At 38.2% G+C, this 71,453-nt stretch overlaps 6 protein-coding genes across 7 annotated transcripts; 4 read left to right on the top strand and 2 right to left on the bottom strand.

Annotated features, from left to right (window-relative positions):
- Positions 1-9,754: 9,754 nt before the first annotated feature.
- On the top strand, positions 9,755-12,199 carry LOC110733406 (uncharacterized acetyltransferase At3g50280-like). The gene has a single exon (XM_021913451.1). It carries the CDS (start codon positions 10,445-10,447, stop codon positions 11,918-11,920), a length of 1,476 nt encoding a protein of 491 aa, XP_021769143.1. The 5' UTR covers positions 9,755-10,444; the 3' UTR covers positions 11,921-12,199.
- A 5,986-nt stretch (positions 12,200-18,185) lies between these two features.
- LOC110733405 lies at positions 18,186-19,494 on the bottom strand. The gene has a single exon (XM_021913450.1). The coding sequence runs from the start codon at positions 19,388-19,390 to the stop codon at positions 18,506-18,508; it is 885 nt and encodes a 294-aa protein (XP_021769142.1). The 5' UTR covers positions 19,391-19,494; the 3' UTR covers positions 18,186-18,505.
- Positions 19,495-19,633: 139 nt separating this feature from the next.
- Positions 19,634-23,046, bottom strand: LOC110733404 (pentatricopeptide repeat-containing protein At1g06143). The gene is made up of 2 exons (XM_021913449.1): positions 20,770-23,046; positions 19,634-20,306 (listed from the first exon to the last, which is right to left on the bottom strand). Exon 1 carries the CDS (start codon positions 22,999-23,001, stop codon positions 21,274-21,276), a length of 1,728 nt encoding a protein of 575 aa, XP_021769141.1. The 5' UTR covers positions 23,002-23,046; the 3' UTR covers positions 19,634-20,306; positions 20,770-21,273.
- Positions 23,047-36,369: 13,323 nt separating this feature from the next.
- LOC110733403 (peroxisomal nicotinamide adenine dinucleotide carrier-like) lies at positions 36,370-49,702 on the top strand. The gene is made up of 11 exons (XM_021913448.1): positions 36,370-36,587; positions 36,704-36,781; positions 36,892-36,966; positions 43,662-43,792; positions 45,086-45,140; positions 45,916-46,020; positions 46,409-46,477; positions 46,607-46,714; positions 46,887-46,955; positions 47,491-47,545; positions 49,114-49,702. The coding sequence occupies exons 1-11, from the start codon at positions 36,507-36,509 to the stop codon at positions 49,296-49,298; spliced, it is 1,011 nt and encodes a 336-aa protein (XP_021769140.1). The 5' UTR covers positions 36,370-36,506; the 3' UTR covers positions 49,299-49,702.
- Positions 49,703-52,073: 2,371 nt separating this feature from the next.
- LOC110733402 lies at positions 52,074-57,212 on the top strand. Of its 2 annotated transcripts, none has more exons than XM_021913446.1 (4): positions 52,074-52,774; positions 52,863-52,978; positions 55,286-55,529; positions 55,668-57,212. In XM_021913446.1, the coding sequence occupies exons 1-4, from the start codon at positions 52,388-52,390 to the stop codon at positions 56,997-56,999; spliced, it is 2,079 nt and encodes a 692-aa protein (XP_021769138.1). In that variant the 5' UTR covers positions 52,074-52,387; the 3' UTR covers positions 57,000-57,212. The 2 variants fall into 2 exon arrangements, with proteins under 2 accessions (XP_021769138.1, XP_021769139.1); XM_021913447.1 differs by lacking the exon at positions 52,074-52,774 and adding an exon at positions 53,431-53,495 and having other exon boundaries at positions 52,882-52,978.
- An 8,356-nt stretch (positions 57,213-65,568) lies between these two features.
- LOC110733401 (coronatine-insensitive protein 1-like) lies at positions 65,569-71,189 on the top strand. Its single transcript, XM_021913445.1, has 3 exons — positions 65,569-66,596; positions 69,261-69,729; positions 69,987-71,189. The coding sequence occupies exons 1-3, from the start codon at positions 66,079-66,081 to the stop codon at positions 70,794-70,796; spliced, it is 1,797 nt and encodes a 598-aa protein (XP_021769137.1). The 5' UTR covers positions 65,569-66,078; the 3' UTR covers positions 70,797-71,189.
- The last annotated feature ends 264 nt before the right edge of the window (positions 71,190-71,453 follow it).

The following is a 71,453-nucleotide window of genomic DNA, read 5'->3' as shown; positions in this document are numbered from 1 at the left end:
GATATAAATCATTCACTTCCCTCCTTTTCTGGTTAAATCAAACCCGACCCGTCATCCTTCCAAATCGGGTCTGGGGGGCAAGTTGTTTGGGTCCAATTTAGTCCAATTGGGCCTGGTCACTGAATGATCCAATTAAAAGCCCAAGGCAAAGGTTCAACTCTCCAAATATGCTAAAGTCAAAAATCAACATCCTCAAAGCCATGTCAAGGTCAGTCAACGGCCCAATCAGCTTGGCCCAGCCCAACTGACTTCCGGGCCCAATCCGCCTCCTTCATTAACCAAGGTATAAAAGCCAACAATTTGGTCAATTCTTGGTAAGACAAAGACAAAGACAATAAAGCCTCAAGCAACTAAACTCTTGCACAGCTTTCTCTCTCTAATATACTGACTTAAGCATCGGAGGGGCCTTCCTCGGCGTCCCCCCCGAGGCTAGTTTACGTGTATTTGTTGTGCAGGAAACCCTCGGCTCCGGCGTCGTTCGGACCGAGACCAAGTTCCCTCAAGATAAAAGGATCTTCCGAGATTCGATTGTTTTCATCCGAAACAGTAAGCATTAGGCCGGTGTAAGAATGACGGGCTCTCTATAATCTATATATACTATATACACATACATGCGGCTAATAATAATAAGTATGTAGGTACCTAGCTATTTAGCTACACCAATTTAGTTCAAAGAACATGAAAACCAATTAGTCAAATACCATGTACATTGTACAATAAACCAAAAGTTAATTATGAATAAAAACTATAGGTTAAACAACTTTTTGACTTGGACCGTTATATAAGCATGCAGGCTAAAATAGGTGCAGGAAATATAATAATTCATGCAGGTTATTTGTACTGAAAATAGAAAGACCAGGATTGCGAGCTTTCAACGTCAAAGAAATAGAGATTGTTTGTGGTTAGCTAACTTAGCTTAATTATATCAGGTTCCACGAATTTGATGCATACACTTCTCTAATTCACTGAACTGCTGGCTAGTTAGCTACCTCGTTAGGTTCAACCTTTTTTTTTTTTTTTTTTTATTATTATTGTATTGTTTTCTTGGTGGAGTGAGTGTGCACCTGCTTTCCCACCAACACTGATTAGTTTTTTAAGCAAGCTTTTAAATTTTTTATTTAATTGTGGTAGCCTTTTTTTTTTTTTTTTAATATATATATATATAGAATTATAGATTGAATTTTTGGGCTCGAAATAGAGATCAGGTTTCTCTTCAATAATGACGTATTCACTTCACCTTTAAAAAAAATCATAAATAAATTTTAATCCACTAAAAATAATTTCAATTTAGTAAAATCTTTAATTTACAAGAACTACAACTGAGAATCAGCAAAAAGAATTTCTGTTTAGTAAATGTTATTATCAAAGGTATACAATGTTTGGTTTTTTTTTATTTTATTTTTTATTTTTCTTGACAAGAAGGTATACCATGTATTATAAATGTTGGAGTATACAATGTGTTTTGTCTCTCTCCTTATAATTAGCTTATTGTTCAAAAACTCTAATACACATTTATTAGTTCGATGTTTAGAATATTTACTAATGTTGTGATGAAAATTTTAAAATAAGATACATTCGGGTGCACCTAGAGTTACAAAGTACACTTAACGGTATGTTTATGCTCATTTAAAAGTATGGACTGTATAAGGCGAGCTAAAAATTACCAGCCCTTTGATGCACCTGTCTTACATATAATTGCACTTGGGTACGTACCCGCATACGCTATTATAGACACATTTCAACAAAAAAAACAAAAAACAAAAAAAAAACAAAAACCTAGGCAAAAATAATTTAGAATAATTAGTTAATTACGATTCAATATAGTTTGGGCATTGAAATTTGTCATTTTAGATTTATTTTTTTTAGAAAGCCATTTCTGATTGTTTCTTAAATGTTTTTACAACTTCATCAATAATATATGATTTTTTTTTTTAATCTGATCTAAATTTAATTCTAGGTCATTATTAATTTTCCCGCCTTAGCTTAGGTACGTAATTAAACCTTCTTTAGATAACTATAACTTTTAAAATTGAAAAATCAAATGGCATAAAATAACTTATTAATCTATCTAAACTTTTTTACTCCGTATTTTTGAAGATTAATCTATCTAAACTTACTTTAACTGAACTTACACATACCTCTTCTATATTTTGCTCCTTATCTTATTAAATTTGTGTTTCTCTAGTTTTGCCGCTGTCTAACTGATTTAAATTTGGTGCAGCGTTGCATTACAAATATTCAATTAGTGTATGTAGGGGTGGGACTTCGGTCTGGCAGTTCGGTTTGACCTCAGTTTGAAACGGTTTCGGTTTGAAGCGGTTCGGGTTAAAACGGTTTCATTTAGACGGCGGGTCGGTTCAGTTCGGTTTTGATTAGTCACAGGTCGGTTCGGTTTCGGTTTATTTTTGTACGATTTAAATTCGGTTCGGGTCATAAACGGTTCGGTTTATAACAGTTCGGGTCATAATCAGATCGGTTAGAAATGGGTCGCTTCAGGGGCGGATTTACTCGGGTCAATGCCGGTTCGGTTTTTAAACGGTTCGGTTAATAATCGGGTCGGTTTGAAACAGGTCGGTTCAGGGGCGGGTTTACCCGGGTCAATGCCCGTTCGGTTTATAAACGGTTCGGGTCATGATCTGACCGGTTTGAAACGGATCGGTTCATTTACCGGGTCAACGTCGGTCCGGGTTCATATCGGTTCGGGTCAGGAACGGATTATTTTGAAATGGGTCGGTTCAAGGGCGGGTTTACCCGGGTTAATGCTAGTTCGATTCATATCGGTTCGGTTTATACTCGGTTTGGTGCTAAAATCGTTCGGGTTAGTTTGGTAATCAGTTAAATAGGATCGGGTTGAAATCGAGTTCTAAAAAGTGGTTTTGACCAGTTAGCGCGTTTTGTTTTATATCAAGTTGGGACTAGTATTTCCATTTCATTAGCGGGTCGGCATAGGTTGGTGAAAAAAATAATGGATCGAGTAGAAATTGGGTTTTAAGAGATTTTTGACCGGTTAGCTATTTTCGTTTTATATAAAGTTGGGACTTCGTCACTTTATTTTCAGACATCGAATTATATAGAATTACACAAATCTTCATTTATTCAATTATTCTATATCATGTTAATATGTTATGTTTCAAGTTTGGTTATACTCTTGTTGTTGTTTATTCGATATTATCATATTAGTCTATTACAAATTTATAATGTATTAATGTATTATTGTTTCATTATTAAATATATATTATTAGGTTATCAGCTTCTTGTTGGATTGTTTTAGATATCGTGTCATGACCATGTTTTGATGAATTACTACTTTGAATACGATAAATCGATTCAGATATCATATTATATAGAATTACAGAAATTCTCATTCATTCTATATCATGTTAATGTTTATGTTTCAAATTTGGTTATAGTCTTGTTGTTGTTTATTAAATATTAGTCTATTACAAATTTATAAGGTATTAATGTATTATTGTTTCATTATCAAATATTATCAGGCTATCAGCTTCTTGTTTTAATTGTTTTAAAGATCGCGTCATAACCATGATTTGATGAATTGGTACTTTGAATACGATAAATCGATAATTGATATTGTAATAAACTAATAATTTAATGTTACGGAACTATATTTGGATGTTTAATTAAAATCACGATTATTCAATTTCCCATTAGTCTAATAAAGTAATAATTGACAATTGTTTGTAACTATTCCATAATTTTGGTGTTAAAGTTATATTGCTGAATTACTTTGTTGTCTTACCCTCTCTAATCACCTTTTAAGATTACGTGCCTACAAGGCTGCAACATATATATGTTGCAACTTGCAAGTTAAAGAAAACGGGTGGGGAAGTAGAAGTAATCAATTAGATCGATCATCAACTGTTTTAAGTTTTAATAATCAGATACATTTATCGATTATCTATACATACCAATGATAGTATGATACCAATCGTACCATACATTATTATTTATTACATATACTGATATACATATAACTAATATACATTAAATCTGTCATATTGAATCAATTCCAATTTCCAAACATTTGTGTTTCTTACAATTTATAAGTTACATAAAGTTAAGAGTACAGTAGTGTTTTTATTAGTATGTAGATATGAATAAAAAAAAAACATACTATCCAAATCCATTATCCCATGATCCGTGTCACCGTCTTATATTAAATATTAGCCATTGATTTGCATGTCATCTAACGGCCTATCATCGCACACATTCCAATTCACGATCCGTGTGTTTTCTTTTCCACCAATCAGATCACTCTTACCATCGTCTCTTTAGTACTCTTTTTGATTTCTCTCTCGTTTTCTTAATCCACTTCTGTAATATTATCAATTTTTTGAAGCCATGGCTGCTAATATGCTCACTGCTCTCTCGTTTTCTCTCTCATCTCCTCTTCCTTCGTCCTTTCTTCTTCTTCCTTCTTCTCCCTTCTTCCGTCTATGTTCTCCTTTCTTCCATCTCGTTTCTCCGTCTCCGTCCACCGGCACCACGCACGACGGTTTTTATGGTCAAATTCGACCACGAAACTCTTGATCTAGTTGTTTCATGATCGAATTTGGCCTTTTAAAACCAAATTCGAGGCCAAATTCAAGATTAATATATAAGGTGTTTTCGTTCTTCCTTTTTTTATTTTCTGTTTTTCTTTTTAATTTTTTTTCAAGTTGTGGGCAACGGAGGGGGCCGAGTTAGGGTGGGTGCGGCGACGGTTAGACTGGGTTCGGGTGGGTGGGGAGGGAGGATTTTTCGAGGGAGGGAGGGAGTTTTATGGTAGGTGAGCAATTAGAGTGAGTTGGGGGGTTTCGAGGATGTTGGGTTTCGTGGGGGTGGGTGGGGTGGGGTTACGGTGGGTTTGGGTTTTTTTTCGATTTTTTTGTATGGGGTGGGGTGGGGTGTGTTACGGTGACGGTGGTGGGTGTGGTTGGGTTGGGTCAGTTTTTTTTTTTTTTTTTTTTTTTTTTTTACAGTGACGGTGGTGGGTGGGGTGGGGTGGGGTTTGTTAAGGGGGTGGGGTGGGGTACGTTACGGTGATGGTGGTAGGTGGGGTGGGGTATGGGTCTGGGTTTTTATTATTTACGGTGACGGTGGTGGATGGGGTGGGGTAAGGTTTGGGTCTGGGTTTTTTTATTTACAGTGGGTGGTGGGGTGGGGTGGGGTGGGTTACGGTAATTATGGTGGGTGCGGGGGTGGTGTTAGGGTGGGTCTGGGTTGACGTTGGTGGGGTGGGGGTGGGTTACGGTAACAGTGGTGGGTGGGGGGTAGTGTGTTAGGGTGGGTCTGGGGTGACGGCGGGGGTGGTGTTAGGGTGGGTTACAGTGGTGGGTGGGTGGAGGGTGGTTGGATTGGGTGGGTGGCCAAATTTTTTCATTTTTTTATTTAATTTATAACTCCTAATTTAGTTATACAAGAATATAATTTTAAATTTATAATAGCAAAAAAATTTACAAATTTAAATCAATAATTATATGTAAAAAAAATTGTAATGTTAAATTACATTAAACATCAAATATATTTCGTGGAATTCTAACAAATTGTTAAAGGCTGTAAATAGTTCAATTTGAATGGAACGGGTTGTAAACGGTTCGGTTTAAATAGTTTGTAATCGGATCGGTTTAAACGGGTTGCGGTTTGAAAATAGTTCGGTTTAAACGGTTTAATGGGTTATAACAGTTCGGTTTAAACGGTTAGCGGGTTGTAAATGGTTCGATTTAAACGGTTTTTTCCTACGGTTTAAACGGTTTCGGTTTATAAACGGTTCGGTTTAAACAGTTAGCGGGTTAACATTAATCGGTTCAAACGGTTTCGGTTTATAAACGGTTTGGTTTGTTATTGGTTTACGGTTCGTAACGGGTTAACATTAATTGGTTTGGTTCGGTTTCGGTTTGACATTATACGGTTCAGTTCGGTTTTCGGTTTAAAATTAGCGGGTTATAAACGGTTCGGTCCGTGATGGTTCGGTTCGGTAACGGACGGTTTCACGGTTCGGTTTGAAAAGTCCCACCCCTAAGTGTATGTGATAGTGTAATGCTGCCAACAATTAGTGAACTGTTCTTTTAAATTACTTAATATCCCGTTATTAAAGGGAGGACATTACTTGTATTGAACTGGCATACAAGTGGCACATAACATACAACCTGAGATGTTATAATTATTAATTAAATAAAATTAATCCAAAGTTTATAGTACTATCAAAGCCATAAGTCAAATATTAAACTAATGTCATAATATTTGGTTATTTCCAACATGATTCTTATTAGATTGCTTGCTACTACTGTATCCCTTACTATAATTATGGTCACGCCGACATATCAGAATTGGCGGTTTTTATGGTTACATTTAGAAAGATTCTCTTAACCGACTTTTCATGACAAAAAGATTTGTAAATCAAGTCTTAAGGTTAGCTAATTAATTAAGCTGTTATATTTAGTAATAATGTAACGTAGTTTAATAAACCATCTCAACTTGACCATTGTTAGTTTATGTTATAGTACGAGACAGTTAGGAGTATTAAGATAAAATGTGATTATCAAACAATATTATAAAATTAATGGGGATTTGAAGAATGACAGCCAACATACAGAACGTAAATAGTCGGCGCTACCCCCATTTTTACTAGTACGACTACGTATGTATGTTCTGTCAAAATTAAACATTCATTGCATAAGATTAAATTTGTTTGTTATTTTTGATACAGAGTATGTAGTTTGATTTTATTTGTACATTCTTCTTTAATTGTTGAATGGAGTTTGATATATTTGTACTTTTATATTGTTTTATTGTCTTACAAATGTGAATTGAAAGTAGTTTAAGTCACTGAATTGAAGCTTTGATATTCAATTCAAACTTGTCTAGCCCTTAGATTAAATTTACCAATTTAAAATTGAGTTTGTGCTCACCAAATAAAGTTTGTTTTAATTAGAGTTTGTAGTTTAAAACTTTTGTATGTTTGTAAGAAAAATTCATTCCATACATTAAGGGCTTGTTCTGATACGATTATTAGTTCAGTTCATTTCAACTATAATAAGTTCAGTTCAATTCAGCTCAGCTCTAATAAGTTCTATTCAGTTCGGCTCCTAATTTCCTTCTCTTATAAAATATTCAGTTCAGTTCAGTTCAACTCAAGAAAATTTTGTTCAATTCAGCTCACTTCAGTCAATCAGAACAGGCCCTAAGAGTCGATGTCACAAATAACTAAATTTAAAGATTACTTTGTATGTATGGGTCTTTTTTGTCAAATTAATTGTGAGCTATGGATTAAAGTGGGCTACAAAAATACGAAATTGTACAATGTTGAATGGACAAAGACTTTGCCAAATGTCAACCAACTATATACTTCGTATGTATAATAGTAGCTATATACCTAGGTATATAAGGAACAAATAAAATTATCACACTAGAATGTCATTTAGGCTTATGGGCTAAAAGATAATCAACCCTTGAATATTAATTAGCTATGCGGCTGTGCCTATAGAGGTTGGTAAAAACAAACCTATATTAGGCTAATTCATGTAGTGTTTCATTACCACATTAATGATTGTGGTGAATTTTATTTTGTTATTGTACCATACCTGCTCAAATATAGAAATATTATGTTCGCTCAATGTTCCTACTTTGTATTATTTGTAATTCAATATGTTCATCTCTAAGGATCTGTTCACATTTACTGAATTGAACTGAACTGAGCTACACTAAACTGAATTAAACAGAATTAAACTGATTGGAGCTGAGCTGAGCTGAACTAATCTGATCGGAGTTAAACTGAACTGAACTGAACTGAACCGAGCTGAAATGAATATTTTATGAGAGAAGAAAATTAAGAGTTGAACTGAACTAAACTGAATTGATTGGAACTGAACTGAAATTAAGCTGAAGTGAACAGTCTCTAAGATCCTGTGATTTTTTTAAGTACATATTATATTTTTGGAAATAATTTGACAAAAATTTATCCCTCCATACTATAATTTTTGAAATTTATGCTCATAATTTTATGTTCCTACTTTGTATTATTTAATATTCAATAAGTTAATCTTTTATCCCTCCATTATGGACAAGGCATCTACTTTTAGACATAATTTTTATTGTGAATCAAGCTTCATTTACATTTTCAACTCGGTGACTAGTACGAGTAAACTTCATATCTTTAATTAATTTATTTTTTTTTTCCCAAAATAAGTGACAATAGATCCAAAATTGCGAAATAACACAAATAAGTTAATATTACACCGTATACTATAAAGTGCAAGCCGCAAAATGAGCAACAACTTGAAATGAATTGAAAAAAACAAGTTAAAAATATGAAAAGTATCCGCTTAGTAATTGATTTTTGTCCCATCTAATAAGATGCATAATATCAAAGTTGATAATATTCACAATTCCCAAAATAAATGATACGGACTACGGATTACTAATATCTCTTGGATCCCGTACTATCCAGGTAATTCGGGTCAAACCATAGTCGGAGCTCCGTGGATTAAGACAAACAAGATAAGAGCGCGTACACAACACGGTAAAAAGTTAAGGATTTGAGTTAAAATGAAAGGAAAAGATGTAAGACACGCAGAGAGCACGTGAGTGAGATGAATGATTCGATTGCATGGATTACTGAATTGGGAATTGAGAAGAATGGCGGATATCTGCGATTTGCCGGGTGAGTTAGAGGAAACTCTTTATCCCAAGAAATTCAGTAGGTTGCCATTTATTTTTGATTTGGTCCAATAAAACCTACCCTCTGTTTTCTCCAATGAAGACCGATTGATCGAGGGGATTTTTTGGTTGACTATCATGCCTAGAGTCACTAATATGTTCGTCCGTTCTTTTCGGCTTATTTTCATTTCAGTTTAGTTTAGTTCTTTTCCTAGTTTCTCTCTTTTATAAAATATTCAGTTCAGTGAATCAGAATAGACCCTAAATGACTATCATATATTGCTGGTTTCGATGAATTTGATCTCATAATTTGTTATACATACTCTTGGTGTGTTCATTTATTTGTATAGTTTTCTATAAATCGTATGTATAAGAGATAAACGTGTTATTTATTCATGTAAGTAACACTGTCTAGTCTTTTGTCTTTATAATTGTACAAGGTGAACGTGTTCACATAACATCGCATGTCTTGTAAAGTTAAGCACTATTATGTATAATTGTCATTTTGTTTGCAAGATATGTAAAACACAAAGCTAATTTAATTTTGAGTCACATGTATAACGAATTTGATACAATAAAATTTGTAACTCCTGCCATAAATGAGAAGCATAAATTCTTAAAATAACAACAATAATGGAGGTTGCAACTTACAAAGCCATCAAGAGGTGTGGTATGGTTGTTTCAAATTCAGAAAATTAGGAAATATGGTTGTTACATGCAAAAATACTAAGGTTGTTACATGCATAAATACTAAGGTTGTTATCCGTTTATACTTTATAGTTGTCACACCAATTCAACCTCGACATAATTCACTTTATCATGATTTTCATTGCACAAATATAAACATAAATCCATCTCAATTCTATTACACAATCCCTCCATATCCATGTGACAACCACAATTTATAAAAGTCTAACATTTCAATCCATGTAACAAAAAGTTTTTCAAGATATATACTTCATGCTATAAAATAGCCCATGTCAAATATTTCGACATATGTTGTAATTAACAAGAAACAAATTAAAAAGAGTATAATGAAACTAGGATTGCGTTTGATTCAAAGAATAACTCTTTTCAATTAGAAATGATTTTGTGGAAATATTTTTCTATTAGAAAAAATCAAAATAGAAGTGACATGAAGAACATGAATGGAAAAATGGGAGCATAGAAAGAGAGCAAGAAAAAGGAGGAAAATATGACTTCAATTAGTACTAGAAAGAAGAAGAAAAAAAAAACATTTTTAAGAACTATTTTCACCGACTAATTAACCAAATAAAAGTACTTAAAAACCAAAATTTCCAAGTAAACAGTTTTAAACCCAACCAAGTTACCAACAAACATTACGCTCTCGTATTAATCCATGGATTTTTATGCATCCTAATTTCCCAGTGCCTTAAGTCATTGACTCTAAACAAATGAAGGGAATATCAGAGTATAGTCCAGCAAATTCGCTAAATAGTCAGAGCAACAATAAAAAAAAAATAAAAAAAAAAAAAAAACAAAATGATTGAGAGAAAACCTGTCAAATGTAGAGAGAATTAACTAAAAGAGTCAGCTCCCTTAACTCTGAGCATAACAGTACAACACATTGTCCACCTCAGCATCATTTACGAACCCAACCTTCCTTATAAATACCACTCTTCACACCCCCCATTTTTTATCACTCCTCACTCCCTCCTCCTCTCCCTCCCCCCCTCCTCCACATATCCTCGCTTTGGCGGAACTTGATTTGATTTAATAAAATTATTGGAAATCCACCGGTCTCCCGGTTCCGAAAAGAAAAAACAAAATGACTTGCTCAGAATTAAAATCATCATCTTCTCCATCATCCGTTACAGTAGTTTCAAAAACAACTGTTATCCCCTCCCAACCTTCCACCATAGAAGACCTTAAACTCTCAGTCTCTGACCTCCCTATGCTTTCCTGCCATTACATTCAGAAAGGCGGTCTATTCACCCGACCACCGATCATTTCCACCGCTTTGATTGCCCTCCTTAAGGAAGGCCTTGCTGTTACCTTAACTCATTTTCCCGCCCTCGCCGGCCGGTTTGTGACCAATTCCCTCGGTTACGTTCATATTACTTGCAACGATTCCGGAATTGACTTCATCCACGCCACCGCCAAGAGTGTCTTTATCCGTGACATTCTCTCTCCTACCGACGTCCCTGACGTCGTCAAGGAATTCTTTACTTATGATCGGACTGTTAGTTACAAAGGCCATTTTCAGCCGTTGTTGGCGGTTCAGTTCACGGAGCTTGCTGACGGTGTTTTCATCGGTTGCTCTGTTAATCACTCTGTTACTGACGGAACCTCTTTCTGGAATTTTTTCAATACTTTTGCTGAGGTTTGTAGGGGAGTCAAGAGAATCACGAAGTCGCCGGATTTTAGCCGGAATTCGGTGATTATCTCGCCGGCGGTTCTGAAGGTTCCAGAAGGTGGCCCGGTGGTTACTTTCAATGAGAAGGAGCCTTTAAGAGAGAGAATTTTCAGTTTTAGCAGAGAAGCAATTTTGTTGTTGAAATCGAAGGTGAATCACCGGAAATTGTCGAATTCCGCCGTGGAAATGCTCGGAAAACAGAGCAACGATCCATGGAATAACAACAAAGACGGAAAAATGGCGTCGAAAATCGAGAATTGGTTACGAAACGCGGTTGCCGTTTCGAAACCTCAGAGCTTGACCGAAACGGAATCAATGGCGGTTGAGATCTCGTCTTTTCAATCTCTCTCCGCGCTTCTATGGAGGTGTGTTACTCGCGCGAGAAAACTAAATCCTGATAAAACGACGACGTTTAGGATGGCCGTTAATTGCCGTCATAGATTAGAGCCGAAGTTGGACCCACTTTACTTCGGAAACGCGATTCAGAGCATCCCAACCGTTGCTTTGGTTGATGATGTGTTGTCCAATGATCTACGGTGGGCCGCGGAGCAGCTGAATAAAAACGTGAAGGATCATGGAAACGACACCGTTAGGAAGTACGTTTCTGAATGGGAGAGTAACCCCAGGACTTTTCCTTTGGGTAATTTTGATGGGGCGATGATTACAATGGGTAGTTCGCCCCGATTCCCGATGTACGATAATGACTTCGGGTGGGGAAGACCCGTGGCGGTGAGAAGCGGGCGGGCTAATAAATTCGATGGGAAGATATCCGCTTTCCCGGGTCGAGAAGGTGGAGGGAGTGTTGACCTTGAGGTGGTTTTATCACCCGAGACGATGGCGGGTCTTGAATCCGACCCGGAGTTTATGCAATTTGTAACTAGTTGTTAGGCCCTAAATGGAGAAATTGAAATTGAATGGTGTTGTTGGGTTGTAAATTTGATTGATGACCCTGAAGGGTCAACCCGTGGTGTTTGTCGGGTCATCGGGTAAATGGGTGGGTGAGATAATGAGAGAAAGCGGCCTTTTTCATATTTCTTTTTCCCCTTATTTTATGTTCTTCTATCTTAACCTTCTATTGTGCCATAATTCTAATTCTAATTCTAATTGTAATCTTACTTTTTACCTTAATTCTTATATTATAGAAGTAAAAATATATTTCATTTGAAATCCAGAGTGTTTGATTAATCAAATTTTATGTGATTAGACAAAGTTGACTTTTTAAATTGATTGAGTATTTATGCCAAGATAATGGAGGTGTGTGAAACTGTTTGACAAAGGACCAAAATCTGTATATGTCAAGGTCAATTACATCAATCATATAATCATGACATAAACAATGTGAGAAATAATTCCACTTTTTATATTAAAAAAAACACGTGGCTATTAACACTAAAAATGATAGGTTTAGTCTGTCAGATGCTCTATGTTAAGGATAATGAGGTAGAATCTGATTATTTGCCAACTTAAATTTTGTAAACAAGATGTGGGAGAATTAATAATGGTGACAACATTAGAAATTAGAATATAGATAATGGAGGGAGTCAAGGGAGTGCAAATTGCCACACTGTCACTCCAAATCAAGTATCTATACCTTCCTCCATTAAAAGAAAAAGGGAAAAAACATTAGAGGCTCACTCGTCACTAACTTATTAATTTCGAAATTTCGAATGTATTAGATGTTCGGGAATTGAAAAGTTAGATTAGTGGACTCAACAGACTATAAATATTAGATAAATCTAATACGGAGTATTTTATTTTGGCAGGTTTTGCGTATGGTGTGGCCAGCTAACACACAAGTAAGTCCTTCGACTTCGTAACTCCTAATCGATCGAGTACCCCTTATCGACCTAGTAGCCCTAACCGACCAAGTAACCCTTCAACCGAGTAACCCTTCCGACCTAGTAAACCATGACCGATTTAGTAATCTCTGACCAAGTAACCCCTTCGACTTAGTAACCCCTAATCCTACACCACTCTTAAACTCCACGCCAGCAGCAACCACGACCAGCAATCACTCCCGTATCCACTGTCCCATGCCACCAACTCCCGTACCACCAGCAACCACCCCCAAATCGAACAAATACCATGCCACCACCAACTCTAGTACCACCAGCAACCACGCCCAGATCCAACCAAACCCACAACCAAACCTTTTAAAAAAAAACCAACAAACCCAGATCCAACCCGAACCCCCAATCTTAAAAAAAATAAAAATCATTAAAAGAAAAATAAACCGAACAAATGCCTTAAAAATTAACAATGACTTCTAATTTCACTTCAAATATGGCTAAAAAGGCCAAATTCGACCATGAAACTCTAGATTGCTGAATTTAACCTTAAAAACCCGAACTTGTTTTCCGACAACGGAGTACGAGTAGCTCCCTCCCTAGCTACCACCTATAACTTCTCTGCCTCCCGCCGCCTCGGTCAAGGTGGGTTTAGTTGGGCTAACCGGAGAACAAGAAAAGAAGAGAGAGAAGAAGGAATTAAAAAAAAAAAAAAATTAATGATTGATTGCACGGTACGGCCAACCACATATAAAACTTTATAATTTTATTTTATGAAAAGATAGTAAAGACTATTACCTTTAATTCGAAGTAGTAGATTAACCAATTATTCGACATTCTTCAATTTAATAAAATAAAAAAAAATGCAGAAAATAAGGTCATATTGATAATTATATTTAGAAAAAAGGTAGCACTAAGACTTGAAACTAGAGTCAACGATAATTGGTGATATCTTTTTCATGGTATTGAAAACGAAATTACAGATATCTTTTTCATGGTATTGAAAACGAAATTACAATTACAAACAAATGAAGTAAAAACTATGGAGTACCTTGCAAAAGGGCCTCTAATTCCGACAACCTTAGTTGAACATGGGTCCTCCTAAACTCAACTTAGGATTATCAAAACAAGATAATATCCAAATTCATGATTATCATCACCTTATTAATTTTTTGAGTCATCAAAGTGTTTTTTTTTCCTTAAGTTGAAAAAAAAAATGATTTTACTCTTCAGCAATAAATAGTCATCAGACATTCAGACCATATCATAATTTTAGTTCACAACATAGTTTCTTTCTTTTACAATACGCTGACGAAAGTGGTTGATTGAAACTTTGAAAGGCATGATAAGCCAATGCCATTTAACAGATAATTATTGCGCTTTGCATTAAAAAACTAACTATTCACAGATATTTTCCTACCAAAACAATTATTGAGGCTTCATTGTTCACAATTCCAGTATTAAAACAAAAATCTCACAAATTCGGTATCAACACATAAAAGAATATCTCATATTCCTCCTTAGTGGAAGAAGAATGACAAACATATAAACATATAATATACTACTATACTTTAGTTATTATGATTGATTATCCTAATAATTAGATGTATATATAAGAGTACCGAATAAGCTGAAAAAATATGTACCACCATAACCATACAAGATATTAGGGATAATTTTCCAGTCGAGATTGGATTGTTTAACAAATCTCGGATATTTGTGTAACGTACCCCTTCATGTAACTCCAGAGAGAGACTTCGATTACGCAAGATTGCCATAAGAGTAGTTCCAAAGATAAAAATGTTGGGACAAGAGTGTCCACATTTAGAACTTTGGGATTTTGGGTGTCAAAATAAATCTTAAAAATTTGAAAATGATATTATCACACACATTAAAAGTTGAAAATAGTGGTTTCGAAATTTCTAAGAAATCCGAACAAGGGGGTCACTAGGAAGCAATGGTCCTATCTGTTATTGGAGTATAAACATCCTAGAAGCACATAGTTTCGACAGAAATCTATAATTCACATAGTCCATATTAAATTGCACCACCTTTTGAAGATTCCTCAAATATCATGTACAATCCTATTATAACATAGATTTTCCAAGAAGAATGATCCAAACACCACAAAACAAGGTACATTTCTGATATCATTTCCTCGAGTCGCTTTGCCAGGAACTCGGCATTCTGTTTCGACATCTCATCACTAATCAGAAAAAACAGACAAGGCACAATCCAAGGCAGAACCAAGCATTACAACTAGCATAACGATTTCCTTTAGTATATGTCTTCATGCATATATTCGACAACCCAAAAGTCGAACCTTCTCCATATCACACTGATTTTGTGCCATGTGTAACAGACATGCATGTATGTATAACCATTTCGGTTCAGGATGTTCCAAAGTCACTCCCTGTTAGGAGAGCGACAGGGAAAATCAATGCAACAAAGCTACGAAATTCTGTTTCTAACAACAGTTTCAGTTCACAGATAAGACTGATAAGAGGCCAATTCAGACATCTCAGCAATGAACAAAACCAAGCTGCAAACCTCCACACTCCAACCATTTGGTGTGAGGAGAGAAAATTATGCATGTCCTCTGGTAATTTGTCCATAAATACTACTGAAAGAAAGAATAAAAACAATGAAATGAACGAAAAACAGTTCAGATTCAGATAAGATTCATTAGTTTCAAGACTAGTTAAGTGTCTCAAAAGTTCAATGTGCAAACCCCATGTGTAATCAACTAATCGCCCCGTCAAAAAAAAAAAAAAAAAAAAAAAAACACTAATCGCCAATGCATGTAACCATGAACATAGTGTAAAGTAGTTCATTGTTACAGATCTTACCCTGAGTGTAGGCTAGATAGCAATTCAGTCATTGAGGGCTGCTAGGGTTTATCACCGAGTTAAACTTATTTCACATCTATTTCGACTAGTAAGGAAATCAGTTTTCTACTCCATTTTTCTACGTTGATTTGTACAAGGATGGAAAATAGTTTTCCAATAGTGAAAAGAGTTTATTTCCTTTAAGAAAGGTAATCCACAAATGTGACAATTGAAAACAAATTCTTCAAACCAAATTTATAATTTGAATGCAGTACTTTTAATTCTATACATTCATAGATGTGCTTGTTTTGTTTATATTGATGACAACTTTACTGGTGGAAACTGAGAAACTCCAATATTATAACAGAGGTACAAAATCAAATCTCATGATCCAAAATGGTCCCTTGCTAGTTGCTACTTATAAGTCCCCAAGACCACTAATATCCCTTCATGAGTCCTCAAAATACCGCCTGATAAGACACTATAACTAGCTCCCACCGGCCCAGTGGCCCCCCTACCTTTAAGAAAGAAAAGGTAAGGACACAAGCTAAAAGATCACAAACCAAACAGACTACACCTATCACAGGCCGTCCAGTAAGTTGAAAAGGTCTTCAGCATATGTAGAGGTAGGCAGAAGTTAAGGTGTGGAAAATCTCATCCCCAATCTTGGTCCATCTTAACATCATTTAATCACCCTCTTGTCAAAGGGCAATGGAAACGCTGCACAGAAGTCTCTATCTACAGTTTCTTCACGTTTTGAATCCACACTTGGTCCTTCCTACCATTATTATACAACTCTAATAAGTGATAAACCTATGCTTAGTCTAAATCACCTTTTGAGCATTGCCCTCTTACCCATGCACAAAGGACTCTGTTGTGGCCCACTAGGTCAATTCTTTGCTAAACACTTCAAACATCACTCCAAAAAAGATTTCTATACACTCACTGTGAAAAGGAAGCAGGAAACTGCAGAGAACAGCCTTCAAGATGTAGCTCCATTGTTAATTGCCTTGGCTGTAAGGTCCTTGTTACAAGCATATCCAAATCCAAGAGTTCACAAAAACCTCTTACCTTGGGAAAAAGATAGTTTCACAATTAAAGCCCTACCTTGAAATAGGCGTGACAAGATCAGCTATTGTACATAATATCAGAGTTCATATTATAACACACGAAGCAGAGTTCATATTTCAAATGAGAATCAAAGTCCATAATATCATCAATAGCAGATTAATAACAACTAGACACTGCTTGAGAGAACTTAAGACACACTGAAAATAACAGTTTTATATTCCGCATTAAAATTAATAGAACCTTTTGAGAATCAAAGTCCATAATATCATCAATAGCAGATTAAAAACAACTAGACAGTGCTTGAGAGAACTTAACACATTGAAAATAGTTTTATATTCCGTATTAAAATTTAAAGAACTTTTTGAAAAACACACAGTTATATTGCAACAGATACATCCTTAGTTACCGGAGGATAAAGCAACAGATAGGTACCAAAGTATAGGCTAGTTGATAGGAACCAAGAGGTTGCGAATATTGCGACAAAAGAAACAATGGGGAGGGCAGAGAAATGAAAGCTGATATAGAGTAGTAAATAAGAGGAAGGGGAAAAAAATAACTAGCCTACATGTAGGAGCTAAAATTCTCTAGTGAAAGTGGGACACATAAAGAAAAAGGGGCAAACCCGAGAAATGAGAGAAATGTAAGCCCTTCATTCAACAGGTGTTGAGCATTTTGTTAAACATTCACTAGCAACCATAGACAAACCACATGTTCAACTTCACCACTAACTCTCTACTTCCCTTGGAACAACTGAAACAGCCCATGTACATAGCTATACTGCAGGTTCTCTCTTGAATTCTGTACTTAAAAAAAAGCCACTAGTAAGTCCATTTCTATCTGTCTCCAGACAAAGCCAATACACATATCCTTCATGGTTTAATTTCTACTGCACCCTCACAAGAATGATTCGATCAGACCAGTTTCAAAAGTAAAGCATCTCCTGATAGCACAGGTCCCTTTCCTTTATCAACTTTCCTATCAATGCTGATGCAGTGGAGTACTGCTTGGAAGCTCATACATAAGGCAATAATTTTTGCCCCATGAATTTTATCCATACCAAGAGGAAGAGTATAGCACACACAGGCTTCATAACATCAAATACCAGTCCACCAAGAGACGATTAAGAGAACAAGCTAATAAGAACCATCCTAATGCGGTTAGAACATTATTTTCACAATGATCATTTTGTTAATTGACTAATCACTCAATACTTTTGAGTTTTGACAAATCCCATGATAAACACAAAAATCAACTTGAGCTCCTATGTATATAACCCTAACCTAGCCACTAGCCCTAACCAACATTTATAATCCAACACATCACTTTGCTTAACCAATTACACCATACCTAAAGAGCCAGAGAGAGCAATCAAAGCATCCTTGTACTCTTAAAACACAACCATTCTCCACAGCCAACAAAAAAATCATTATCCAACATACATTTTAATAGGGGCAGTGCTACAGCATATGATCCATCAATCAATTCTTATAACATGTGAAAGACTGAAACTTGGTAATACATTCAAGAGTATTTAGTCATAAAAACAGGAATTTTATGGTTAACATTACCATTTACGGAATGTAGACGCGTCTATATTCGTAAACAAGTCAAGTAGAACTATGTACAATATACACTTAATTATTCCACAAAGACCTTCAAACTATTTAATAAAACATAATCAAAGCAATAGAACCACAATAACCAGCTGATTAAACACGGCCATGAACAACAAGCAAGCTTACCCCCCAAACTGTATAGAGTCATCATGCCATAACTATCCCTGCACACTAATATTCACCACGGTAATCACTAAAATCATCTTTTGGCAGATAATTCTCATCAACCCTCTCAGCAATCTTCTCTTGTTCATACTTAAACCCTTCATCCAATGCCATCCCACCAAGCGCCCCAGCAACCGCACCAACAGCTAACCCTGTACCGGGCCCGAAACCTCCACTTGTCCTCGTCCTCTGCTCATAAGGACTGTAATCAACCGGAGCAGACGGTGCCCCATAAGACCTGACCCCACTTTGAGGGAAGTACCCTGAGTAGTATCCCATAGAGTACGGAAACGCCGTAGGAGGCGGCGGTGGAGCAGGGGATGCTGACCTGGAGCCACTGTACGGATAAGGAGGGGCAGAAGAGTAATAATACCCAGGATGAGGGGTAGTTTGGTAATCATACTCCAACCCACTATGAGGTTGAGGTTGCTGAGGTAAAGCTTGCTCCTTTATCGCGAGCTTCAATCGGATCTTCCCATCGGGGCGGCCGGAAGGTCGGAGAACGTTGTAAGTCCGAATGATATTCGGGTTATCGGGTTCGGATAGGGTAGAAAGACGAACCTGAAGAGACCCCACAAAAGGTTTAGGGGTTTCCGACGCTTTTGAATGGAAGATTTCAAGAGAGAGAAAAGCGTCGGAAAGAGGGGAAGTAATGGGTAAGAGAAATCGCTGGTTCCAAACGGGTTTAGTATTACCGGAATCATCCGATTTGGTGGTGAGTTTGTTATCCGGGTCGACCCAGAAAATGGCGTAGGGTTTGAGATCGCCGTTTTTCCAGTTGACGTTTTTGAGGTGTTTGCCGGAGATAATGGTGATTTCGAGGTTTAATCGGACTGCCGGAGGTGGTTGTTGCGGCGGCGGAGGTGGTTGGGAGGGTCGTGACATCGCCATTCAAAGAGGGGTTTTTGGAGGAGAGAGAAAGTGACGTGGGATGGGGTCAAGGGTGGTGTTTGGAGTGTTTGTTTTTGGATAAAGGGGAAGATTTTTTAGGGGAAGTTGACGATCGTGCCCCTGTTATTTTGGATGTTGATCGATACTTTATCTTTTGATCGACGGTTATTAGTAATTGCTTCTCATGGGTTGCTATTTACTGAAGTACTGAATTAGGTTTGAACACATGGCTAAATGCCAAGCCCTAGGCTAATTTTGCTTAGCGTCTGAAATTGAGCATAAGTTGATGTGTGGTTTTCTTTAGGTTACCTTGCCCGGAAGTCCTAATAGGTCGATTAGACTCCGACTAATCTGAATTTTTGAGACAAAAGACTTGAGTTTGTACTCTAAATAGTAATTAGAGTACGATATGTTTTAAGTTGAAATTAATCAGCAATCAAGTTTGAGAAGATAACGATAAGTTGTAGTGACCGACCTACTAAGCACCAGAAGCCAATAAATGCTTCAAACCAACCACGGCAACCAAGCCACCATCTACAGCTCTACTACCAGAGTTTCCTTTTGGGAATAAATTGGGATCCAATTACCAATATAGTATTGAAGTATTATCCAGTAGGGGTATTAGGCATTACAACTACTAATAGTATAAATCATGAGTAGAGACTAAAGCACAACACATGCAGACAGTTTAGTGCCATAATTAACAGCAAGCAGCATATACATTTGCATTTTTCAAATCTTTAATATAAGGGAGCAAGAAAGCAATTTGTCCCAGCAAAAGCTTACCCATATGCCAATTCTTGTCAAGCTATTTGTATTTTGTAGGTATTGATGTTTGAACCAGATCTTTGCAGCAAAGAAAACGCCACACACATACAGGAACTCCTACTTCTAACAGGCCTTAACCAAAGTGAACCTGCAACAAAGTAGGCACGAAACATGTTACTAGCAAAAAAATACATTCATAGAAGAAAAGTAGAGTGAGCCTGCAAATATGACATGAGTAATAAGCATGGGTTTAGGGGAAGCTCCCAAGTCCCAAACAAGCATGACCACGTATAGTTGTATCACAAAATTTCATACTGTCATAACAATTGTTATTATACAATCAAGGCAACAGCTAACATTTCAGCATTTTCTTTCAACGTAGTCAAAAAGTTATTGAACTCCAAACAAGGAAAATTGTGGTAATGTGCAGGAATGATTTCATGAGCACTATGGCTTCGAAGTGTTCAAACTTAGAATTGAAATAGAATGATGAATAAAGCAAGGTAAGTATGAGAGAGATGTCTATACATCCATTGTTGTTGTATACTTGTATTTTATGCTGCAATACTCTTTGCATGAGAGAAGAGATACACCAATTTAACAAGAGTTACCTTCCCTGTACTGGACACCAACTCTTCCAACTTTTTGATAATATGTGGAATACTCTGGGTGGCGGCATGATTTGCACTTTCCTTGTCAAATTTAGTTCGTCCATTTTCCAGCATAGCTATCAAACTCAAATCTGAAGACAAAGTACAATCAGTGCTTGAATACTCAGACAACATTCATAGGATTTTTTTTTTAACCAAACAGCCATCTCTCTCTTTGTTCTAGTTAACAATTATTGACTCAAATTCCCAAAGCTACCATTCTCAAAAATGAGTTTACACTCAAGAATTTACAAGGTTTGTAGTTGTGAGGTGTATGTTGGTATTTCTAATCGTTCTGCATAAACTGCAGACCCAAAATCAGCTGTGTATAAGAGTTTACTCTAGCCGAATGTGCTGAAACTCTTACTCTAGCAGAGTTCACTCTATCATGGCATGTGGTACTCTCAAGAGGATTTTTTGCAATGAATTATACGCAAATTTGATCATATAATCACTCGGTCATTTTCAGATAGATACAGATGCAGGCTTCAGCTGTCTATACAATTCATCAAGCAAAATACATATCTCATTGGATGCAGGGTGAGATTTATCAGCAGCAACAAACTGATGCAATTCATTTTCCAGTTCAATCCAACTAGATCCAGGAAAACTTTTCTCTATCCCTTGTTCCCTCATAATAGCCCTGATTTTTTTAACCTCACTCCACCTACTTGCTTCAGCATACATGCTAAGTAGCAGGCTATAGTAACCACAGTTATCAGGCTCCAACTCCATTAGCTTACTGACGGCTAGTTCAGCAATCTCTAAGTTCTGACATAGCTTAGAGCCACTTAATAGAGCACCCCAGATAACTGAATTTGGTTCAATTTTCATACTTTTAATCAGTTCTAATGCATCTTCGAGCAACTTAGCTTTGCATAGTAGATCAACCATACAGCCATAATGCTTTAGCTCTGGACAAATTTGAAAATCATTAATCATGCTTTGGAATATCTCACGACCTTCTTCGACTAGCCCTGCATGAGTGCATGCACTAAGAACACTAATAAAAGTTACCCCATTAGGTTTAACAATCTCCTCTAACATTTTATCAAACATAGCAATCGCTAATTTTCCATACCCATGAGCCGCAAGCCCTTCAATGATAGAATTCCAACAATAGAGGTTTTTCTCCCTTAAGTTGAAAAAGATCACAAGCGATCTTTCTAATTTCCCACACTTGGCATACATGTCTACCAACGCAGACCCAATATAAACATCGAGTAAAAACCCCTCTCGTACAATATAGAAATGAATCTTCCTTCCTAAATCAAGAGCTCCTAGATGTGCACAGCATGAAACTACTGTTGCTAATGTCCTCTTATCAGGGCAGATCCCATTCTTCAGCATCTCATCATAGGCAGCCAACGCCTTTTTGTACTCTTTGTTCTGAGTATAACACGCGATCATAGTAGTCCACGAAACCAAATCCTTTTCAGACATCTGATCAAACAACAACTCCGCAGCCTCAACATCCCCTAGCCTCGCGTACCCATCAATCATAGTATTCCAGGCAGTAGCATTCCTCTGAGGCATCCCATCAAACAAGTTCCTCGCAGAAGCCATATCTCCACCCCGAGCATGAACCGAGACAATAGTGCTCCACGCAAAAGTATCTCTCTCAGGCATTTCATCGAACACCTTCCGTGCTTCAACAAGCCTACCAAGTTTCCCATAAAAATCAACCAAAGCAGTCAACACAAAGACATGAGCATCAAACCCCAATTTCCAAGCATGACAATGAACACATTCCCCAGTTTTCAAATCAAACGCTTGACCACAAGCCTTAATTAATGGCGATAAAGTATAACTAGTTGGGTAAATTGAAGTTCTCAACATTTTCAAGTATAATTTCAAAGCTTGAATTGGTCTTCCCCAATCAATTACACCTCTAATCAATGAATTATACACAAAAACATTAGGAGATTTCATCTGGGTAACAGCTAAATTAGCATAATCTATCTGATTAAGGGAAGAACAAACGCTGATAAATTGGGTCATTACATAACAATCTTTAATATTATCTGATTTGATCATTGAGGCTTGAAGGGATTGTAGATCTGGGAAATTAGAGCAGTTCTTAAGATGGCTTACTAAAGTTTCGGTGTGTATAAATTTGATAGTTTGTGCAAATTTAGACGGAAAGAATTGGTTCAGGTAAGCTATGTCTTTCCGGCAGACTATTAGCGCCATGAAGTACGCGGATTTTTTCGAATTAGGGAAAAGGCGGAAACTAAATTATCCCCATTATCTCCAACAAGAGCTTGGCCAAAATCATTAAACTAAGACCGTGTTTACATTTATCGAAGTAAATTAGGAGTTAAAAGAACTTAAGTGAAATGAAGTGAAACTAAGTTGGAGTGAATAGGCCCTAATCTCAAATAAGTTTCTTTCAAAAAACTTCATTGGTTTGTTCAAAATAATTGCATCATTAGTACATTATACTTTTTTTTTTTTAAAGGAAGTACATTATACTGGTAGCAAATAATTAAGGGAATATTATAGGGTAAATAGAATATATAATTTCTAAAAAAAAAAAGAATCACGCGAAGTAATAACTTGAACTACATTAACTAACATTAAAAAAAAAAGTGAGAAACTTTGGGTCAATAGGTTATGTTAAATGGAGAAAACTTATAAGAATTTATATTTTAGAATATATTATAATATTTTTATCAAATTACTATTTTTTCATGTATGGGATACACTAGTCATAAAAATCATTCGTGGAGCAATAACAAAGCAAAAATTGTGGGAAAACTCAATCTTGAAGGAAGTGATGAATAAGAATGCATTTCATGCTTTCAAGAAAAGGCTCAAAGTATACAACCAAGAACTACTCTAATTTTCATTTACCTTGTTATCACTTATATGGTGTGTCGTATGTTTAATTCACCTGATTTTGACTTAATTAAACTAAATTCGTAACTAGTTTGATTGGATTTTGAAGTGTGTAGCATCTATTAACCTATATCAGGGTATATACAAACTTAACTTTCTCGAACTTCTGTTATACATTTAGATTTACTTAATTCATTTAGGAATAGTTAATTATCAAACATTTTGATCAACGTTAATAAGTTCAAATAATATCAGTGTTGAGAAAATTAAATTCAATACTATGCAATTCAAGTTTAATTTATAACTTGGGCTACTTAATACATTCTCTTGATTCATTCATGCAAGTTGCTTCTTCATAGTTTAAATTGCATTTGCATCTTCATACAAGTAGCATTTTAAGTTTTTACGCAATCCACCATCGTAAACTCGACGTGTCACCAGCAGGAAACCATCTTGAATTAAACAAACAAACGTTTTTGGAAGAGTTATATATCTAAACATACACAAAATTACATACAAGTATATAATCCAATTACCATTTTTACAATCCATGAAAAAAATACTTCTAGGTTTGAGTCAATCAATATAAAGGGCTTATACGAGGAAATATAGTTTTAATTAATAATTAAAATACATCTTAAGTACCCAAAAATGCTTCAAGTTTTATCTAAACAACTACAGATTACAGAGTAGTTTTTAGGTTGAAGCGATTTACATTATATCCATAATAAAAATCCTTATTACAGATGTTGTTTCGGATGAAAACAATGGGACCTTGTCGAAGGTCCGATGAAGTGGAGAAGACTAGATTCGATCCAAGTAATGTTGGGCCGAAGGTTTCCTGCACAGTAAACACACGTAAACTAGCCTCGGGGGTGTTGCCGAGGAAGGCCCCTCCGATGCTAAAGTCAGTACAGTGTGTAGAAAGAGAACACTATGCAAGAGAATTAATTGCTTGAGGCTTTTTTCTTAAATGAATGTACAAATGTAATATTGATGGCTTTTATACCTCTGCATACATGGAGAAGTTGGGCCTTAGCCCAATTGGCTTGCCTTGAGGACTGATCTTTGACTTTAGCACAATTGGAGAGATGAACCTTGACCTTGGGCTTTTAATTGGATCATTTAATGCCTAGGCCCAATTGGACTAAATTGGACCCAAACAACTTGCCCCCCAGACCCGATTTGGAAGGATGACGGGTCGGGTTTGATTTAATCACAAAAGGAGGGAAGTGAATGATTTAATTAATCCAAAAATTTGAATTTAAACCGTAATTAAGCCGTAATTAATGAGATAACAACAGTTAAGGCGGATAATTGTGGAAGTTGGACGGATAATGGGCAGTTTAATCGCAAGGTCGTGTGTTTAACGGTTACTTAGTGGGGTATTTAAGAGAAATTGAAACGCGGACTCCCCGTATTCCCATTTCTGGAGATATAATTAGAGGCGCGTCATCTCTCCTCACTTATTCACCAACACAAACCCAGAATTCTCGAGAGAACCCAAGAACCCGCATCAAAACTTCGCAAATTCCCCGAGCATTAAGCTTAGAAACTGAGACTCGCCACTACCAATTCGTAAATCGGCAACTTTCGCTTCAGATTAAGGTAAATTCCTTTGATTTTAGTTTATTTTTCTTCGAATTTGAACTCCTTCCCTTTTTTTTCGACTTTTTTCTTCGAAATTATCAATGGCGAGAGGAGTTAGGGGTAGAGCCCGTGCTCCAAGAAGAGCAAGGCCAATTCCCGATCCCAGGAACAGGATTGGGACCTGGAATGGACAAAGAGCAGAGTCTGACCCTGCTGAAGGGATTAGGGCGACTCCAATTTCCTCGGCTCCTCCTCAGAGAACGGAGGGGCCGAGCGCTTCTGGGCGGGACGATGAAGTTCCCGCTGTCCTTTGGGATATCCTACCCGGGTTTTCAGAGTGGGAGGATGCCGAAGTAGCTTCGGCCATGATAAAGAACCGCCTCTACTCATGGTGGGTGGAGAATGCCGAACAGTATCGGTTTGCCGAACAAATTGAGTTGCATTACGGCATCCTTGAAGCTGATGGGTATTGGTGCCGAATGCCCGTGGCATCCGATAGAATCCATCGTCCACCCCCGGGGTATGTGGGGGTGTACACTAGACAACTTCAGTATGGGCTGAGGTTCCCTTTGGACGTATTCGTCCGAGACTTGCTGATCCATTACAATATTTCCCTATGTCAGCTAACTCCTACTAGCATCCGAAGGGTGATGACATACTTATGGGTCTGCAAGTTCTTCAGGTATGTGCCGAACCTGCACTGCTTCAAAAAGCTTCATCGGCTAGTGCCAAATATTCAAAGTGGGCACGGAAGTCATGGTTCTGGGTGGTACCGGATTGAGTCTCGGCCCCAGTACCTAACCATGTGGCCGAACGACTCTTCAGACAAGGACTGGAGAGGTCAATGGATTTGGGTTAGGGCACCCACGGACCCGGGCCACCCTTGCGTCTTCAACGCTCCCAAGTATCTTGCTGAGCCTGATCCCGACATGGGAAGTTTAGGTCCCCCGAAGATAACGGCCCAGATCCGAACCTTAATCAACAGAACATCTTCGGCAAGCTGCCGAACCGGGGGGGGGGGGGGGGCAGTGGTTGAATGCAGCATATCCCGGAGACTTGGCTCCCCGATACGCATTATGTCTTCCAAGAGAACATGTTGGCAGCTGTCGGCCTCAGCCGAAAGTTTAAGGATGGTAAGCTTCTTCGGCTGGGGCCGAGGCCTTTTATTTATCTCTTTTCCTCCGTTTTCACTTCGCTCTTTTATGCTGTGCCAACCTAACTGAACTGACCTTTTCCCTCTTCTTTTTCAGAGCGGGACGAGACCAACGTCGGCATTAACTACACTCGTCTTGGCGTCAACCGAGAACGAGTTGTAACTGATCGGGCCCCCTCTATCACTGAACCGAGGCATAGGGAAGTTCATCTAGACTCTTCCCATTTACAAATTGAGGGTGTTGCTCTGTATCAGAGGCAGAAGCCTTGGTGGAAGAAGAGAGATCCCTGGCTTCAGCTGCTAGACGAAGAAGCTGAAGCTGCCCGTACGGCCGAAGAGGTTGCACGGGTTATCGAAGCTTGTGAAGGAGGAGAAGGGTCCTCCAGGGCTGCTGAAGAAGAAGCTACAGCTAGGGCAGCTGAAGAAGACGAGGCTTTGCTGAAGACCTCGGTGAGCTTTTAGACTTAGTTTTGTCTGTTTCTGTTTTTTTTTTTTACTCACATTCTTCCTCCCCCCTGCCTTTTACAGTCCGAAGAGAGTAATAGACATAGAGAAGGGAAAGCCCCTGCTCGTCCCGAAGACCAGATACAAGAAGAGTCTTCAGACTCAGACATGGACGAGTAGCCGCTTCAGAAAAGGCGACGAAGAATGGCCATCATCGGCCCGCATGACTTTCAGCGGAGGCCGATGACCATCGGCGTCGAAATAAGGGAACCCGAGGAAGGCAATGGATCGCAGAGGGTTCCCCGGCCACCACCTCAATCACCTCCAAAGACCCCTCCGCCACCTCCCGAGATGGAGGTGGATCAGAAAACTCCCGAACCTAAGGGAGGGGTCCAAGAAGAAGTTCAAGAGAGTGCTGCTGAGCACAAGAATGAGGATGCCGTGGTGCCCAGTGCTGAGGGTTTCACGGCAGACATTGCAAGAGAGGTTGAGGCCTTCGTCCTCACCCCTGAAGAAGAAGAGGTCATAATAATTGACTCTTCTGAGAAGAAGGATGCTGAGCCATCCAAAGTTAAAGGAGCTCCATCGTCATCCTTTCCTTCCTTCCAGACTCTGCAATCTGGAGAAATGGGTTTCTCGGCCCCCCGAATTCCAATCCCAGGTCACATCTGGGACCTCATATGGGGTCAGAACCGAGAAGGTGTTGCAGCCTACTTCGGCGATTTTGCTGGCATGTTCGAAGTAGATAGGGCAAGAATCTGGTCGCTGAAGGCCACTGTTGGGATGGGCAAATCCAGCAGATCAGTTCCTGACCCAGCCAGGCCTAACCAACTGCTGATGATGCAGGTGATTTTCCTCGCCTTTATCTCCTTTAAAATTCAGCTCTTTACTTATCATTACTATTATTATTTTTTATTTTAACTTGTGCTCCTGCTTTCAATTCGTGCACAATCAGACTCTCACTGTAGAGCTGATAGATACCCTACAAGATAGGGTAGACGCTGCCGAGCACGACAAAAAGGTAGCCGAAGAGGAGTTAAAGCTTGCTAAGCTGAAGCAAGCAGCAGCTGAAGAGAAGCAGCAGAAGGGTGAAGAATATGAGAAAAAAGCTGCTGGAGCCTTCAAAACCTTCTGCGATGCTATGGAGAAGGAAGTTTTTCCCCCACTGATGGAAGGGGAAAAATTCCTCCAAGAGCACATGGGAGTGGACATCTCCAAATTCAAGGCTACCATTGAGAGCCGAATCCAGGAAGGAGCTGCTGCACAAGCTGAAGTGCAGCAACGGCTAGAAGCTCTTGAAGCCAGCAGAATGGCTGCTGAAGAGATGCTCCAAGCCAGGGATGTCCAACTCTCAGAGGCTGTTGCTGCTGCTGAAGCTTAGAGAGCTAAGCTCCTAGAAGCTGAGGATCAGCTGATGGCCAAAAAGGAAGAAGTGGCCCAGGCTCAGACAAAGGCCTCCCAAGTTCAGCAGGAGCTGAATGAGCTGAAAGGTTCCTCCTCCAAGCTCGCCGATGAGCTGAAGAAATCCAAGGAAGACTTGGAGGATACAAAGAAGAAGTTGGATGATGCTGAGGCTCTCCTCAAAGTCCGTGTCTATACCCAGGAAGAATATGAGATGGGTTTCAGAAACGGGTTCAGAGTGTGCCGAAGAGTCTGCCTTCATGCTGAGCCGAAGTTGGACTGGTCCAAATGTGCTGAATGGGTCCAGGATCCCGAAGACCCTCATATGAAGTATGCAACTCCAGTCGAAACTGAAATCCTTAAGGCTGAGGAAGCCGAAGAAGAAGCTGAGAGAATGGAGTTGGAGGCTGAACAGAGGGAAAGGGAGGCTCGGCAGAGTGCAAAGCCTGCTTCTTCTGCTGCTGGGGCTGAGACCACCATGGGGCCCAACAATGCTGACCAGTCTGATCCTCGGGCTGAAGCATAGGAACTCGGGCAGTCGTCTTCAGAATTTTGCGGTTCATCATGCGCTCAACTTTAGACTTGCCGCTTTCTGAATTTTTGCCTTGTTTGTTTTTTGCTTCAGCTTGCCTTGTCGTACAAAACAATTTATTTTTTTGCTTCTGTACGTATTTCGGCAGCTGTTATTTTCCGCTTGTGGGCAGCTGCCGATATAGTTTCTTAACTTATTTGAACTTGTAGCACAATTTCTGAGCATAAATTATCAATTTGATGTTCTTTTCTTCAGCTGCTTAGTTTTTGAGTGCTTTACTGTTTCTTCAATTCTGCTGAACATAAACTTGCACTGGTAGTGCTTCTTGCCCCACCCCAGAAATTGAAGTACGGCTTCAGCTAAATAAACAATTTCTTTTTTTCTTAAAAATGGGTATTCGAAACACAGGGCCAACTCAAGGCAATGCTTCGTATAATGGCTTTCTGGGATACAAGGCTCAGTTAAGGCAATATCCCATAATTGTCCATGGACTCATGCCTTTGGAGAACAAATCTTACTGAAGCTTGACTTCAGTTGAAAGACTAGAGTTCTTTAAAAAGACGAGTTTGCCAGCAATCAGAAACCCAGTTACCCGAAGGCGAAGGTTTCAGACGAGGCTGAATAAATAATTTCCAACAGTTGTTGTTATCCTTGATTTTCTGTCTATCATTGAAAAATGGATATCCGAAACACAAGGCGAACTGAAGGCAATGTTTCAGATAATGGCTTTCTGGGATACAAGGCTCAGTTAAGGCAATATCCCAGAATTGTCCATGGACTCATGTCTTTGGAGAACAAGTCTTACTGAAGCTTGACTTCAGCTGAAAGACTAGGGTTCTTTAAAAAGACGAGTTTTGTCAGCAATCTGAAACCCAGTTACCCGAAGGTGAAGGTTTCAGACGAGGCTGAATAAAAAACCCTTAAAGAGTAGATAGAACCGAGAAAACTTTGAAAGGATAAAAAGTTGCGAGTATTTATATAAATGGCGGCTCCAAGCCTTTCATTAATTCAAAATGTACTTACAAAGATTGTTCTGCCCCGAAGGGTTTACACATGATATTTTTTCAGTATATCAGCGTTCCAGTGATTTTTCAACTCAGTTCCATCCAACTGCCGAAGTCGGTATGTCCCTGGCTGAAGCTCATCACAGATTTCATAAGGCCCTTCCCATGCAGCTGAGAGTTTCCCATGGATTCGGCCTTTTTGAACTGCAGCAGCATTCCGAAGGACAAGGTCTCCAATTTTAAGAGGCCTTGCATGGACCCTTCGGTTATAAAATTTGCTGATTCTCTGCTTATAAGCGGCCATTCTGTCTCGGGCTGAGTCTCTTACTTCGTCGAGGAAATCGAGAGATTCCCTCATCAGTCGCTCATTCTCAGCCGAGAAGTGGTGCACTCGTAGGCTCTCAGAGCCAATTTCCACTGGAAGAACGGCTTCGGCACCATACACCAGTTCAAAAGGTGAATGGCCCGTTGCCTCTTTTTCAGTTGTCCGAAGGGACCAAAGGGTTCCAGGGAGCTCCTCCAGCCACTTGGACTTTTGATCTTCCACCCTCTTCTTGAGGGCATTTAGGATCTGTTTATTTGCAGCTTCGGCTTGTCCGTTACTTTGCGGGTGGCATACCGCTGAATATGCCAGTTTGATGCCGAACTGATTTGTATACCGTTTCAGTGGTAAGTTATCAAATTGCCTCCCATGATCGAAGACAAATACTCTCGGGATGCCAAAACGAGTGATGATATTCTGCCAGATAAATTTTCTGACAGTTTGCTCTGTAATGTTCGAGGCTGCTTCGGCCTCGATCCATTTACTGAAGTAGTCAACACCAACTATCAGCCATTTTTTCTGGTACACAGCCTCTGGAAATGGTCCTAGTATATCCAGTCCCCATTGGGCAAACGGGAGTGGATTAAGGATCGGCTGAAGATCCCTTGCTGGCTGGTGGATAACTGGAGCGTATTTTTGACATTTTTCGCATTTCCGGACCAGCTCCTTAGCATCTGCGATCATGGTGGGCCAGTAATATCCAGCCCTCAATGCCTTGTGGGCTAAGGTCCTTCCCCCAATGTGGTTCCCACAGATGCCGAGGTGAATCTCCCGTAGGATATAATCTGCATCTGTTGGTCCCACGCATTTCAGCAATGGGGTTGAAGAGGACTTTTTCAGAAGTTCCCCCCTGAAGACAATGAACCTTGAGCTGGTTCTCTTCATCTTGGAGGCCAAAGCTTTATCTTCGAGAGTTTCTCCCCGAAGCTTGAAAGCTAGGATGGGGTCCATCCAACTAGGCTCTGGGTCAGCGCAGCACACTTCAGGTGCTTCGTCGACACTTCTCTCTCAACGCACTTCTACATATACAGATCTGTTCAGCTCGGTAAGAGTTGAACTGGCAAGTTTTGAGAGTGCATCGGCTTGAGTATTCTGACCCCTTGGGATCAGCTGAACCTCAAAAGTTTTCAGCTCTGCAATGACTGACTTGGTCTTGGCAAGATAAGCTATCATGGCGGGCTCTTTGGCCTCGTAGCTGCCGCTAATCTGATATGCAACTAGCTGAGAGTCTGTTTTCAGGCAGACATGATCGGCTTCCAGGGAGACGCACAATTCTAGGCCGGCGATTGCTGCCTCATATTCGGCTTCGTTGTTCGAGGCCTTAAAAGAAAACTTTAGTGCATACTCGAAGGATTTGCCTTCGGGAGAAGTTATCACTACTCCTGCCCCCGAACCGTTTTCGGTGGAAGATCCATCCGTAAACACGGTCCAGAATTTCTTTTCATTGTCTAGCGCTTCTTGGTATGAGCATTCGGCCAAGAAATCCGCTAGAGCTTGAGCCTTAATGGAAGCCCTCGGACGGTAGCTGATGCTGAATTCGGTGAGCTCAAAAGCCCACTTGGCTAGCCTACCAGATTTTTCAACCTTGCCGAGAACTTTTTCCAACGGCTGATCAGTTAAGACCACTATCTGATGGCAATCAAAATAGGGCCTCAGCTTCCGAGCAGCTACTACTACCGCGAAAGCGACTTTCTCGAGTAGAGGGTAGCGAGTCTCGGCATCCGTCAGTGTATGACTGACAAAGTAGATCAGTTGCTGACTTTTACTTTCTTCCTTCAGCAGTACTGCACTGATGGTGGCTGGGCTAACGACCACATACAGGTACAAAGTTTCTCCTTCTGCTGGGCTAGCCAGCGTTGGGAGTTAAGCCAGATGCTCCCGAAGCTGTTTAAAGGCGTCTTTTTGCTCTTCCTCCCAAACGAGCTCTTTTGTTTTCGGGAGTTTCAGGGCTTTGAAGAAAGGTAACCCCTTATCCGAAGCTCTGGAAATGAACCTCGAGAGGGCTTCCATTCTTCCGGTGAGCCGTTGAACATCCCGCTTTGTTTTCGGCTCAGGAAGGTCGAGCGCTGCTTTGACTTTGGAGGGATTGGCATCAATCCCCCTTTTGCTGACTATGAACCCAAGGAATTTCCCTGACTTCACGCCGAAGACACACTTCTTCGGATTCAGCTTCATTTGATGCTTTCTTAAGGTGGCGAAAGTTTCAGCCAGGTCCTTAACATGGTCCTCAGGTTTTTTGCTTTTGACGATCGAATCGTCGACATAGACTTCCATGTTTCGGCCCTTTTGATCGGCAAAAACTTGATCCACCAGCCTTTGATAGGTTGCCCCCGCATTTTTCAATCCGAAGGGCATCATTTTGTAATTGAACACCCCAGCGTTTGTGACGAATGCTGTCTTTGCTCGATCGTCGGGGTGCATGAATATCTGATGATACCCCGAGAATGCGTCCATGAAACTAAGCAAGGCATGGCCACTTGTCGAATCGACTAGCTGATCGATCCTCGGCAAGGGATAGAAATCCTTCGGACAAGCCTTATTTAGGTCCGTGAAGTCAACGCACATCCTCCAGGTACCATTGGCCTTCTGAACCATCACCACATTTGCCAGCCATTCTGGATATTGGCAAGGTTCGATGAAGCCTGCCTCCAGCAATTTTTTGACCTCGGCTGCGATGTCTCGGTTCTTATTAGCGGAGTAATTCCGCTTCTTTTGCTTAATTGGTCGACACGTTGGGTCAACATTAAGCTTATGGGAGATGAGGTCTGGACTTATCCCGGGCATATCAGCTGCCGAGAAAGCAAACACATCTTTGTTGTCCCGAAGGAGCTGAATAAGTTCACAACGGGTGTTCGGATCAAGGTCCATCCCGATTGTTACACATTTCTCAACGTCTCCTTCGGCCAACTCAACTGTTTCAGTCTGTTGGTCCATGTCCATTGCTGATGGACTGGACTCTTCATAATCTGGCCTGCTGCCTATGTCTGCAGGTGTCCCAGTCTTTTTGTTCTTCGGCTGGCTCTCTGAGTCTTGCTGTTCAGCTGAAGAGCTAGCCTTTTCCCTTTCGGACCCTTTACCTCTGGGTACAGATCCTTGGGCCGAAGCACTTAGGCCTTTCGGCTTTTTTGTGCTTGGCTCTCTTTCTTTTTCTTTCTCCTCCTCATCCTTGTCGTCATCTGGGCGACTACTGGATGGCTTGAGGTAGTTGCACCTTCGGGCGTCCTTTTGGTTGCCATGTATCCTTTCGGGGAAGCTAGCGTCTGAGACGTAAATCATCAGCTGATGATAAGTTGAGACGACCCCTTGGATCTCATGAATTATGGGTCTCCCCAAAATCACGTTGTACACTGAAGGAGCGCCAATGACCAAAAATTCAATCATGACGTTCCTGGCTGCCTCATCGCAGCCGATGGTGATAGGAAGTGTCACCTTCCCATCTGGGTAAGTTGAAGCCCCGTTGAACCCGGATACCGGGTAGGGTACCGGCGTAAGGTGCTTGTGCTTCAGCTTGACTTGATTGTAGGCCTTTCGGAACAGAATGTTTGCTCCGCTGCCACCGTCAACAAGGACCTTACTGACGTCGTGGTTGGCCACCGTGGCGATGATCACCAACGGATCCTCGTGAGGGAACGTTATCCCCCGGCAGTCGGCGGCTGTGAACGTCATGTTCGGCACCGGTGATTGGGGAGACTGAATGTCAGCGTTGTTCACCTGGTGAGTCAAAGCCCTAAGGTGTCGTTTGTGCTCCCTCCGAGAGCATATTCCTCCCGAGATAACATTGATCGGAGAGAATTTCCCCTCCGGCTTTTTACTGTTCTTCCGGGAGAAGTCGAGGTCTTGCCGAGAGTCCTTTGCTGACTTCTCGGACTCTTTTTTCTCGCGGTGATCCGCGATGTATTTTTTCAAGTATCCCTTCCGGACCATGTCCTCTATCTGGTCCTTCAGTTGGATACACTCCTCAGTGTTGTGTCCCGGAGATTCGTGGAACTCGCACCACTGATTTTTATTTTTTCGCTGATACCACTCTGGGAGTGGTCTCGGCTTTCGGTAACTCTGCTCCTCCTTCGTCACGCTGTAAATTTTGGCGCGTGGAAGAGAGAGCGGAGTGTAGGACTCGTATCTGCCTGTGTATGAGGCAGATTTTTCCTTCTTTGGGTCGTTGGCCGAAGATTGCTCCGAGGCCTTTGACTTTCCCTTTGCCTTATGGCCTTGGCCTTCAGACAAGGGTATTTGTCTTTGTTTCCCTCCCCCGAATTGAGGTTGGGTTTTCGCTTTGTTCCATTCTTCGGCTCGGATGAACTTATCCGAGGCATTCAGAGCTTCCTCCAAGGTCTGCGGGGTATGCATGACCATGAAGTCTAGGAACTTCCCGGGCTGAAGGCCATTCTGCATTGCAAAAACGGCTAGCCCCTGGTCCAGCTGAGAGACGTTGGATGACTCGTTGCTGAAACGGGTCAGATAGTCTCGGAGGCTTTCGGTTTCCCCCTGTTGCAGACTCATGAGTTCTGCAGTAGTCTTCTCTCGGCGGTTTGCCGTGGAAAACTTGCTCCTAAATTTGGAGGACAGATCATCCCACCCTGTTATAGAGCCTTGCTTTACTCCCTTGGAGATCCATGCTTGCACGACCCCCTTGAGAGTGGTTGGGAAATATTTGCACCAAGTCGCTTCGGATCTGGGGCAAAGATGCATATGAGCCTCATACGAGGCAATGTGGTCCTTCGGATCTGAATTTCCATCATATGTGATGTGCGACGGTATTTTAACCGTGGGCACGTGCTCTTCCAGTATCCATTGCTCGAATGGCGAACTGGCGGGTAGCATAACGGCCTTGCCCTTGTTCCTGGCCGAAGGGACCGCGCTCCGCCCTCTTAGAGAGGTAGGAGTGGTTTTCGTCCCTGGCTGGGAAGTCTGGGCCTCGGCCGCAGGGAACGAGAGGCGACTGTGCACGCTCGGTTCCTTGCCGCCGAGTCGGTCGAGGACGCTTCGGCGAACAGTCTCAGGTCGTTCTCGGTGAGTAGATTCTGGCCGAGAAGTTGAGCTGCTGCTCTTATGCGTTTCTGGTAAGGAGGATGAGGATCCTTTGAAAAATTGAGGGTTCTTTTTCCTCTCTTTTTCAGTTTTCCAAGTATCCTCTTCCCACCATCACGGTCTAGCTTCCTCCGTTGATGCCGGGTATGCGGAGGAGTTCGATCACGAGGTGGTGGCATATTTTGTGCCCTCATTGCCTCCATGAGCACTGCCAGCGCTCTTGCCACCTCCTCCGAGCTGGGCCCCGCCAAAGGGGTCCTCGGCCGAGTATGGGAATGAGAGCGCACAGTCGATGGTTGGCTTTGGGGCACTGAATGTGTCCTATGATCGGACTCACCCCTGCTAGACCGAGAGTGACTCGGCCTATGATGAGAGTTATGAATTACGGGAGAAAGGGAATCCTCCCTGTATGATCCTCCCCCCGAGCTGGCACCCTTGGGAGAGTTCCGGTCCGGCGAGGGTGATGGTGTAGGGGTTTTAGGCTTTTCGCCTGCTCCTTGACGGAGGCCTTTGCTCTTGCGGTTCTTAGCCATTGCTACTAAGAATATTGCAAGATGATCTTGGTTAGAAATTTGGCTTAAAGATTTTTGAAAGTCTTCCCCACAGACGGCGCCAAATTGTTTCGGATGAAATCAATGGGACCTTGTCGAAGATCCGATGAAGTGGAGAAGACTAGATTCGATCCAAGTAATGTTGGGCCGAAGGTTTCCTGCACAGTAAACACACGTAAACTAGCCTCGGGGGTGTTGCCGAGGAAGGCCCCTCCGATGCTAAAGTCAGTACAGTGTGTAGAAAGAGAACACTATGCAAGAGAATTAATTGCTTGAGGCTTTTTTCTTAAATGAATGTACAAATGTAATATTGATGGCTTTTATACCTCTGCATACATGGAGAAGTTGGGCCTTAGCCCAATTGGCTTGCCTTGAGGACTGATCTTTGACTTTAGCACAATTGGAGAGATGAACCTTGACCTTGGGCTTTTAATTGGATCATTTAATGCCTAGGCCCAATTGGACTAAATTGGACCCAAACAGATGTATAGTAATATTTTTATTTTGACAGAATGATAAATTAACATGTTAAATTTTAAAATTAAGATAAGATGATATGTTTTGAACATCTAAAACACCTTTTAATAGACACTATAGATAATAATATCCCCAAATATCGTGGGCTATAATTAGGGAGAATGATTAATTACTCCAACGCAACAACTACCTTATTGACATAAAACTAGATGAAATTGATGTTGAAACGCAACAACTGAAAGCGATCTTGCACTCGCTACATCCAAAGTCAAGATACCGTCTTTCCCCCCTCATTTTCTCTCTCCTCTCATCGATCAACAAACCCTCATTTTCCGATCAACAATTTTGCTGCAGTATGTCGGATGCTCTCATCAATGGCCTCGCCGGCGCCGGCGGCGGTATCATCGCTCAGCTCATCACTTATCCTCTTCAAACTGTACTCCTCTCTCTCTTCTTCATTTTCAATTTTTCATTTGCTTAATTTGAAATTCAATGGTCTAATTTTGATCATTGGTTTTATATTTGAATTTATTGAAATTTGTTTGAAATTAGGTTAATACTCGGCAGCAAACGGATCGGAATACGAAGAAGGAGAAGAAGAAGCTTGGAACTCTTGAACAAATGTGTCAGGTATTTGCTTCATTATTTTTGAAATTTATTTTGAAGGTATTATTTCTTCAAATTGAGCTTTAATATTGACTGGATTTCGGAATTTCGGGTGAATTTGGGTGTAAATTTAGGTTGTGAAGCATGAAGGATGGGGGAGGCTGTATGGAGGTTTGACACCGTCATTAGTAGGTACTGCTGCTTCTCAGGTGAGAAAATGTTGTCAATTGTTTATCTCCGTCGCACTTTAATATGCCACATTTGGTTACTATATTTTAAAAATAATTACTCCGTATCTTAGTATAATGCCAAATGATGAGATTAATACGAGGAAACACAAAATGTAACTTGCCAAAGAGAGATGAATTTTATTTTGGACATCCTTAAATTGAAATGTGGCCTATTGAAATTGAAATGAAAGGAATATTTTTTTAAGTTTGTCCATTAGTTATATTTGGCATTGCTACTTCATTTTGTATGGTGCTGGTTGAAGAAGTAAATTTTGTTTGTATATTTAGCTTATTTCCATATTCAAGGTCTCATTAATTGATATGATTTTTGTATGTTTTGGAAATGAAATTGAAATATTTGGTTTTTCTTACGGACACTCAGTTACATTAACTTGCGTAGTTTTTTAACCATGAGTTTGTGCTATTATTTGCGCATTGGGGGTATATGGGATTGCTATTGCTGTTCAATAATGTGTGCGAGGCTGCGAGCTGTCTTGTCTTTTTCTTCATGGGTGATTTTGGTGGGCTGTTGGCTCGAGTTAGGATATTGCAATCAGAAACAATATTACTTCGCTAAGGCTGTGACTTTCTCAAAGCAGATCCTAAAAGAGAAGTCATACAATCAATATTTATTCCTAGCTGGTTCATGAGAATAGTATGACTCAGATTTATCTGGAACAGTAAATTAATAACTTCTTGTTCATCTTTGATTACGCAATTAAAATGCTTCCCTATTGTTTCATTTTTCGAAAACTTTGCTTGGTGGTAGTTGTCATTGACATGTTCTAAAGTTGACGTATACTCAAATACATGGTGTAACGTTTTACTTGTGCTTTACTGTAATATTGGGATTTGAAAGCAATAAAGATGATATTTTTAGGGAAGAAGGCAGCTATTTCATTGAATAAAGATTGAATCTTGCAACAAGGTGGCTTGAGGCCACTACTCTCTACTAGCACCTTTAGGGCACAATGCTCTACACTCTAAGGTTTACAAATTACCAGCTACCCCGCACACTCCTACTCCCCCTTTACTTATATGTACACAATCAGCCAAAAAAAGGAAGAGGACAAAATAAGTAGCAGCTGTCATTCTTAGAGAGGGCTCTGCCAGCAATCATTAGCTTGATTTGGTGGCTCCTCTGATGGGCCTTGCAGCTGCTGCCCCTTCTTCCTTTTGCGCTCATAGGTGATCCAATCCTTGTTGTGCTTGCTACCCACGGCATTCGTTGCATCTTTCCCCCCTACAAGAGTCACCTTGTCCTCAAGGTGAAAGGATGGAAATCTCTCTTGTATGATGGCAGCCACTTCCCAAGTTGCCTCAATTAAGGGCAGTCCCTGCCACTTAATTAAGACTTCCAAGATGTCTGGGTTGTTCTTAGCAGTCCTTAAACCCAGCACACTTTCAGGTTCTGCTCTGAGCTCCAGCTCTTCAGTCAGTTGGGTGGGTATGGTAGGGTTTGCTGTTTGGTCTCCTACTGCGCGCTTGAGCTGAGAGACATGGAACACGGGGTGGATTTTGCAAGTTGCTGGCAGCTCCAGCTTGTAAGCCACTTGACCAATGCGTTGGAGCACCTTGAAAGGACCATAGAAACGAGGAGCTAGTTTCTCATTTGGTCTCTTTGCTAATGATTTTTGTCGATAAGGTTGCAATTTCAGGTAAACAAGGTCCCCTACCTGACATTCCTCCTCCCTCCTTCGCAAATCTGCATTGTGCTTCATTCTTTGTTGTGCCCGAACCAAATTCATGTGCAAGTCATCTAAAACCCAGTCTCTCTCCTGCAGCCACTCCTCCAGCCTATCCACAGGCGTTTGTCCCTTTCCCACCTTGATTAGTCTAGGCGGATCCCTCCCATACACTACCCGAAAAGGTGTAAACCCAGTAGAGGCATGATATGCTGTGTTGTAGGCATATTCAGCCCAATGCAGCCACTTACTCCAAGACTTAGGCTTACCATTGACAAAGCAACGTAGGTATGTTTCCAAGGTTTTGTTGACAACCTCGATTTGGCCGTCGGTTTGAGGGTGGTATGCGGTACTTCTCTTGAGGTCCGTCCCTTGCAACCTAAACAGCTCTTTCCAGAACACACTCATGAAGATTCGATCCCTATCCGACACAATTGAGATAGGCATCCCATGTAGCCTCACAACTTCTTTAGTGAACACCTCCGCAATAGTTAAGGCACTATATGGATGCTTCAACCCAATGAAGTGCGCATACTTGGACAACCTATCAACTACCACTAACACTGAGTCTATCCCCTTAGAATTGGGCAGCCCTTCTATAAAGTCCATTGAGATGTCCTCCCAAATACTCCTTGGAATAGGTAAGGGTTGTAACAGTCCCGCCGGTTGCAATTGAGAGTGTTTGGCTTGTTGGCAAGTAGCACATTGCTTGACATACATTCCCACATCCCTACGCATCCCAAACCAATACCATTCGGCAACCAATCTTAGGTAAGTTTTTGTTTCACCTTGGGGTCCCCCCACCGGACTATCGTGATATTCGATCAAAAGCTTAGAAATTAATGGTGACTCTCTCGGAATTACCACTCTTCCCTTAAAGAGCAGCTTATCTCCTTCGAGTGTGAACCCAACACGAGCCCCCTGCCCTACTGCCAAGTCTCCCATAATTTTGCCAAGGTCTTCATCAGCTCTCACCTCCCTCTCTAGCCCTTCCCAATCAACCTTTGAAACTGAAACCAAGGCTGCCAGCTCTTCAACACTCCCACCCTTGCGGGACAGAGCATCCGCCACTCTATTACTCGCACCGGGCTTGAATTGGATCTCGAAGTCGAAGCCCAATAATTTCCGAACCCATTTTTGGCACTCTCCATTCACTTCCCTTTGCTCCATCACATACTTTAGACTTTGTTGGTCCGTTCTTACCACAAAGTGACGTCCAAGTAAATAATGCCGCCATTTAACCACGGCCAAGCAGATTGCCATCAATTCCTTCTCATATATAGCCTTGGCTTGCGACCTAGGGCCTAGTAACTTGCTAAAGAAAGCTATTGGCCTCGATTCTTGCATCAAGACAACCCCCAACCCAAAGCCCGAGGCATCTGCTTCAATTACAAATTTCTTGCTGAAATTTGGCATCACTAAAACAGGGGATGAAGTCATTGCCCCCTTTAGCCGTTCAAGGGCGGCTGTAGCCTCCGATGACCACCCAAAACTGTCCTTACGCAGCTGCTCCGTTAGTGGTCTGGCAATTTGAGCGTATCCCTTAATAAACTTCCGGTAATAGTCGGTCAATCCAAGAAATCCGCGCAACTCCTTCAGGTTTTGTGGAATTGGCCAATCAACCATAGACTTCACCTTCTCCGAATCCACTGCCACCCCTTCTTTCGACACCACATGCCCCAAATATGCCACCTTAGACTGACCAAACTCGCATTTCTTGAAATTAGCCACCAAGCAATGCTCTTGTAATTTGGACAACACTACTCTCATGTGTTCCAAGTGACTCTCTCTCTATCGGGGCTATAGATGAGTATGTCATCGAAGAACACTAGCACAAACTTTCTCAAGAACGGTCGGAACACCTTATTCATGAGGGCTTGGAAGGTGGCCGGTGCATTCGTGAGGCCGAAGGGCATGACTAATAATTCATAATGGCCTTCGTGAGTATGAAAGGCTGTTTTGTGCGTGTCCTCCTCTCGTACCAAAATCTGATGATAACCCGACTTAAGGTCGAGTTTAGAGAATATTGCTGCCCCATGGAGTTCGTCGAGTAATTCATCGATGATTGGGATAGGATATTTATCGGGAATTGTTTCCCGATTCAAGGCCCGATAGTCCACGCAGAACCTCCAAGACCCGTCCTTCTTCTTGACCAACAAAACCGGGCTAGAGAATGGACTGACCGACGGCTTAATGATACCCGCTTCAAGCATCTCCTTAATTAATCTCTCAATTTCATCTTTGAGGGTATCGGTATGGCCTTACGCTTACCGGGTTACTTCCCTCCCTCAACACAATGGCATGTTCGTGCCCCCGCTTCGGTGGTAGTCCATTTGCTGGTGAAAAAACCCCTTGAAACTGCTCTAGAATGCTGGCTAACCACCCTGGCACGGCGGTTTCTCCTTCTGTCTTTTTTCCCACCGCCTCCACGCAGTTAATTTCCAGCCATAATCCCCCACCTTCGTGGCGCAAGGTGCGGAGCATTGCTTTGAGAGTGATCTTGGTGCGTTCCAAGGTAGGATTGCCCCTCAATGTAACCTTCTCTTCACCCACTCGAAAACTCATGAGGTGAGTCTTCCAATTATGAACCACGGGTCCTAGCCACTCGATCCCTAAGATCAAGCTGGCGTTGCCCAGGCGGAGTGGAAGGAAGTTATCCACCACCACGAACCCCTCCTTAAGAACGACCCTCACCCCTTTACACCTGCCTCTTCCCACAATGATGTCGCCGTTCCCCGGAGAAACGTTGAACTCATGGTCGTCCTCCACCGGCACCCCTGCTTCTACCACCAAGTCATCGGCGATAAAATTATGGGTTGCCCCCGGATCTACCAATATTACCACCGGAGTTGGTCCCACCCTACCTTCGAGTTTCATGGTTCGCGGCGTATAGAGCCCCACCACGGAGCAAAGAGACGCCCCTGGTGCTATCTCGTCTTCGCTGGAGTCAGTTTCCGGCGTTTTTGAAGGTCCACCGCCTTCATCGCCTCCATCGCCGAGCAACAAGACGCTCATCTCTCTATTCTTACACCTGTGTCCGACGCTCCAACGCTCATCACAGCGAAAGCACAGCCCTTTCGCCTTTCTTTCTTGATGCTCAGCGTCAGTCAACCGCCGCGGCTCGTTAGATCTGGCTGAGACGGTGCTGGTGGCCCTTGGAAAATTTACCGAGGCTTGGGATTCAGATGGGGCCTTGGGCCACCCTTTAAATGAAGAGGCTTGCTGGGTTGGAAATCCGTATGTATTAATGAGACCCGATCCAGATGCGGGTTTGGATCCAGACGCTCCAGATCCACTTGCAATTGATTTACCCGACCCGAAATAGTTGGGTGCCTTCTTTTGCTCGCCTACCCAATTCCTCTCTTCAACCCGACCCACAATTTCCATGGCCTGTTCTAGGTTGAAGGGATTCATTAGTCTCACATCAGCCTTAATTTCATCCTTGAGCCCATTTATAAAATGGCCCATCATAATAGTCTCGGGTATATCTTCCAACGGAGCTGAGAGTTCAATAAATCGCTTACGATACTCGAACACGGTGGTTTCTTGGCTTGCAGCCAACCACTGCTCGTGGAGGCTTCCGGCATGAGTCGGTCGGAATTGTCGCAAAACCCTCGCTTTCAAGCTATCCCAGTTTGGAATTGGTCGCCTTCGATTTTCCCATTGAAACCACCTCAGGGCATCACCCTCTACGGCGGAGACGGCGGCTTGCAACTTCTGTTCCTCCGTGAGGTTGTAGTGTTGGAAGTACTTCTCCCCCTTAAGTATCCATCCGTCGGGATCTACGCCTTCAAAGAGCGGCATGTCTAGCTTCCTTGGCTTCCACCGGTTGTCGCCGCCGCCGTTCGACTCATTCCAGTTGCGCATCATAAAGGTTCCACCCTGCCCTTGTTCATGATTCCTCTGATTCACCAAGGTTCGCAGCTCCTCGAAGAACTGAGCTTGAGTGGTGGTATTGACCGTCATCTGAGCTTCGAAATAACTCGAATCGATTATCGAGTCGTTGAACAGCCTCCTCCATTGTCTCCTCCTGAGTCTTCATTGCTGTCTCCAAGGTCTCCAGATGGGTTCGAACCCCCGTCATTTGGTCTTCCAAGGCTTCGCACCTCTGAGTTGCGGAGGTCACCATTTTTCTATTTTTTATTTATTTATTTTTTAATCGACAGAGTCCGGAAGGACGGTGGTTGCCGGTGCCGGAGGTCGCAGGACCGCCTGCTCTGATACCACTTGTAACGTTTTACTTGTGCTTTACTGTAATATTGGGATTTGAAAGCAATAAAGATGATATTTTTAGGGAAGAAGGCAGCTATTTCATTGAATAAAGATTGAATCTTGCAACAAGGTGGCTTGAGGCCACTACTCTCTACTAGCACCTTTAGGGCACAATGCTCTACACTCTAAGGTTTACAAATTACCAGCTACCCCGCACACTCCTACTCCCCCTTTACTTATATGTACACAATCAGCCAAAAAAAGGAAGAGGACAAAATAAGTAGCAGCTGTCATTCTTAGAGAGGGCTCTGCCAGCAATCATTAGCTTGATTTGGTGGCTCCTCTGATGGGCCTTGCAGCTGCTGCCCCTTCTTCCTTTTGCGCTCATAGGTGATCCAATCCTTGTTGTGCTTGCTACCCACGGCATTCGTTGCACATGGCTAATTAATGAATTATAGGGCATACAAGAACAGTATGCTTTCTTATTAATGAGTGAATAAAGTTATTGTTATGCCTGGTTCTTTCTTATTACATCTACAGTTTATTTCGCAACCATATAAAGACTCAAATACAACCTTTATTGCACCCATCTCCTTCCCCTTGCCTCCTCGCCTTTTGTGCAAGGCATTTAGATGTGGGGGATGGTGATTAGAAGCTAGGTTACTATGTCATTCAACATGTTTTACAAGCTGAAGTTGGTCTTTAACCTTTGGGTGGTTTTGAACTTGCTTGTTGATTTCTCTTCTTGGATCCTCATTTGATATTCTTATGATACAGGGTGTTTACTATTATTTCTATCAAATATTCAGGAATAAGGTTGAAGCTATTGCTCTTGACCGCAGGAAGAGAGGACTTGGGGATGGATCTGTTGGTATGTTGTCATCGTTAATTGTGGCTGCTATGTCTGGGTAATTACTTTTCCAATTTTGTTCTCTGTATTAGATATTCTATAATTTTGTTTTGTTGTTTTATTTATTCCTCGCCTTTCTAACTCTAGATTAACAAAGTACAAGAGGCAAAGTCATGTTTGGAACACCTCAAAATTTGATAACCCAGAAGTCTGGTATTGAACAGATTACATGAGCGAAAGCTCTATAATTGCACGACTTGAGCCCAACAAATTAAAAAAAAAAAAGCTTCGTCCGTTCCATAAATATCGAAACATGCAGAGTTTCACTCATTCTCTGAAATTTAGGTTTACAAGTAATTTTGAGGTGTTTCAAACATGACTTTGCCTCTTTTACTTTCTTATAGGTTTATTTTGCAAACTATGACATTGTATATTTGTATGGGTAGCTGGCAGCATGAAAAGAGTATGTGATATGTTTGTTAAATTTTTTTTGCACCATATGATGCGAGGTGGGGAAACTCTTTCAAAGTAGCTACTTTTCCCCTGTTAGTGTAACGTAGGTGTCCAAATCAAGCATATGTATAAATGCATATCACATGTCGCATGTCTTGTATCATGCTTTGTCTTTGTAAAATTGCTATTGGAGTTTAATTCACTTTCCAGTGCCAGCTCTTGCCCGTGGTAAGGAAATACAAGTTCAATCTTGTGTATAGGAGGATGTTTGGACACTTGAACAATTTGCCTACCCATTAAATCTGCTTCTTATGACTATTTTTTTTAATAGATACTCATTAATGAAACATCGTGCTTGATTTTCCCAACAAAAAGTCCCAACTTTGACTTTGATGGCATGACTCGTAGTGGGACTTTGTGGAGTTCATATATTTTGATTTTTTTCAAAGAAGGTTTATAATGAATTATTTCCCTTTTTTTTTTTTTGAAGTTTTTGATTAGTGTGTTATTTTCAATTTTTCATTCCTTTGTGAATATGTATTTGCCAGTTAGCATTTCATACATTTTGTAATTGTGTTATTGTCGCTTGTTTCTTATGTGTATGTATGTTACTGTGGCCTTTGCATGCCTTGTCCACCCTTACCATACTATTGTAAGGTGCGCTACATCTTATCATAGATCCCACATTCAATGGGTCATGATTGGATTGTTATTTTATACTGATAATTTATTTGTGCTAGTCAAATAATACCATTACATGTAATTAATGCTTTATTATATGATCAACACACTCTTAGTTCCTAAATTTGTTTTATAGAGCCTGATTTGATCCTATTTCTCTGTAACCTGTACTTACAGTAAGGCACTATCTAAGTTCCTTTTGTCTCCATTCTTTTAGGTGTACAAATGTGTTGCTGACAAATCCCATATGGGTTATTGTCATTCGGATGCAGGTAAGAAGTTTCAAACTGAAGCACAATAAGGAATATATTTTACTTTACGTCGACTTCTTTAAACACCTTCACTCCTTTGATCACATCTATTTCTTGCTCGCTTGCCCACCAGCTATCTGGGTGGTGTTATTGTTTTTGTTTGTATTGAATTTGTTTTGCTGCTGCTACAATTCCTCTCCTACTGGAACAAACATGTTCATTTGTTTAGATTTAGTGAATTTTTAATTTATTTCCAGTCCATTAATCAATAGTAATTTCAGATTCGCATATTGGTTAGTGTTGTGTCTTCTCCCTTGATTCTTTACCCCCGTTGTTTATGGCTGAAGTTTTATCAAGTCTGGATGGTATTGATACTCACTAGATTTTAAGCTAAGCAAGATACTCTATAAGCTTCCTAAAATATTGTTGGAATCTCAATACTGGGTGGGAGATAAGACTAGCCGGATATGACACCATAACACTTGAACTGAGATCAATCTGCTTATCGATCAAATCTTTGGGAGTTATATATTCCCATACCAATCTTTGGGCATGCTGTTTTTGCTAATTTTTTGATTGCCCCTGACCCCTATCTGTTCCACTTGAATCCTGTTAGATTCCTAATCCATGGAAGTAATTGTCAAGTTGGTTTTTTCTGAGTATATAATTATATATGTTACATGTTGTTGCCTCCTTTTTCTATCAAACACCCTGAGAAATTTTTCAGGCATATTGTCCAATTGCATTCGACTACATTTCTTTGTACATAATGCTAATTTTTCTTTACTTTCCACAGACGCACACTAAGGCTTCCAAGAAAGTACAGCCCAATCAAGCTATAAGATCTCCTGAAGATAGTTTAGTTGCAATGGAGCCACCACCTTATGGAACTAGCCATGCAGTATGTAATTGTTATGCCTTTTTACTCTCTTCTTTTCCTTAGAGCTTATTTGTTTTAGTTGTTTTCAATCCTATGATTGCCATGTTTAGAATTGTATAAGCATCTTGTTCAAGGGCTGAATTTCTCCTTTTTATTCCCCCCACCCCCAGCCCCAACAAGAATAAGCTTCTTTTTCCTGTATGTTCGCTTATTGTGCCAAAGAAGAGGGATCATAAATGTACACAAACTTGAGTTCTTGACACAGGGCTTCTATTTTAAAATGACCTGTCTTTTATTTATAAACAAGTTTTATGGTGCTTCTTGATTGTGCATCTAGCTCGTTCTTTAAATTTGGGAGTGGTCTTCGAGTGCACTGTTTCTTGCTCTAACAAGCAGTAGTATTTTGTAGATTCAAGAAGTTTATGATGAAGCTGGATTTTGGGGCTTTTGGAAAGGTGTAATACCAACATTGATAATGGTATATATCCTCAGGTTATTTTATATATATATATATATATAATAATAATAATAATAATATATATATATATATATATTATTTTCTTTTGTAAAAAAGGTATGTGATTGACCATGTGTAATGGGTTTCCAGGTAAGCAATCCATCTATACAGTTCATGCTGTATGAGACCCTATTGAAAAAGCTGAGGCAGAGGCGTGCAATGAATAAAAATGATAGCAAGGGAGTAACTGCTTTAGAGGTTAGTACTTATCTGAATTTAGAAGTCATGCGTCACCAAATTCTGGGCATCACATTTGTGGCTTGTTCATTTCCTGCTTGTTTAAAAAACTGCACTCCCCCTTTTCCCAATTCTCTTCTTCGCTGTCTATTAATTTTTAATCCATTTGAATTGTTTGTATTTGTGTTAGTAGATATTTTTACTTGGGGCTGTAGCAAAGCTTGGAGCTACTGTCGTGACATATCCCCTTTTGGTGGTAAAGGTAAAGACTTCATATGTTTTTAACAGCTGGTTTTAAGAAAGTGGTTGGCGGTGAAAATTTACACAGATGGACATCTTGAATTTGGTTATATTCTCATTACAGCAACAAGCCAACAACCTTCTACTTATTTATCTAGGGCAAGATCTGGCTAGAATTAGTTGTATGCAACATTAACACATCTAATTAAAGATCATCAGTCCCCCCACCTGAAAAAATCCACAACAAAAGTTATTTTATTCTTTGAAGTAAGTCAGAAAATTAGTTAGGCCTTTGCGTTCAGTCAATATACACAAAGTGGATTGATCCCTTAGGAACCCCTGACATGGCTGACAAAGCTGCTGTCCGATGGGTGCAGAAAAATGACAAATTATTTTGACTAAGGTTCGTTGGAGCAGATTAGATGATTAGGCTGACTTTCATTGCCCCTTCCCTCGCATTCCTTTAATTTAAACCTTTTTGTGTTGTCATGTCCCAAACACCATTTATATGCAAAGTATAAAAGCCATCTAATTATTTGTATTATTCCTCTTTGCAGTCGAGGCTTCAAGCAAAGCAAATTGCTGGCACAGACACAAAGCATCACTACAAAGGCATGTAAATTTTTGGCTTAATCATTTTCTCCCATTTTTTGATCCAACGACCCAATTCTAAAATACAACACCAACTAGTGTTCTGTATATTGAGGATCAGGCTCTTGGAAGGTGAAGATGTACAAATATGACCTTTCGCTTAACCTCTGTCTCTCAGACTTGGGTGCTTGTGTTAGTGTTCGATTATCTTTCTTAGGAAAATTTCCATGTTCATCATTCAACTGTTCAAAACCATATTGGAGTTACAACTTACAAGAAGCAAGATGAAGAGTTGAGGTGAAATGGAGACTCCTATAAGGCCATAGGTACATAATCTTAGAGCCACCTTCAATGACCTGTTTCCCTTGTCTTCAGGCACATCCACATTACAGAATTATAATTGAAGGAAAACCATACTTCATAGTACTTGCCTGGTATCTACAACTGATAATAAAAAAAGATTTTCAGCAATCACGATAGGATTACTAGGCTAAATGACATATATCTGAGGGTTCCTAGCTTCCCATATTGTACCAATACTTCTAGGAATTACAGCACACAATCTGAGTATCACCAGATTTTCCCTTTACCCTCCGAATCAGGTAATTAACAATGATCTTCCAGTCATGAGGCGTGGGTAGAGTTTGTTTTTCATGAAATGCAGCCATCCAAACATAGCGTGGATAAACACAAAAGAACATAGGAGGGGCCCAACGGCCAGCTGTCTTTTGTGTGAATCACAGACAGCATGTGTGATCCTATATGGTGCAGGTAGAACTTAGAAAGCCTACCAAGCATTTGACCCCCTTTAATCTATTTGTGTGTATGGAAGAAAAGAATACCCAACAGAATTAGACCAATCCAATTTGAAAGGCCCTGTTGCAGGTCATTATAACCACATCACCACCATTTGCTAACTGTTTATTACTTATCACTTCCTCAACTTTTTTGAGGACCCAAGAAGCATGAGAAGGGTACCACTGTGGGCCTTTAAACAATGTTCTTACCTTTCAATGTTTCAAATGTTACTCATATGTCCACTAACTCTACTTGTAAAAAAAAGTCATGTGTCTTACTGAAGGACCAAGATGACTTCAACAGTAGCAGAATTTTACTAGTAATGTTGCAGACGTCCATAACTTGATGGATGCATTAGTGGGATGATTATGACTTTCAGGACCTAATTATACCCCATATATATTACTTCGCTTTCTATTAACTGTATAGGGTGCATTCTATTAACTTTGTTATTTGCATTTGAACTCACGAGAAATTATTTTAGCCGTAAATTGAACTTGGATGGCCTTATTTTTCTTGAACTTAATCTATCTAACTTATTTTTTCTATACTTATTAACCCGGGCCATTACTTTGCAACCTAGAATGAGCCACACAGTAACTTGTGGAACTTTTGCCAATATTGGCTATTATTGATAATTCATTTCTCTACTCAAGGCCATGACCATGCTTGTGGAGGTGTACATTAGACAGCGAGAAGTTTATATGATTTCTTCCACTCTTTTGTGTTTATGATTGAACTTCTTGTGTATGCTGTGCTATTCACTTATTTTTTTGCTTCTACCATTTCAGGTACATTTGATGCGCTCACGAAGATAGTTAATAATGAGGGTTTGTCTGGATTTTACAAAGGGATGAGCACAAAGATTGTACAAAGTGTTCTTGCAGCTGCCGTTCTATTTATGATTAAGGAGGAATTAGTGAAAGGAGCACGTTTATTGCTTTCAAAGAATGGTGCCTTATCAAAACCTCAATAGTTGTAGACTTGTTTTATACTCACCGGAGGTATTCCTTTCCAGCTGCAAAAAAAAAAAAAAAAAAAAAAAAGAAAAAAGAAAAAAGTGAAGTAAAATCCTGGCTGAGTTGAGCCAATTTATGGGCTTCAACTATAACACGTATTCTCTGATGAAGGAAGGAATCATGTGAGTTACTGGAAGTGCAGCTCCTGTTATGAATGATCAAGCAAGGGATTCATATTTCAAGTAGCCGAATTGTAAAATGTTTAACTTGATTTGTAAGCCTGAGGGATAGCTCCTCTTAATTATCGTGTTATTCATATTGATTTTTTTTGTCAAACACATATTAAATCATGTATTCGCGCCATTGGAGCTCAGCGCTTCAGCATAGTGGTAAATTATTAAAGCATTCTGCTTTCCGTATACACCTTATATTTGAGGTTATGACGACAGGGATAGCTACAACTAAATGTACGATAGTCCCTTGCTATTGTCTGGCACTAAAGTCTACACTGATGTTTACTGGAGTTCAAAAGGATGATCACAAGATTCAAAACCAAGTAAAATGATGTTCCTTTGCCTTAGCTGGAGGAGAAAGTGTGACAATCGTTAATGAAAAGTACCCTTCCTTTCTTTCCTTCGTATAGTCGCTTTATTTTAGTTAGATTGCTATATTCATATACGATCCTTTCAAGCTATGTCTTGCGTCGTTCGTGATTCATAAAAATAGGAATTCGATACAGTATATGCTATGCCTTTTCAATAATTTGGAAACAAAAAAATGGAGAAATTATTCTTATTGTGCACTTGAAAATTACTTATCCATCTTTTTAAATTGTTCATTGAGTTTTCATTTAGGGGTCTATTTTCATATTCAATAGGAGTTAGAAGGGAAATTTGCTACGAGTACTTCTACGGTGTGAGCCTACGAAGGAGAATTAGCAGGCCAGGCCTCCTTGTCCATGTAAAAGTTTACATGACTATGGTCTACCCCTTAACAATCAAGTATAGGAATGATCATAATGTATACGCATGGTTAAGTCACCCTAAATTACATATGAAGATCCTTTACAAATAAATAAATACATCATGTGAAGAAGCACTTGTAAGTTGTAATAGTTACAAGTTTTTTTTTTTTTTTTTTTTTTTTTTTTAAAAAAAAAAAAAATTGAAACAATACTTGTGTTTGTTAGTTGTTACAATCCTATATAAGGGTATAGTTATAAATGAAAAAAAAAATGAAAATATAACATTAATTACACTAATTAGTCCATTATTTTATAACAGATTCTTAAATTAATATAATACGGAGTATAAAATTAGTAAAAATATTACTCGGAAATAATTATTTATAGCTCTAAAAGCTATATACTGTATATGGTAACCTTTCAAAATAAAATAAAGATCTCACACTCCTTTAAGAAAAACAGGAAAAAAAAAAATCTCACAACTACCCAACCCATTGAATGGCCACAAAAAATCTTATCAAAATTAAGGAGCATGTTTAAAGTCGGCCCATAAGCATAATAGCCAAAAGGTCGGTCCAAGCCAAGGTACTCGTACTCATAATATCTACTCCTACAATTTCCCTTAAAAAAAATAAATAGAAGATAACAAAAATGACAAGAGTACCGCCTTAAACTAGCCTATCTCTGCGACTCTATAGTAAAGTTACCCCACACTGACGTATTTACTATGCTATTCGCCCGGATCTTTCTCTGATTACGGGTCCCACCTTACATCACTTTACCAACGTAGTGGGCCCCACAATTATTGGACATCTACTTGGAGCCCCCTTGGCATTCTTCTTTTTAAAACCTAACTACTCCTTAACAAAAAAAAAAAAAAAAAAAAATCATCAATATCAACTTTGTGAAAAATACATTACTCCGTATAAAAGTGTATTTTTAACACAAAACAATGGAAGGGTCGGTTCTTTTCCAATTATTTTCAATTCATTTTAGTTCTTAATATCCTTCTTTCATAAAATATTTTATTCAATTCAGTCAATCAGAACATGCCCGAAAATATTATATATAAAATCCTTTAAAGTTACATATGTAGTATTCCATATAAGAAATTAAAAATGGAAATAATAAATGAAAATATAATATGGAGTACTACGTATTAATTAATTATACTAATTTGCGCGTAATTTTTAAATTTTTTTTACCATGCTATGCCAAGGTGCATTTTTTTAAAAATTTTATCAACTCCCCGCTTGTGAATCTAGTAAATTAATCAATCTTAAGTTTTTTTTTTTTTTTTTCCAAAAAAAAAAAAGTTTTTTTTTAATTTTTTTTTTTTAAGAAATCAATCTTAAATTCTTAATACACCCTCTTAAACTTTTGAAACTTTGATTAAGAAAAAACTTAAACAAAGGAGTATTTGGTCTGTGTATTTTTAAAATTGAAAACGGATTCAATTAAATCAATAGCGTTACCGTGTGTTATATTTGAAAGCATGGTAACGATTATCGTTACTTAAGGGACTCCTCATTTGTTACCTCTAAAAAACTTGGGATAACATATACTTTTTTCATAGCTAAAACAAACAAATAAAAAAAGTAATACGAAGTAATTAAATGATTCTTTTTCTCCTCTTATTCGTTTCCTTTCTACTCCGTTTTTATTTTACGAACCAAATACCCTCTAAATGAGATCCACAAAGTTTTTGACGTGGGGCTTAGCTAATCAAAACGCGCCGGATTTAACCCTATTCCAATAAACCCTAATTAACCTTACAACTTCACGTCCGCCACTCTTTCGCTGTATAAATACTATTCTCTCTCCTCCCTTATCATCTTATTTTGGAGTTTCCGAACTACGGCTGCGGGTTTCATTGCAGATTTCTCATTTTCTCTCTCTTCTTTCCACCGGATAATTTTCGCCGATTTTATCCTGGAGATTTTGGTTTTGATCGATCGATTATTCTTCTGAGATTTCTTGGAAATTTTGTTACTATTTGACGAACTTTTAGCTTTTGATCTAGGGATTTGGATTTCATAATTTATTATTTCGATTAAATTTTTCTAAAGCTGTGCCATTTTTTGGTGGAATTTTCGAGGAATTAAGTTGTTAGGGTTTTGAATCTTAATAATCAGAGCAGAGATGGCAGATTCGAAAAGGCAAGAATCGATGAACAGCGACAGAATTAATGGAGAAGATGATTTCCGACGATTTAACAGCGATGAGAATGTTGAATCGGAAGAAGCGAGTTCGACGGTTGAATCTTCGGTCGGAAATTCAACGGCGAATGCTGTTAGTAATGGATCAGCAAGTTTGGCGGATCGATTGGGAGAGATTTTAGTTGATGAAGGTAATGGAGACCTTTTGCTTCAACAGAGTGATAGGGAGAACAATTTTTTGCAGTGGCTTCAAGCTTTGGATGTGCAGCATATGGGCGCTTGTCGTGCCGATGAGAGGTTGAAGCCTTTGTTGAAGGCGAATGCTTCTTCCGGTGCCGCCGAAGATCGACTTCTCTCTCATCTAAGTCAGGTGATTGTTGAACTTGAAAAGTATACACTAATGAATGCTGAAATTGAATTCTAATTTTAGGTTTTGATTTTGTTTGTTGAATGGACAGCACTTTGAAACCTCTGAAGTTGGGCTGCTTGCGAGGTGTTTGTGTGTTCCTCTTGTTTCAATGCGAGTTGGGAAGGTGCTCAAGCAAGGATCAATGTTGTGTCCAACTTCTGCGAGGTATATCGATCAAACTTAATGTAAACCTTGATGTTATCTGGTAGTCACATTGTGTGAGATTATATGAGTCTTGGGAAAATGTTGTAGTTATGATACTATATGTCATGATATCTTATAGCTGGTTTAAGTTAGAATACTGTTGATAGTTGTATATATATGCATCTATGGGCTGGGCTCTGGGTGTTTTTCGAACTGTTTTGCCGGGTTTTGATTGCACATGTTACTGAATTAGAATTTTTTGTAGGCTGCTAGGAGTTATACCTTTTTTTGATTATGTGTAACTTGATGATCTAGAGTGATCTAGAGGTAGTCTAGTATGCATAAACTGTGGTGCTACGAGTGTGATGATGTTAATAGGTGTCTAATTTGCTTAATTTAATTGGTTTTTCATTTAAGTTTTTCTTTATATGTTTGATTGTCTCTGGTTGTGTACAAAAATTATGTTTTTTCAGGATATTCTGAGGTTTTCATGGGATCAACGTGTTGGAAACTCATTCATGCTAGAATATCAATCCAGGTCGAGTGTGTTTCGGATTGTATCCCTACTTGTGCTCTTTAAGAATTGATAGGACTTGTTATTTTAAGTGGTATAGTTCAGTACTGGTTTTGATTTTTTCTTGACTAGTTGGGGCTTTTCATTTATCTAGCTATCCCGAATAAGGTTGTCTTGGCAGGTTGTCTACCATGTAGATCAATGTCATCTTGTTAGCATACGGATTTTGGCATTATGTTGTATTGTGATTGTGATTATTTTGAGTGGCTTAATATCTTTCTTTCCTCTAATATTGTGTTGTGATTGATTGGAAAAAATAGAATTACAAGATCACTCGTGAACTGACATTATACTCTGATCACTGTTTGTTTGTATCTCTAAGGACTAACATATCTAGATGATTTTGATGTGCAATGTTAGTTTTCTTCTCATACTTCACTTATCACATGATCATAGCTCGTTTACTATGAAACTTCTTAATTATTGTGTTTATGTTATGTAAACAACCTCTTGGTTTGCATTGGGGGTGGTGGTTAAGGTTTAGTGCATTAGACTTCCTTACCTTTCTAGACGGTAGCCTTATTGAGTTATCTGGTAAAATAACATTGATGTGACAAAAATTGGCTAATTGGTGTGGGTGGGAAATACTTCATATAGTTGTGAAATCTAAGTAGGGATGCTGATCCTGTATTTTATTGATGATGACAATGTTCATCCTTCCAAATGAAAATATCTTTTCACTTGTAGGTAAATTGGACGTATCTATAATGATCTCTGAATTAAGAAGAAACGAAGGTAGTTTCATACCCTAATGTTATATATAATCTGCTTCGTTTGCACTTAATATCAGGACCTTTATAGTGTGATTCTGTATTTTTTATTATTCATGGCTTTTGTATAAATATTGCTTTTATTTCAAATATGTTAATTTTGGTCTTTAGTGAACTAGTGATGCTATAAACTTTAGCAATTACTTTGGTATTCTTGATTCAAATTTTTTGATAAATTGATTCTGAACGTATTCACAAATCTTTTACTTTGTATTTTACATCTTATTCTTGTTTAATGCAGAACATATATATTTGATTTTTTTAGCCTGATATAATTATTTTTATCAAAAGTTCTTTTTACTTGTTACTAAACAAGAGTCTTGATCAGAAATTTTGTTTTTGTTTTTTTTTTTTTTTTTAAATAATGGACAATGTTAAAACTTTTGCACGGATGTTACCTCTTTGTTCAAAATATAATAATATGTATTGATGTATTGCCTGGAGACCTTGTAGATTCTTGAAGTGTCCCTGTATTCATCTTTTAGAAACAGATAGTAGCAAGCCATTTCTGTTGTAATAAGCATTTTATGACCTTGTTGTAGTCTAATGAAGTATCCCCTGCTCTGTTACTATTTTTTTGAGCTCGTGATGCATGATTAGTACCTGATACAGATCTGATTGTCTGAGGTAACAATTAGCTACTTGTAGTCTACAGTGGATTTCTTTTAAATTCGGGAGGGAAAAAAAAATAGCAGCTAAGTAGCAGAAGTAGGTCTTGGGTGAATAATATACCATTCTTAGTTCTTTTGTTTCTTGAGGGACTGATATTGAGTTTGATAGAAAGCACATTTTTCTAGTTTGCTGTTATTTTTTTTAAAAAAAAAAACAAAAAAAAAATAATTATACTTCAAGCTATTTTATATCAAATTTGTTACTGTCTCGTGTTTTAATTTTACTGTCAGAATTTGTTGGCTTTCCCCTTTTTGTGTTGATTTGGTTAAATGTAAAAAGAAATATGAAAGTCTAATTTTTATCTTGTTACAGGGGAAATTTGAACCTTGCTCTTCTTCCATCATCTGATTTGCGCATCTCATTTGTGGGAGATAATGGTCAAACTGAAAGACTGGCGACATTAAGTGATACTTCCGAGTGTTCTGCTGTGATAGTTGAGGAAATACCTGCAGATCATTCCGGTCGATCTTTTGTAATGAAGCTTCCTGATGGAGATCCTTGTTACTTTTGGTGCTCTGAGAAATCAAAATTACTTGGTAGTGACTTGCTTTGGAAGGTATGTGAATCGTTGAATATGCTTATGTAAATTTTGTGTGCAGTAGTCATTATTTGCAGTATGTGAAAGATCAAGAGTAATTGCTATATGGATACATTGCTAATGTGGACAGTGATTTTTCTATTGGTGTTGCACCAGATGAAGGATTTGCTGAAGAGGAAACCAACATTGACTGAATTAACTGGCATAAGTGAATCACGTCTTGAGTGCTTTGCAACTCACCTTCGCGCCTATCTTGTTGGTCCCAGTGTCAACAATTTTCAAGCTTCTTCCACTGCTTTGTCTTCTCCCTGGACCAACAGAAGATCAGATAACTTTGAAGTAGATCTGAATGCTCATTCGTCAACTGCTGTGAGGCCTCTTCGTACTAGACAGTGTAGTGGTCAAACAATGAAAGGGCACACACAATATCTAGGAAGCCTGAGCCCGCGGCCCAGTTCGTTTAAAGAAGGTTTGCCAAGGGTTCTGACTTCTTTGAGAAGTACCTCAAGAGAGAAACTAAGGCGACGTGGAGACCTCCATCTTCCAGTTGTTGACAGTTCATTCATGAATGAGCCAGTTCTGAATCTTTCTGACAAGGGGAAGTCTTCTGAAGCTTTTGCAACCAACGCAGTTTCTCCAGTGAGCTTTCTGGAATCACTTGGGAACAGCAGTCTTCCAGAGTCTTCAAGCGCAACAATTCAAATCCCTCCCATTGGCTCTTTTTTCTCTCCCTACTACTGTTGGTGTCCTCCCTGCACTTCTCCATCTGTGGCATCAATTTCCAAACTTCCGACTCCGTATGTTGAACCATTCTCACTACCACCACTGTCCACCCTATTACCAGCCACAGGATCCCACAGCATGCTCTCACAAATTCCGCCACTTGACTTGGCAAGTGTTCCATCTCTTGAATTCCCTGCCTTCTTGTCAGATCCTTTGTCAAGGCTTTCCTTTTCTACGCAAAACTCACAGTTTCAATCCTTTACACCCCTAATGTGTGACCCAATTGTGCACATTCCTGTTGTTGATGTTTGCTCTTCTGGCCAAGGGTATTTGGTGAGCGCAGGGCCTGGTATTGCAACCAGCATACCACCATTGTATCCCAAATTGGTGGGTCCAATGATCTCTGAGAGTGAATCAATGGTGGACAAAGGTGCAAGGGAGACCTTGAGGTTGTTGCTTGGAAGCTCAAGCAGCCAGTCCTCTGCCTCTTTGATGGGGGTTTTTCCTGGTGTTCTGAATGATAAGGACAAGCAAGGTTTTGTTGTTGCTGGAAGCCGAGGTCTGTACAGTGGGATCAGTGATGTTAATGCCATTGTTAACAGCTTTGCAGCAGTGGGACTAACATCAGTTTCTGAAAGGTCTGCAAGAACTGTCGGCTTGAGGAATTTTGGTAAAACCACTGCTACAGATGGTCTGGAGCATACTTTTAGCAGTGTAGATTTCCAGGATTCCACATTCATGTCCAATGAGGAGGAAACGGATTGATTGACAAGTGAGGATGATCCTTTTTGCTTGCTTCTCTTGTATTCCTGTATTTTGGACCTAGAATGGCTAAATGAAATGTAGATATAAACATAGATTCTAGGTTTTGGCGCTCTGAAATGTAATTACAGGTCTCTTTGTTCAACCTCTTTTGTTGGCAAACATTGATGTGAATGAATGTAAATGGTTTTGTATGTCAATATGGTCCTTCATGTATATTTTGCGTACACAGATTAAATTGATGGAGTACAACTTAACCCTTGTGGGGTGATCAGGAAACAAATATCTGTTCATATTGTAGTAAAAGCAAGATATGATATCCTTACGATTTGCAATAAATATCAACTTAGGACGCAATTAAATCAGCAGGACCAAATGCAAAAAATGGACCATAATTGGAGTGAAATATAGTAACTTTGATAGTTGAAACTTTTACTAAATGGGGAGTCGAACTAGTTTTGTCCCATTGCGGACCACTTGAATAACAATAATTCACTCGTATACGAGTGATCACAACTCACGGCAAAGCTAATAAGCGGTCCTAACTTTGTACAATTATTCTCATCAATATATTATGTAAAGTGATACGGAGTACCTACAATTTTTAGGCATAATCAAATTTGGTCTACAATACTGTTTTTTGTTACAAATTTTTTCTATTTTATTTATTTATTTATTTTAATACTTTGCAACATGTTGGATTATAAAATGGGCCTTGGCTATATTGACTTATTGAGAACAAATACGAGTAATAATTAGAGTGACCTCAAAAATATGAATGTAATCAATATTTCAAAGGTAAGTACCTTTATATTTGAGGTTATTTTATACGGAATACGAGGTTCTTTTTTGGGTTATAAAATGGTTGTTGGTTAGAGTCTTTCTATACATTGTATGAAGGGAAGATATGTCCACCTTTTGTGTAAGGGTTATATGGCTCTCTTGCTTATTTTTTTACCAGATTGACAAATAAAAAAAAATTGGTGTCCCTAAAAATATAATGGGTAACTTGTAAATTATTTCTAAAAAAAATCCCAAATTTTGAAAAAATTGGTCATAACATCTACCCATAAGATCCATAGTCTAACTAAAGAAACCCTTGGATTAATGGATTTACTTAACCTAAATTACAAATACCTATAGTAACCAAACTTTGAATTAGGGCGTTTAATCAAGAGAGGCAGAGGATTTGCCAGCTCATTCCCATACAAGATCTAAGCTAATGTTGATCATTGAGATAATAATTGGGAGTAGAATTATGCATTGGACTAAATAAATTGTTTTACTATTCTAAGAAAGAAAAATCCAACGTGTCAATATCACTGGAAACCTACTATTCAATCATATTAAAGCCATTATTTTGTGCTACATGCCTAAGCCTGCGGCTAAGTAATTGGATCAGGTGTATCAATCTACTTCACACTTCGTATTTGGATTGGCAGTTACAGTAAAATCGAACATAATAATATACTGCTCTTGGGACTACTATAGTAATTATGTTGCACAGTCTCAACAATACATGATTTAAATTTTTTGTGAAATACTACGTATTTTAAGGATTTTGGTCCAAAACGTATATAGAGTTAAGTGTCATCAATATGCTCTATATTAAAAATTAAAAGTTAAATGTTCGTTTTTATTAAGAGAAGATTTGATTGAGATATCAAAATTCTTTATTTCGCTATTCAGATTTTAGACTACTATGACAAATCATGGATATGTGGACATATTATTTACACGATTCTCCCGATTATAAGATGTATTCACTATTCACTGTGGCCTTGTTTGGCAAATGGATGTTGGCGGTTGGCTGGTTCACTTGGCTTGTTTGACCAGCTGGAATGTTTGACTGTTTATAATGGCTTTTGAAATTGGCTGTTTAAGCTGGTTGTTTATAAAAGTGTTTGGAAAATTAATTGTTGGTTGTTGGCCGTTTATTAGATAATTTGTGAGCCAACAAGTCAAAAGCCAACAAAAAAGCTATTCAAATCAACTTTTTTATTTTGGCTTTAAAGTCAGCTTTAGATATTTTGACTTTTGACCACATAAAAAAACCAAAAGCTAACTAAAAAGCTATAAAAAAAATAAATAAATAAATAAATAAAATAATAATAAATAAATAAATAAAAAAACAAACAAAGATTTACCAAACATGGCCTATGTATTTCCTGGCTAATACACCTATTTTCAAAAGGTTCAAATCAAGCGGTTGGCCCATATATAATTTCGAGTTAACACACGTACTTTTTTGTAAGTCAGACCAAGAAAGTGGCTGATTCGAAAGCATATTGTAAGTTTGAAGGATAATTAGATAAGATGGTGAATAAAGGTAGGTTTCACTTTACATGAAGCCGCAAAGATTGTAAGGTGCTCCAGTTCCGGTTGCTAGCTAAGCGTCATGTGCATAGACGCATAGTCGTCCACAAAAAAAACCTAAATAAAGCTGATAGACCGACTGTTTAAATTTAAATAATCAGCAACAAAACTTTATAATTACTTAATTTAGATCTTATATTATTGCATACACTATGTCTATGCAAGCATCACGGAATTATAGATATTTAATTACAAGTGTTGTCAGAATTTCCTTCAATAGTTAGCAACTTAAGAGCATGCACCTGAACCTCCTTATTGGTGCAGCTGCTCGTTTTACATCTTTCAAAGTTTATGATTCTCTTTTTTTTTTTTTTTTTTTTTTTTTTTTTTTTTGGTGCAGTTATTTAAGGACTTTTGTAATGTAGAGATAATTTGTGTTGCATGTTTTTTAACCCAAGTATTTGGAGGTTTTGTCACTTCCTATTCATTTAAAAAAATAGTGGAGTACTCATTTTCTATAAGTTGATAACTACTAATATTACGTCGTAGTTGATAAATCAATTATTGGGCTAATCTAACCACTGATATGAATCTGATTTTCACTTTAAAATCCACCAATGAAGTTTATATATCCTTTTTAAAATATGAAACAATTCTTTTGCTGATATGCACACAAGTCATATGTTTTACACTCTAATCAATTACAAAGCGCGTTAATTAAAGTGCAACTATTATTCCCAATTAATCGATAGGCAAAGGCATTTTTTTTTTTTTTTTTGTCAAAAATGTTTTGCACACACTAATAAAGTATTTCTTTAATTATACTTATACACTAAAACAATAAAATAAAAAAAGGTACCCATCTGCTAGAAAATATTGATTTGAAGAAATGTTGTTACTAGAAATAATCTTGCCAATAATGAAAATGTCAAGTAGGTTTTACAAAATATGCTTGATGATGTATGATATCTAAGTATGACTAACCTATAAGTTGACCATATTTTTTTAAGAAATAAGCTGACCATAATTGTCATGTATATAATATAATATTCTATATCAAATAAAATCATACAATAAAACGTTAAGTATCTCTTTGATTTTCAAAAGCTTAATAGACCAAGTAATACACCGCCTCATTTCGTGCAAAGCTTGATATAAGATGCCCTTTGTCAGCTGCAACCTCGCTATGTTAGATTGTTATCCAATGATACAATTGTTAGCTGTTGCCTAGTCATAATTTGCCCCCCTTAAGAGATTTAATCAACTAAATTAATTGTTGTACTCCAAGTTAAGATTTGGACTTTTTAAAATGACTACTTTCTCTCTTTATTTGATAAGCAAGATTAGGGCTATTCAATTAACCACAAAAAGACAATGTTACAAACGTTCGATCTCAGCCTTGCTTTAATCACAACGAAAATAATCAAAGTGAACCGAGCTTAATACTTTTTCAATTCCTTACATCCTTATTCCTACATAGCATAGTGACAAAAAATAGTGATGTATGTACTATGTAGGAAAAGTTTTTATTTTTGAGCATGCATCATGGCTATAACTCTTTATCAACCACACAAAGTAACATCTATCCACATAGAAAATGTTAATGTACGGACAAAGTAATGTTTGACTCACTTGTCGATACTGTAACCTTAATTAGATATTAGACCAATGTTTCATATTCAATTCTTAACATGTGAGGGTTTTAAAGGTGGATATCACCTCACCTTTTCTCTTGTTTTTATGTGTCCGTTTTGCAAATAATGGACCTAAAAAAGTGAGAATTGAAGTTTTAGCAAAGTCCTTTGTGTAAAAATACTTCGTATATATTATTCCAAACTATGCCGCACTTAAATAAGATATAAGAAGTGTAGTAATGAAGAGTAACAAACATACACATATACTGATCTAAACTGACAATAATTCATGCATTTAGAAACAGTGAGAATATCAGAAAATGTAGTGCAAATTCTCTGCTGAGTGGTTTGGTTCCTAGAAGGGAACAAGTGATTAACCACTAATTATAGACTCAGCTTTCATTAATTATCAGTTTATACTGAACACTTTATGCTTTGTAAAGAAAAGCTGGTGTGGCCCTATAAAATCCGTAATTAAAAGGGTGCTTAAATTCTAAGCAAACACAATTTGTTGACTTGTGATACAAATTAGGATGATAAAGCTGACCCACATTTACATTTTCTTCCTACTATTGTACGGAGTATTAATTAGGACACCATTTTTAATTAAGATGGCTTACTATTTCTTCAATTCTAGAACTTCTCTTTTTAGTTTTCTGCAGAAAATTGGCAAATTGTTGGCGTCATTTGCAAAAATAAACTAAATTCGTACAAGTTTCAATTAAGTGATGCATGTGCACAACGATACTGATGAAATATGCCGAGGTTTCTGTTGAGCAACTACTCGTAGAGTACATCATTTTATTCTTCTTGATGTAAACACCATGCTAGTTTTTGTATTGATCCATCTCTTCATTTTTTTTTAGTACTTGAATTGTGATATAATTTACCGAGTATAAGTGATCAGTAATTCAGAACTAAAGTAATTTGTTCAATGTGAGTTGTCGGCTTGTCGTATTATCGTCCTCATTCAACCCTCGTAATGCCCTGTTTTTTAACTGAGCTGAATTGAATTGAACTGATTGGAGCTGAACTGAATTGTTTATGAGAGAATAAAATTATGAAATGAACTGGACTGATTGGAGCTGAACTGAAATTAAGTTGAAGAGAACAGACCCGTAGTTTAATACTCGTAATGTACTTCTCTTTGATTTGATTTTGTTGGAAATTCATATTCTTGACCATTAATATTTTAAAAAGAAAATAAAAATACATCATATGAATGTTGTAATTCACCGATAAGTTATACTCGTAAAACTTATACTTTCTCAGTCTCTTTTTGTTTGCTCTATAGTCTACTTGTTTGTGAGAATTTTACGAGGCAAAAAATAAGCTAAGGGACATAGAAAGTAGTTAGTAATAATGCTAAAGTCAAATTATTACGGGGTACTGTATAATGGAATACAATCACATACTCCATCTATAATAAGATTTGATAAAATAATCCATCACAGTAATGCCCTGCGAGGCTGCGACAGTAATTTGTGTACATTCTATAAAAATTACTCTGTTGTAATTACAGTATTTCCAAACAGATGACTTTAAATATTTCTTACAAACATTCATTTCAACTTGGTACGTTTAATTAATTTATTTATAATGCCCTGTGACAAAAAAATATATAGGGTTGGAAATCAAGTTGGGAGAATCTTTACTGCTCATAACAGTTTGAAATACGAGTATTTAAAATTTTTATTATATTATTTTTAGATTCCTTTTGGATAAACTTATAAATACTGTTTCTAGGGGGGAAAAACTAAAACTGAGGGTTGTCATATTGTCATGAGTACATTAGTTAGAAATTTAGAGTATAAGATGTAGTTTATTTACATGCAGTATTTGACAAATGACCACTTTTTTGTCGTATAATACGGAGTATAAATATACAATGTATAATCTTTCAATTTCATAAATTAACCCTTTAAAATAAACTCTTTTCAAGTACAAAGTACTTGTAATTCGTAAATGTTTTCTCCCCGGATCGGAATTGTTCATTATGTGGAGTATTTTCTTTACATCTCAATTTATGAATCGTCTTGATTTTCACATTTGCCGATGATAATTACGTAGTATTATTAGAGTAATATTTAATTTATAAAATAAAACTTCTTTCATTTTATTTATGTAGGATTTTTATTTTTTAAGTAAAGTTATATAAGCGCGCCCATTCTTATTCAACTACCTAGCCATATCTAAGAAATTTTATGCGGAGGAGTCATTAGCAATGGAAATTAATAATAGTACAGTTTCTTTAAATTTCAAATTATATGTAAGATGTACTAACTATTAGAAGTATGAAATTATGGAGTATTCCACATATTGTTGCATAATTTGCATTAATATACTTGTACTATCTACGGTATATTTTAATCCTAATAAAACACAAAATGTTAAGGCTTCAACAGTTCAACTAGCTGAGGTCCAATCAAAATGGGAGTAGCACAAGATGATTATAAGTCAACAAGTAGTTGCGTTACAGCTGTCAACCTATGATTACAGCAAGTGAAAAAAAACTAATGATGATGTACTCCTTAATGGAAATATAATTACACCTTAAAGATTGAAAAACTCACTTCCACTGTTTACTCGAGATTCCAAGTTCCTATTTTTGTCTCTTGTTTTTTTTTTTTTTTTTTTACTAAATTCATACTCCATTTTTTTGTCGTTTTGTGTATAAACCCTATTGCGTTAAAGGGTGTTGAAATTTGAAGTTTTAACTTAACTTATAACTGAAGAAAAAAAATTAATAGGCATATATGTACTCCTCTCTTATTTGTTGTTCAGTTGAGACTTGAGATCGGACTAATTATAACGAGTGATGAATTCGAGAGTTTCTTCACTATAACGGAGAAAGAACGAGAGAATAATACAAAGAATCCTAAATCTAATGGCTCAAAAGGTATATTCTAATTGATCAACTAAAAGGTCCTTTTATAACACAAGGAAATCCTAATAAAAACCTAACATTATTCCACAATTATACTCAAATAGCCGTCATAGAAAATATATAATTTTAAGAAATTATCCCTAAAATAATTAAGCTAAAATCGGACCCAAAAACTGAAATTTCGACTAGGCATGGACGTGCCTAGTGGCGTACTTCGTCAACATATTTCCAACAGCGTCAGTTCTTCATAAAACGGCCATAACTTTCTCGTTTCTTATCGGAATTGGACATATGATGACTTATCGTTGGAAAGGTCTTGAACCAAACTATCACCTTCAACTTGAATCAACCCTATTACTATTACTAGATGTTGAGTCACAATTTAATAAATACCTCCATTTTGTGGAAAGTGAAATATACGGGAATTTTTACTTTCTCATGAATTTGTCAACTAAACAACTCCAAAGAATATCAATTCTTAAAATTTTTAACTTTTACGTTTTTCTTTGTCAACCAAATGACACGTTAATTTCACTTATTATATAGTTTTCGATGCACACAAGTGTATTAAAAATTGTAAACTACATATTTTGTATCGGTTTTTATTTATTTATTTTTTTAAATACAGCGAAGCAATAGAGTATTAGATGAAATTTGTTCAGTTTCTAAATATGAAATGAAAATAAAAATACATAGTGAGTATTATGTTTTATACTTTTATGACACATTATTAACATCCAATCAATCTAACACCCACTTGTAGCAACTACTCCTTAGCTACTTGCACCATGAATCCATGATGCAGCTGATATACTTTTTATTAATTTTTTTGTATTGGTAAGGAGGACTATGATCAAACTTCAACTATTACGGTTTTTTGATCTAGTATTAATGGGTCAGATACTTAGAAGTAGAAGAGAGCGTAAGAAAATCATTACACCAAATACCCTCACTTGATAGGGTTCAAACTCCAAACCTTAAGAATATGAAACAAGAGCCTTACTAGATAAGTCAACAATTGTTGATAAGCAGTACCGAGTACTAATATATTGATACATATATGTGCCTGACATAATATTCCCACAAAAAAGACATAATTTTCCAAATGGCACAGATTTAGGAAAATTGAGGGTTAAAAAAAGGTCCACCAGTAATAATGATATAAATTCGTTGACTTTTATATTTGTTAGTTTTCTAAATTATGAACCACATTTGATTGATCAATGGTCACTGCCTACTTCACATATTGTAATCCCCTAATTTAAAATTGTGAATAAATTTTGAGTAGTAAGAACATTTTCCCTTAATTAAAGATATGTTCTGTTTACTCTAACACAGAATTTTATCAAATTTAATGAATTAAAACACCTTTGTTATAATCTGGTAAGACAAATTGGACCACAACATTATCTTTTCCATACACCAAGTACAAGTACAACCAAATGAGCAAATTGGTTTGCTCTTACATATGGACATCTGATATAAAAATAAAATATTATGTCCAAACTTGTTTGAATAATATAAAATTGTGTCTACAATTTCTTGAAAACATTACTTTTTCTAAACTTATTGTTTTTAACTTATTTTTTTAATTTTTTTTTTAAAAAAAATTAGTCAAAATAAGATGAAACAAATAGATTCTAAGATGTGAAAAACATCAAATCAGACTAGAACAAATCTAGGAAAAAATGCATATGAGATCTTATAATTCTAGAGAAAATAAATTCTTTTAATAAAAAATAAAAAGTAAAAACAAAAAATATGATATCATATGATTAGAGTATCTAATGATATTTAAGACACAAGTGGTACATTTATTAAAAATTGGACCACCCTAAGCCCCTCATTAAACTATATACGGAGTAATGGAGCCACGTCTTTATAGTTAAGACAAAATTAATTCCAGCTTTTATTTTCTTCATTTTCCGCTCCAAACTTCCCATTGTTTTGCGAAAAAACCTGAAACTTAACATCATTTTTCATCATCTTTATAAAAAAAAAAAAAAAAAAAAAAAAAAGTAAAATTAATTTCAGTGTTAGTGTGTTTCTACTACCACTAGCTAAAGTCACTTTCATCATCCAAATCTATGGCTTTTCCTCCATTCTCTCTCCTCTCAAATCTTCTTCTTCTACTTTTATCTTAATTTCTGTATATTCAATTTCAATTGAATTTCATATACTTTTCGATTTCAGCTATTTTTTTTTCCAGATCTTCAACAAATTTCTGCTATACTATACTACAAAAATGGCGGATACTAATAATAATAATCATGTTGTTAACAATCATAATGATAATCACAATAATAATAATAGAAGAAGTATGTCAGATGAAATCCTGGAATGCATCCTACCATATATCGAAGATTCCCGCGATCGATCTTCAGTATCAGCAGTGTGTAGAAAATGGTATGAGCTAGATCGATTAACGAGAAAACACGTAACGATTGCTCTGTGCTACACAACAACGCCGCAACAACTCCTTGATCGATTTCCGAACATCGAATCGTTGAAGCTGAAAGGAAAACCACGAGCTTCAATGTATAATTTGATTCCAGATGATTGGGGAGGTTATGTGGGTCCATGGGTTCAGATTTTGGCTAGCTTTCCTCGTCTTAATAAGCTTCATTTTAGGCGTATGATTGTTAAGGATTCAGATCTTCAGCTTATTGCTACTGTTAAAAATCGTAATTTAATTTCCTTGAAGTTGGATAAGTGTTCTGGCTTTTCTACTGATGGTTTATTGCATATTTCTCACTCTTGCAGGTAATTTTTTTATTTTTATGTTTATTTGAATTAAGTTTTGATTTAATTTGTTTTGTTACGTTTCGTGTTTGGAAAATGATATACGTAGTCTCTAGTGCTAACTATAAGTCGATATGTTATGTGGTTAGGGTTGCGTATATCATAACCGTCTGCTCGTATTGTTTTACAGTGAGTAGTATATTAATAATTGTTTACTAGTTACTTGTAGTAAATTAGTAAATGGATTGAATCTGAAGTACTCGTAGTTCACAAGCGTATATAAATTTTTAATTTTTTTTTTGAGATATTGAAAATTGAAATGGTTCATTATTTAGTTTTGTGGAGGCAATAAGTTTGAGTACCTTATGTTTCGAAAAGATAGTTGGTTGTTTATTTATCATACAGAGTAATGGAATAATGTAGTTTTATTGGGTTCTAATGTTCCATTTCCCTATTTCTTGGGTTTGAGTTTACATATCATCAACTTGTTAAGAGTCGGGCTATTTGGCTAACTTGTTCTTCCCTAAACACCACCTGAAATTACGTTATTACTCTACCGGGGGTGTTGAGCAAGATGATTTCGGGTGGTGTCGATGTAAAACAAGTTTATGTTATGTTTTGTTATAATAAAGTAAGATTTAATGTTGGCTGATATTGTGATTGATTGTATTTTTGGACTAAATATCATTTTTTTTGGATTGTAAATGGTTTAATGGTCTTAGTATTGTTTGGAATTCTTATGTTAATAGGCGTAAAATGGATGTTAATTATATTGTGATTGCTTTGACAAGTTTGACACTCATGGTTAAAAGAGGTAGAAGACGAGAAATATGGGCATAATGGGGAAAACAGAGAGAGGTCAAGGATGTTTTCCTAGAAATCTGATACCATGAAATAGATTTATCCATGGATTCCATTAGAATCATCAGTTTATATACACCAATACAAGAGTATGACTAGGCTATAATGCTCTAAGTTAGGAACAAACTAATAATAACAAATATACACTTAATGTAAGGGATTTGTTTTGTTGCTCTTGGTGGCTGTATCACTTTTCTGCTGTGCAAAGGGCATCTTATTACATATTTACATTGTACTCGTAGTATTTATTGTATTAAAAAAAGGCATGCCTAGGCACTGATGTGCAATACAATAGGGATCAAGCGTTTTTATTGGCCTAAACAAGTAGATTCACAGGAGTGCAGGGGAGACACACAAAAAGACGCACAACTGTATTTTTTACACCAATTTTAAAAATTATTTATTTAGTTCACCTCACTCTAACAAGGTGCAACAAAGCGCTGAGGGATCCTTACACCTCGATGTGCCTTGAGCTTCTTTTGTACATATGAGCATGTAAAGTTATTGTGTCCTATACTATAACTGTAACTGTTATCAAAGGCTAAGCAGAGGTGAGAGGAGGCTTCTGAGTGAATAAGTGAAGTTATGTTTGACAATAATCAAATTGTCCGATGGAAACTTAAACTGTGGATGCTGAGTAGTGTGAGTAAAATGTGTTCTCATTAGTGGTCAACATGTATTAATAGGTTGGGATAATCGTATACAGAATTTAACCTTAATGCCATAGTCACCTTGTGAGTGGCTAGTCTCGAGTACTTACTGTTCAGATTTTGTTTGATGGTTATGCCTAAGGTTTTGTGATTTCTATTCCCTTTCTTTAGAGGAATGATAGGTCTGATCAGCATTTGATGATATCATCAGTGTATTAGAGGAATGATAGGTTTGATCCTTGAAAAGCCCAGTATATGAAGAGCTTAAACCAGAGAACAATGGGTAATGACTTAATCTAGAGTGCAGACTGTAATTGCGTCTATTGATGGGTGTAGATATAAATTAGTAACTGATGGATTGTGCTACCAGAAGCAAAAAAAATCATTAATTTACTGGTGGCTGGTGTCGACACATCCTCCAATTTGCAATGTTACACGCCCCAAGCAAAAGAGGGGCAAGAGGGTGGCAAGGCATGAAGATTTGTATCTATTTGACCACCAAATTAGTCCATGCTTGACTTAATTTTTCAATTTTAGAGTTTGATGAAAATAATTTAGATTTGCCAATTTGAGGTAAGATCCTTGATAACAACAAGCAACATATTTGGGTTTTTATTCGTGGTTGTCAGGCGAGTTGAATTCAGTGGATTATGCACCAGCTGGTATTTTCTGTCATGCAGTTTCATTTATTTCTATCTCTCCTTTCTCTCACGGCTGGACTGGCTGGATTTTGTATGATTGTCGTGTCCTCATATTCAGATCCAAATTTAAGATAGAGTTCCGTGTCACTGTATTAGATAATTGGATTTGTATCTATCCAATCACTCATTTTCCTCCTCTCTTTTCTGGAGTTCATGGTAAGAGGATTTGCTAGTAGACAGTAGAGCTGTAAGTGTTCTGCCTAAAATATATTTGATTGACTGTTTTCTGATCCTGTTATGATTTTGCTTCCTCTTCCTGGTATTGCTATTATATTGATGTTCTTACATAGAAGTGCTTACATTCATGCACAATCATTCACAATATTTTCCTTCTTCTCAAGGATGTGGTTTTTAATACATGTTGAATGCTTATGTTTTTTTACTGGACAGGAAGCTAACTATGTACATATGTCTTACTTGGTTGTGTCTAGTATGTCTACTTGGCTATTAACTTTACTTTTCCTCCTATGTAGGAACCTGAAAACACTGTTTCTGGAAGACAGTGGTGTCGATGAAATCAACGGTGAATGGTTTCACCAGCTTGCTCAACACAGCACAGCTCTTGAAACTTTGAACTTCTATATGACTTTTTTGGAGCAAATCAAGGTTCAAGATCTAGAACTTCTTGCCAGTAAATGTCCTTTAGTCTCTGTGAAAATTGGAGATACTGATCTTGTCCATCTTGGAAGCTTTTTCCGTACAGCGACAAGATTGCAAGAATTTTCTGGTGGATCATATAATGAAGATTTAGACCAGTATGCTAACATTGTATTTCCGGCTAAATTGACCTCATTGGGTCCCATGTACTTGGTGGAAAGTCATTTGTCTGTATATTATCCAATTGCGCACTTGTTGCTGAGGTTGGATCTTGTTTACGCATCACTTAATAGTGAGGGGCACTGTGACCTGATACGTAGATGTCAAAATTTAGAAGTTCTGGAGGTATAATCTACATTTTTCTCTCATTAAGCATGTTTTCCTTTGATGCTTTAACAAAACAAATTTTCAGTTTCTCTTCTTTTAGTTGATTTTATCTCTCTATAGTGTTGCCTCATTTTTCGTAATAGTAATATATCTTGTCTTCATATTTCTTGTGACCATGTTTTAATACCCAGATTTTTCATCTGAACTTGCAACCTTGAGATTCTTTGCTTGCTCTAATTCTTCTCATGTGCTCATTGTTTATCTCTTGTAAACAGACAACAAATGTTATTGGTGATCAGGGTCTGGAGGTTGTATCTTTGACGTGCAAGAGACTGAAGAGACTTCGTATAGAACGAGGGGCAGATGACCAAGGATTAGATGCTGAACTAGTTACACAGAAGGGATTAATTGCTGTAGCACAGGGATGCCCTGACCTGGAATACCTAGCGGTTTATGTGATTGACATAACAAATGAAGCCTTGGAATGTGTAGGTGCAAACTTGATAAATCTGACTGATTTCCGACTTGTATTACTTGACAGAGAAGAAACGATAACTGATTTGCCACTCGATAAAGGAGTCCGGGCTCTTCTACAGGGTTGTAAAAACATGCAACGCTTTGCATTGTACCTCCGACAGGGAGGTTTGACTGACACTGGTCTTGGTTACATTGGTCAGTTCAGTCAAAATGTGAGGTGGATGCTTCTAGGTTATGTGGGGGAAACTGATGCAGGGCTACTAGAATTCTCTCTGGGCTGCCCTAGCCTTCAGAAGCTTGAAATGAGGGCTTGTTGCTTTACAGAACATGCACTTGCTACTGCTGCAACAAGACTGACTTCTTTGAGGTACATGTGGGTCCAAGGATACCGAGCATCTCAAACAGGCATTGTTGATATTGTACAAATGGTTCGACCATATTGGAACATTGAGCTGATTCCTGGGGATCAATACAGTACCAACCCCGACAATGATGGTCAGCCTGTAAGGGTTGACCATCCATCCCACATTGTTGCTTATTACTCGCTTGCTGGACAGAGAACAGATCATCCAGCGACTGTTTACCCGCTACCTCTGCCAGATCTCTAGAGCCTGTATATAGTTCCACTTCTGTCCAATAGGGATCTTCTGCGCTTACACGCACTCTGCTCCACATCTTGTTCATACAGTTTTGACATCTTCTTTCTTTGGAAAACGAATTTGATTGTTGAGACCATTTTTTACATTTTGCAGACAATAAGGTTGTTTCTGAGCTGTTGTATTCTTGTTGTAGTTATTAGTATCTTGATCTCATTCTCATATACACGATGTATTCTGTGTATTCCATCTCATTGTTTGGCATGCTGCATTTTTTGGAGCAAAAATGTTAAAATTTGCCTATTGAATGCAGAGGTTTGTGGTGTCCTTGAGAATAAATATTGTACTCCTTAACTATATATGGATGTATACTTGCCTACTTGATGCATTGTGAATCTGCACAAAGTTTAAATTTCTAATTGGAATGTATAGTATAGGTGCCTTAAACTTATTCACATCTTGTTTCTTATGCAGGGACTGAGGACTCTATCTGCTACACGGCCTAGGCCTACAGGCTAGGCAGTTGAGCTTGTTTAGTCTTCTCTCCCACAATTTCTTTCCCCGACTCCTGTGAATTGGACTTAAGCCTCCGCTTCTGAAACGAAGGGTGAGCCCCAAATGTCGAAATTATCTCATTCGTTTCTATTGCTCTTTCTAGTTTCCTCCGCT

This window comes from Chenopodium quinoa, unplaced genomic scaffold, assembly GCF_001683475.1.
Source record: "Chenopodium quinoa cultivar QQ74 unplaced genomic scaffold, ASM168347v1, whole genome shotgun sequence".
Lineage (NCBI taxonomy): Eukaryota > Viridiplantae > Streptophyta > Magnoliopsida > Caryophyllales > Amaranthaceae > Chenopodium > Chenopodium quinoa.
The sequence above is the reverse complement of the archived record's forward strand: the minus strand, read 5'-3'. Positions and strand labels throughout refer to the sequence as shown.

Coding starts and splice junctions, on each gene's coding strand:
- LOC110733402 (XM_021913446.1), top strand. CDS start 52,388: ATGGCAGATTCGAAAAGGCAAGAATCGATGAACAGCGACAGAATTAAT. Junction 52,775..52,862: donor TTCTCTCTCATCTAAGTCAG/GTGATTGTTGAA, acceptor TTGAATGGACAG/CACTTTGAAACCTCTGAAGT. Junction 52,979..55,285: donor TTGTGTCCAACTTCTGCGAG/GTATATCGATCA, acceptor ATCTTGTTACAG/GGGAAATTTGAACCTTGCTC.
- LOC110733405 (XM_021913450.1), bottom strand. CDS start 19,390: ATGGCGATGTCACGACCCTCCCAACCACCTCCGCCGCCGCAACAACCA.
- LOC110733404 (XM_021913449.1), bottom strand. CDS start 23,001: ATGGCGCTAATAGTCTGCCGGAAAGACATAGCTTACCTGAACCAATTC.
- LOC110733406 (XM_021913451.1), top strand. CDS start 10,445: ATGACTTGCTCAGAATTAAAATCATCATCTTCTCCATCATCCGTTACA.
- LOC110733401 (XM_021913445.1), top strand. CDS start 66,079: ATGGCGGATACTAATAATAATAATCATGTTGTTAACAATCATAATGAT. Junction 66,597..69,260: donor CATATTTCTCACTCTTGCAG/GTAATTTTTTTA, acceptor CCTCCTATGTAG/GAACCTGAAAACACTGTTTC. Junction 69,730..69,986: donor AAAATTTAGAAGTTCTGGAG/GTATAATCTACA, acceptor TCTTGTAAACAG/ACAACAAATGTTATTGGTGA.
- LOC110733403 (XM_021913448.1), top strand. CDS start 36,507: ATGTCGGATGCTCTCATCAATGGCCTCGCCGGCGCCGGCGGCGGTATC. Junction 46,021..46,408: donor CTTATGGAACTAGCCATGCA/GTATGTAATTGT, acceptor AGTATTTTGTAG/ATTCAAGAAGTTTATGATGA. Junction 46,715..46,886: donor AGGGAGTAACTGCTTTAGAG/GTTAGTACTTAT, acceptor TTGTGTTAGTAG/ATATTTTTACTTGGGGCTGT.